The following is a 72,089-nucleotide window of genomic DNA, read 5'->3' on the forward strand; positions in this document are numbered from 1 at the left end:
ATATCGTAAGGTCTCCTGCTATTTTGTTACAAATGGGGATAGGGATCAATTTAGCTAAAAATATAAATACGTTTAATGACCTCTTCTCATGAACCGCTTCATGAATCTTCATCAAACTACTGCTGTAATTATTCGTCTAAGGATAAACGAAACAAAATTGCAACCCTACGAAACCTTTGCGAAAAATTAAAAGAGAACCATTTAAATTGTTAAAGTGCGGTGTTTAGTTTTGCAATTTGAAAAATGTTAGATGAAAGATGAATGTTAGATGAAAAATTCATAAACTTCTTTCCTTATTACAATTCGCCGACCATCATTTTTAAAGATATTTCTTGTTATAAGTTTTAAACAGTTTAAATGTTTTAATATCATTATAATAAAAGGTAGGGTTTAGATGTAGTTCATGGTCAGTGGCAGTTTTCACCTCGGGTGTTATGTGTGTAAGTCAGGAGGGGAACCGCGGGTCTCCTTTTAGATGATTTTGTTAAATAATATTTACGAAAACACAACAATCATACATTTAGTAATAATTTATTTAACTTTTGGAAATTTAGACAAAATTAATAGTATAAAAACAGATAAAACATTACAAAAACAAAATTAAAACACCTCCACCAATACCTAGACATGTTCTAAAATAACATCTGGGCCTTGAATTAAGTCCCCTTTTATACATAATACATTTATTACAATTTCGATATCAGGTCTCAATATTCAAATCTCGCTGGGCCTACGAGTGATTAGTTTGGCCGCAAACGGCTATAACTACGCAGCGCAGCGTAATCAAATAAAAATGAATAAGACAAAACAAAAGATGTGGATAACTTTCAAGACAATCAGATTTGCGCACGAGTATAATTATGCAAGACTGTAATTTAGCTTTTAGAATGGTGCTTGATATTTGACATAAAATCATTTTCTAAGAGAGATAAAATGTATAAGCTTTAACATGTATTCGTATTTTTAAATGTTTTAAATTTAAGCATATGTTGGATGTTTTAGACAAATGTTAATACAATGTTATCTGTTGGCAGAGAGGAAAAATATGAAGTTTTATGCACATGGGATCAACTGCAACGAAGTATTTCAAGTCAAACCATTAAAGTATACAAATGTGTGAGGGCGTTAAGTCGATTTTTTTTCGCACAGTGGTTTCAGTTTATAACTATCGCATTTAAAATCGTTCCATCTGTAGTCAATGGACTCCCATATTCCTACACAGTCTTCATTGCCAAGATTGTCTGGCTGACCAGGTCCCCAGTCCGAGAAAGTCGGGCTTGTGTATGTGCCATACCATCGATAACTTCCTTCTTTTGTCCTGTCAGTCAAACCAATCCATGCGCCATGTGAGGCTGAAAATAAGTTTGGAATATTTAACCTACAGTCAGAATACACGTTTTTTTTTGTGTGTATGTATTAACGCGCGGAATGTTTGTGACCGAGACCGAAGGTTTGAAACAACTCGGGGACATTTTTGCAAATGTTCAATTTGAATGAAGAAGTTCTCTTGGATATTGTTTGACATAAAACAAATACATTTGAGCCTTGGTGTATAACTACCTTCCGCAAGCCAGCTGGATGGCTTTTCACATGACGGGGCTCAAACTCACTGAGGTGACACACAAGTGATTCGGAAAAAGCAACCTTAACTCAGTCGCGGAGGCCTCCGTGGATCCACCATAATTTGTAGACGTATCCAGTACTGATAGATAAAAAAAATCATTAGTCAAACGTTTACCATGCCGTCTCCACCAGGGGAATTACTTCCGACTCCACCAGCGGATTTAGTTTATCTGGACTTTACCACTTTCAACCATGGTGTGCTAGTTTCTGTTCAATTTACCAGTCTCCATCCCTCATTTTGCAAATGCTTACCTTTAGTTTTCTTCAGAAAGTTCCTCAAGAAGGAGTACTCGGAGTAAGTGTCCAGTCGTGTGAGATAAGCATCACGGCTGATACAGTAAAACTGCAATATGAACGATGACATTGTATTTAAGTTGTTATGGTTTATCACATGAAATAAAAACGATAATGGTCAGAGACCACCAATTCAAAAAAGTACAGGGAATGAGGTAAGTGTATACCTGGGAATAAGGTAACGTCTGTGCGTTCTGATTGGTCAGTCATGTAAACAAACCCGGGAAGTGATTATTTTTTCAAAATTGATATTTTTTCACTGCATTTACAGTATTTTATTATACATTTTGACAAAATTTGCTACATTTTATGTGTCTTGAAAAAAAGTTTTTTCAAACGAATTTCTCCCGCCATGTCAATGATGTAAACAGGGGGTCATCTCATTCACACGAAAATTACTTAAATAAAGTACCACTAGTCGTATGTTTTTCGTCCGATATTTTGGTAGAACTAAGATAGTTCTTGAAAAACTTTTAATTAGATATACATGTTTCGATGTATGGAAGGCCGTACATAATGTTACAATGTAAGTCTATGGGTGCAACTGGTGGTCTCTAACCTAATACACTATGTGTAATAAAGCTTTGACGTCTACGTCGTTTACAGTATAGGAAACGTTGGTCAAACTGACTTGTTTATGTAGTAAAAGAATGTAGAATTTTTTTATGTTTCCACAGGAAATTTAAGGGTAACATGTGAAAAAAGAATATTACATTTGTGACTTTCCGCATTGAATCTATTAAAATTCAACACGAGGTTCAACTCGGCAGAGCCTCGCATTTTATCATTTTATTCAACTCGTTTAATAAATTCAATATGAAAAGACACTCATGTAATATCCTCTATGTAATTCATATCTGTTAAGTTCTTGAAATTAAGTATATAGCATTGCACAAGACTAGAAAAACTTCTTAAAAAAAAACAAGAGGGTCATGATGACTATATCTCTCACAAGAGTTGCACGGTTTTTGAAAACTGGCATGCAGATTCCTTAGACCAATATTAGGAAAACTAGTCACCCAATGGGCATTTCTTGGAAATTATTTCAAATCGGATCAACAGTTTTTAATTAGAACATTATAAAAACAAATATTTCAACAAGATATGTTTCGGGAAATTTGCAATCATTTTTTGACGAATCAACTTAATTTTGAACATACCAATGCCTCTGAAAATGTCAGAAGTGACTCATATCCAATATAGTAGCAATGGCCGTCATATGGAATCCATCCATTTTGGCAACAACCTAAAAAACATACATAGTGTTGGAGAGAACAATGTTTCTCACGCTAACGTACATCGATACACAGGAAACAGTTACACCACAAAGAAGGCAAAACTTGCACCGATATGTGCGTTCATTCGTCAAACTTGCATTCTGTTTAAACAGCTTATCGTCTGCTGAGAAAGAATTTGTCGTAACTACCAAAGTCCACTTTTCGATAAAATCGAAGTTAAAGATTCAACTCGTCAAAACATTTTTTTGTTATCAACGCTTTTTTTTGAAAACTCGAAATTAGTTATGCTTTGTGTATTTTATAGGCAACGTCTGGCCTTTTAAATTCTCTTCAGCCTTTGTTGTTCAGTCAAAATTTTGATTTAATTGTTTGTAGGTAAGATAATTTCCCATAGTGAGTGTTCAGAATGATTTAGACTTACGACATTTTATTTTTAATGCAGAACCTAAGTTTGGGACATTCACTTGGACACTTCAGATTTAGAAATTTTTATCACGTGACAACATTCTGTTACTTGATTGGCTGATTGTGACAACATTCTGTTACTTGATTGGCTGATTGAGATAAGACATACTGTTTCGGAAAAGGTGGTTTAAATATGGAAAAACGACATTTCGACATTTTCAGAACGCGAGAACTAGACCATCTAAGTAAGTAAGGGATATGTCGTCCTGATCGGATTCAGCTGTACCAATATCTCAATTTTGAAAAAAAAATGGAGATACGAGATATCGATTTTCAGCAGGCGTTATATACATTGACATTAGACCAGAAATAAAAAAAACACTTCACATGTAATACTCTGCCCCTAGGTATACTATAAGAACCATTTCCGTATACGGTAAAATGCAGTAGCCCGTTTCAATCGCCCATTTCTCATCTTAAACGCATAGATCGGTAAATGAATACTATGTATGACAGCGTCCTGGTGCCAGCAGAGAGATTTAAATTTGTCTTAAGTACGGCTTACTATCTCCTACGTTGGACTTAGTATATTCGTGAGTGATACTATATCCTACGTAGGAGATGCTATCTCCAACGTAGGAGATAGCATGCTCTACATATGAGATAGTATGTCCTATGTAGGAGATACTAAGTCAGGACACATATATTCCTATACAAATATATAACAAGACAACCCTATATTTTATTCTACAACCTCTGCATGCTCTATCTGTTTCAAAATGTAGTTCAAACAGTTAGTGCAAAAGTTTTGCCAGGTTAAAATCTTAATTATAATAGTGTTCCTATGTTTTTATCAGTGGATAAAATATAGGCAGTCGTTTGTTTAACTCGTGCTGCACACTCGAGGTTCAATTACATTGTTTCAGCAATCCAAACTCCTACCTGCAAAATATAGGAGAACATTTATGTTCTCTTAATATACCTGCACTGATACTCGGCAACAGGCTTGTTACGGCAAACAACAACAAAATGAAAGCCATCATTCTGCCCGGCGAACGCAAAGTATCTAAAAAGGTAGACAAGACTTAGTTAAAAGTAACATTAATTCAAAACTTTCTATTCGCTATATACATCTATTGCCTTGTTTTTTGTTGTTGTTGTTTTTTTTTGTTTGTTTGTGTTTTTTTTTTTGTTGTTGTTTTTTTTTTTTTATTAAACGTCGCACCGACACATGATAGGTCATATGGCGACTTTCCAGCTTTAATGGTGGAAGAAGACCCCAGGTGCCCCTCCGTGCATTATTTTATCACGAGCGGGTACCTGGGTAAAACCACCGACCTTCCGTAAGCCAGCTGGATGGCTTCCTCACATGAAGAATTCAACGCCCCGAGTCTATTGCCTTGGCTACTAAACTAGTGCACATGGTGGAACTTTTTGCAAATCCATGAATCGCGCCAGCGATTCTTGGATGATTTGCTAGAAGTCCAAAAAAAGTTAATACCCGTATAAACGCACATAAATAGCATTTAATTCTTATATTTACATTTTTACGGTAGCTTACTACAAAAAAAAATAGTGGTTTGCTTACCATGTGTAACAGAAAACCGAAATAAATGCCATTATATCTTTTCGACATCTATAGAGAACAGCCAAAAAGACCCGCCCACGTTCAATCCGATAAAAATACAGTTCCTGGTTTTTTATTTATTATAAAATGTTGTTGTTGTTTTTTTTAAACATCCAGTGAAAAATCATACAGTCGTGTCGAATTAATTTTAATCTTTACCGTCAAAAAAATAGTTAAAGCTATTTTGAAATTTTGGGGTCCAATTTTGAATATTTTTTTCGAGCCACGCCATTTTGTTCATGTTTCTTTTGTGAATGACGCAAGATTACGCGTGCAATCTCGCGGAAAGGATTGATATTATTGACCCAATGTAGTTTATACAAAAATATTTACATTCACATTCACTATATTATGTGTGGAAAGAAAAAAGGCGTTTATTTTCGTATAAATAACATTAGCGTAACGATATCAGGGATTGCAAGCGCACTCTAGCGTCATTTACAAAATAAGAACATGAGCAAATGGCGCCGTTTGAAACCGTATGATTCTCTCAAAATTGGACACCAAAATTTCAAAAGAACATTAAACTGTAGCTAAAACATTTTTTCCCTCAAGGTAAAGATCAAAACTGAATCGGCACGACCATATGGTTTTCATTGGATTTAACGGTATTATAGAAACTTGGAACTGTATTTCTATCGGAAGGTGAATTACGGGACTTTTTGGCTGTTCTATTTAGATATTAAAAAGATCAGTATCCGGAAATATATTTTGATTTTCCGGTACTCGTAGAGTTTTAGCAAGCTATTGTAAAAATAAAAATGTGAGAATTAAATTCTATTTTTGTACGTTTATACAGGCATAATCCACGTTTGGACTTCTTGCAAATCGTCCGAGAACCGATAGCGCTATTCATATATTTTCAAGAAGTCCCCGGTGCTAGGGGGCGTGAAAGGTATTGCACGTTTCATTACTTCTCATGAACAGACTTAATTAATCAAACCGAGTCTGCTTTTATTCTGCTTTGTTGCATTTTATGCTTCCAAAAGATCTTTTTACAGATTTTAATAGCTATCACAATTTTTTCTGGTCCTTTTAGATCATGGAGTCCATTCAATAAATGTGTAATAGAATTCCGGTTAAGCCGGTATTAGGGTGCGTGAGAGATGTTGCACATTTCATTACTTCTCATGAACAGACTCCATCACACCGAGTCTGCTATTATTCTGCTTCGTTGCATGCTATGCTTTCAAAGGATCTTTTTGCAGATTTTATCATACTCATATAAACCTATAAAAAATAGCATTTAATTCTTAAATAAATTTTTATTTTTCTTTCCATTCAAAATGTATACGTCGTGAATGTAAATATTTAGAAATAAACATAAATTTTAGCCATATAATTTGAGTGGATAAAATGCTTTGAATACCATGTAAATAAATTGGCATGCTTCATTTAAGTAATGTATTCCTTTGCAATCATTTATAAGTACATTGTAAAACGTATATTCATGTTGCTCAGTCTTGGCAACAATCGGAAAGGTATTGAGTTTTCAGCAACCACTCCATCATTTATCAAATGATCCCCATCCTATATCAAGGCCACTGGAACATGACCAGAAAGAAAATGCCATTGTAAATGTTATACCCTATCCCCTATAAAGTATACTTAGGGCTATGGTATAATATGTACAATGGCATTTTCTTTCTGGTCAGCTCTGGCCAACATATTCCCCGTACGGAAAATGAAAAATCACTTCCGGTATTAACTAAAGACGCCTTATATAATCGCCGGTCCGTAATATGTGCATTGGCCGGTCTATAGTTCAACACTGCAGCTTCAAATGGCTAAAGTCAGTACTTCAAAAATTATTTCTGATGTCCTTTAATATGGCTTTCTTATGTATAGTCAAAATTACAGCCATCGGTCCTTCAACCTCGGGCAAATAGTTCCAACTAATGCAATAGAGAAGAAAAGTTACGATGATAGTTTCAATACCAAGGATTATGAACATTTTTCTTATTTTTTTTTTTTACATGTTTCCTCCTTCTGTTCAAAATTTGTAAGGTTACTTATTTTGCATAGATCTGTCTTTATTCAAAATAATATGAAATGTAGTACTTACATGTTAGTAAAGGACTTGAACTGTTATTCTGTATACTATTATACTATATATACTCTACGTTTTATTCCTGTTTCATCACACGCACCCTTATACAATCAATGATATTTTCGACGCAGATGAAGGTCTTTTCAATAGTGTACCTGGAAGATAGTTTTGTTTGGTTAAAGTTTTGTCATCATGCAATCTGACTACTTAGGGGGATTTTTGTAAAAGCTCAATAAAAATAACGCAGTAAAGTTGCTTCTATCATGACCCAAGTCCAAGGCATGAGATAAGCCAAAAGAATTGTATACAAGATAGAATCTCCATTCCGATGCACAGTCACGCAAATTCTTCCTTGTTCGTGAAACAAAGACAAGCGTGTTATTTATCATCTAATCTTTTTCGGCGACGCCGTCTAAATTCGTTTTCGTTACCTATGCCACGTGACTTCAGTTTGCAAATCAAACTACTTGATAACGCATTATAGATGATTTATCAAAATGGAAGATTTATGCAACCCTTTGTCTGATTGGACGAGAGTGTCAATTTCTTTCACTCTGTTGATTGTGCTACGCTGAGTGAAATGTAGACAAAGCGTTTATCCTAAACGACGCTGTTAACAGTTTTTTAAGCTAACTTCGGCTCAGTATATTTAGCAAGAATATTGATATATCTCAAAATGATAAGTAAGTTTGATAAATATGATAAAAACCTGTTCAAATACCAACATATATCAAATTAAAGAAAGAGCTGAATACGGTCTGCGTATCACATGAATAAGGGTGTGATAAGAGTCTTTTTATGTAGAGAAGTGCTTTTTAAAGGGAATTCCTATAGTTTTTTATGCGCATCTTTCTGCGCAGCCGACACTTTCTATGGAAAACTGAACTGAAGTCAACATTTGTTGAAACATGTTACAGACAATCTTAAATATGAGGAATTTTGAATGAAATAACATTTTTGATAAGTTATATCAGTAATCAAATGTTGATACTGGTTTTTGTTGTATTGACAAGTATCATGCCTGACAGGTATCTTGCTATTTTTGTGGTTGTGTTTTCACATCGCATTTTAGTACAAAGACAGTGTTGTTCATATAATGTAAGATAATTGATTTAGTACTGATAAGAGAATATCACCTTTCAGATTATTTAGTATTCAATTATAGAAAGAATTAGGAATTTTTAAAACTTTTTTTTAACTTTTAGCAGACATACATGTAATCAATTTGGCCAGGTTCGCGCCATTTCCGTCCGAACAGGTGTTGTATTCTAGCGGTCTTAACATAAAATTTAGCCTGGTGACCCATACATTTTTAGCCATTTTTATGCTGACAATACAATTATCTATACACAAGAAGAAAAAGAAAAAATTCTATGAAAGAGTTTTTTCAAAATTAAAAAAAATATTCTTCACTATGGGTATTTTTCATTGAAAAAAGTTCACAAAAGTAAATATGAAACAATATTTTTTTTTCATTTGTACCCATTATTGTAAGGATAGAGTATTACAAATATGACTATGATATCAAATAAGTATATAATAAAATCTGCAAAAAGAAAAATCCGTATTGTTCTTCCTGGATGTATATTTTGGGTGGTATTTATAAAAAAGCAGAAAATTATGAAAATGTTGAAAAATCGCTGGCAGTTTCAGCAACAGTGGGTGTGTTCAAAACAATTTTTCACAAAAACAAGCCTGGTGACCTATTGTTTTTATTTGTTCATTGTTTTCAGCACAAATTTTCCTATCATATATGTGAATTTAAAAAAATTCTATGAAAGGAAAAAAACTATAGGAATTCTCTTTAAAAGATTTTCCTTGTTACAGTTGTCGTCTGTATATGAAAAGGTTTCTTGCTTTTGTGACTTATTCAGATTGCATATTAAAATGAGTACTTGTTTGCTTTGATATATTTGTTATAAATTATTTAACTGATTTATTATATATGAATATTTTTCTTTAGTATGGTATGCAAATATTGAACTCAGTTGAAATCTGTTTTATTATATATATGCTATATAATGACTGAATCTCTTTACACTGAAATGAAGGTACGCTGCATACAGTTTATCTATGTGATATGACTACGGTCAAACATTGCTTATGAAACAGAAATATTGAAATAATTGTATGTTTTGCTTGACCTTCACTTTTTTATAGGTGTGACGTCATTGTCCAAAGATTCATGAATAGCGAATATGCATTTGTTAAAGCAGGATCAGTTGGCCTATTTTAGAAATAAATAAAAATAATAAATAAAAGAATCCTTTAATTGATTTTTTCTCATGTATTCTAATCAAACTTGATTTGTACAATCTTTATTAGGCCCGCAGCCAACTTTGTTCAGCTGGGACATTTAACCCCTTTTAGGGGCTGCTAGAGCTAAAACTAGAAATGCCTTTATACAGCGTCTCATGAACATCTGGTGGATCTTTGTCATACTTGGTCTGGAGCACCATTATAAGGTCCTCTTCCAAATTTATTCATACATGAACTTGGGCCCTATTAGGGACCACTATAGCTAAAAGTAGATATGCCTTCCTTCGCATTAACCACTAAAATGTAATGGATTTTTATCAAACTCGATGTGTAACAATATCGTAAGGTCTCCTCCTCCTTTTTACAAATGGGGATAGGGACCAATTTAGCTAAAAATATAAACACGTTTAATGACCTCTTCTCATGAACCGCTTCATGAATCTTCATCAAACTACTGCTGTAATTATTCGTCTCAGGATAAACGAAACAAAATTGCAACCCTACGAAACCTTTGCGAAAAATTAAAAGAGAACCATTTAAATTGTTAAAGTGCGGTGTTTAGTTTTGCAATTTGAAAAATGTAAGATGAAAAATGAATGCTAGATGAAAAATTCATAAACTTCTTTCCTTATTACAATTCGCCAATCATCATTTTTAAAGAGAATTCCTATAGTTTTTTTCCTTTCAAAGAATTTTTTTAAATTCACATATATGATAGGAAAATTTGTGCTGAAAACAATGAACAAATAAAAACAATAGGTCACCAGGCTTGTTTTTGTGAAAAATTGTTTTGAACACACCCACTGTTGCTGAAACTGCCAGCGATTTTTCAACATTTTCATAATTTTCTGCTTTTTTATAAATACCACCCAAAATATACATCCAGGAAGAACAATACGGATTTTTCTTTTTGCAGATTTTATTATATACTTATTTGATATCATAGTCATATTTGTAATACTCTATCCTTACAATAATGGGTACAAATGAAAAAAAAATATTGTTTCATATTTACTTTTGTGAACTTTTTTCAATGAAAAATACCCATAGTGAAGAATATTTTTTTTTAATTTTGAAAAAACTCTTTCATAGATTTTTTTCTTTTTCTTCTTGTGTATAGATAATTGTATTGTCAGCATAAAAATGGCTAAAAATGTATGGGTCACCAGGCTAAATTTTATGTTAAGACCGCTAGAATACAACACCTGTTCGGACGGAAATGGCGCGAACCTGGCCAAATTGATTACATGTATGTCTGCTAAAAGTTAAAAAAAAGTTTTAAAAATTCCTAATTCTTTCTATAATTGAATACTAAATAATCTGAAAGGTGATATTCTCTTATCAGTACTAAATCAATTATCTTACATTATATGAACAACACTGTCTTTGTACTAAAATGCGATGTGAAAACACAACCACAAAAATAGCAAGATACCTGTCAGGCATGATACTTGTCAATACAACAAAAACCAGTATCAACATTTGATTACTGATATAACTTATCAAAAATGTTATTTCATTCAAAATTCCTCATATTTAAGATTGTCTGTAACATGTTTCAACAAATGTTGACTTCAGTTCAGTTTTCCATAGAAAGTGTCGGCTGCGCAGAAAGATGCGCATAAAAAACTATAGGAATTCCCTTTAAAGATATTTCTTGTTTTAAAATGTGTCTTTGAAAATAAGAGGAAATATTTTTAAAAAATGTTTTGTTTCAGATATAAATCTTAGAAAAATATCTGAATCTTTACATTCATTGTGTATTTTGTACAGACAGATAGAGAAACGTTTGTTTTCTTATCAGTAATACCAATGGCGGCCCTCTCCGCGACATTGCACGCCATCTGACGTAATTCACACAAAAATGTCGTCGTTTGAAAAAAAAAAAAACTCTTTTTTTTTAAAGAGACATTATAGATCTAGCTAAAACTCATTTTGACGACGGTAAATATCAAAATTGAATTGACAATGATACTATGCGATTTTATCGGAATGCGAATTACAATTTAAAATGAGTGGGGCTTCTTGAAGTTGAAAACGATCGATAGTCTATTATTTATCTTGATTTCTGAAACCACCTATTTATAGAAATATCAATATAAGAAATGTACGGTGTTCCGTTAGGGTCAGCGCTTGCTCCCTGTGAACGCGTCAAGCGCGAAAGTACGACGGTACGATGGCAAAGCGCGACAGTGCGATGGTGACAACACGACAGTAGGCCTACGATGGCGAATCGCGACAGTACGATAGTGCGAACCGTCGTCCATCGTACTGTCGCGCTTCATCATCGCAGTGTCGCGCTTCGCCATCGTACCGTCGTACTTTCGCGCTTCGCGTTCACAGGGAGCAGGCGCTGACCCTAACGGGACAGTGGACCGTACATTTCCAGGCCTGAAAAGAGAGACTGTTCTTTACTGTTTCTTTTTTTTTTCAGTTCCTCGCTGATCTGTTTTCATTATTTTCATCTCATGTATGCTTTGTTCAGCAAACGTTGCCAGCTAAATACCAAAAAAAACGAATGAACAAAAATGAAGACCATTTCGTCTTTTTATGTGACAATCTGCGAATAAATTTAAGTTATATTTTGTGTTAATTTTCATGATTGATGAATGTCTATAGTATTTTTGTAAAACGAAATTTTAAACTCTCCGGTGGTAGAACGGTTTCTATTGAATCCATGAAAGAGATTTTGTTTGTTTTGACAATGGAGCAAATAATTAAAACAAAAAGCAATAGCTTTCTATTGTTAATTACTTTAACGCACAAGAACAATTACACTATAAATAGAGATCAGTTTTACATTACTCAGACAATGGCGGTGAAAATGATTATATTGTTGATTGTTTACAGACATTGCTTCCACTTTAATCAATGTATTGAAAGTATGAATACTAGTATGTGACTTAAAGGTTTGGAGAAAGCATAATTTTGTCCTGATATAGTTTGATGGAATTAATTGTTTAACAGGTAATACGATTTTCAATGAAAATTATACTCTCTATTATAAAAGAGCTCATTTTCTCTTTCCAATTTACACGTTAAGTTTTAATTTAAAGTCTTCATTTTTTTTACTCCTGATTTATTCTAATTATATAAAGATTATTTTGAAAATGCACTTTTAACCCTGTCTTACATTTCAGTTAAGCATTATTCTTCATTTAGTTTATACTGTTTTAAAGTTAATAGCTCAACATTGACCCAGTGAGACTGTCGTGTTGAGCGGCCTACGCCTTAACCACAAGACCACCGTTTCCATTCAGTATTTTCATCATGTGAAAATTTTTAAACAGTTTAGACAAGTTAAACACCTGAAATTTGCCAAGTGTTATTGGTACATCACTTTGTTTAGTAAACTTTAGCCATTTCTATAGACTGGCATCAGTCGTTAGAGTCATTAAATGTAAAGCACTCGGCCATAAAATCCTCTCTGATAGCACTTTCTGAAAAAAAATTATAATATCTCTTGAGATAAGCCACTGTAAAAGGGAGCCACAGAAACGTTGATTTTTTTAAATAGAAAGGGAAATGTTTAATCTCAACAGACTGTGTAAGTCTACCATTTCTACAGAAAGGTCGTGTATGAATATGATGGTACTTTTTAACTCTCGAATAGTGTTGTAATTGTCGGGGTCACAGTGGCACAATTTAGGTCATATGGCAACTGTCCACTTTTAATGGCGGAGCAGTGTCTTATGTTACCCTTCGGGCATCATTGAAGCTTTCGGTAGACATGTTAGTGGAATCATCGATATTCTGCAACCTAGATGGATAGCTTCCTCACGTGACGACTCAGGCAGAGATCTTTCCACCGAGTGTAGGTAGAAGTGTCGAAGTTGGTAGTCAGTCTGAACCACTTTCCCACAGAGGCCCCAGTATATTGTACTGTTGAACCTCAAGACAAGAAGCCACTGGCCCTAACGAGATTCCAGCCTTCGTCTTGAACAGCTGCTATTACTACACTAGCCCACACCTTAGTAGAATTACGTCAAATATTTCTTAACCAAAGCAAAGTGTCTGAAAGCCGGTGAGAGGCCTCTGTAGTCCTATTATTAAGAAAGACATCCGGTATTTTACTACAGATTAGTTTCCTTGACGTTTATAATATGTAAACTCTTGAAGCATGTAGTACACAGCAATGTTATGTAGCACTTTTACAAGTACAACGCACTACATGGTGACAACCGTTATGGTTTCCGTAAGCGCTGCTCTTTGACACACAACTCCTTACAAAAAAAAACACACAGGTCGCACAGCACGACAAAAACGAAAATGTTGCATGCTCGGTTTGATTGAGCCTGTTCATGAACGGTAGCGGAAATGCAAGCTACCATCCATGCCCTCTAGCCCCGGATTGAGCAGAACTCAACATTTACACATGTAATAAGTACCAGAATGTAATTTAGACACACTCGATGTATCCATACGGCGGTGCACATGGAACCTTCAATGATGCACAGAGTGAAATTCCATGAAAAGCGGTGTATGGTCCCCAGTTAAAATATGGTGTAGCCCTAAACGAGAAAACAATGGCCAGAACTAAACATATTGAAATTTAGAGAGGGGATATGAGGCTATGGAGCCTGGGAGCCTGCATATCACGGATATTGCCAAAAGACAAACTTAAAAGGCAACCACCATATCCAATGGTGATTAACCAATACCCAAAGCCATTAAAGCGGGAGTATTAGAACCACCAAAGCAGAAATGTTCAAGCTGAAAAATTAAACAGTACACTAACGCAACATAATGTTGAGAAAACAGGGCAAAAAATCAACCACACTAAGTGTGCTGTTATTTTAACTGTCCATCGTTACCAAATGTTTCCATGTCCGCCCTTTTGAAATAGTTTCTTGGAGTCACCATCGCTTAAACTCATAACTGGAATAAACATGCGGGCTATATTACAGGCAAAGCCATTTGGACATTTAACAGTTTACGTGAAAACATAAGGAAATGTCACCTGTTAAGAAAACGTCATACAATAAAATCTGTGAAAAGATCCTTTGGAAGCATAGAATGCAATCAAGCAAAATAAAAGCAGACTCGGTTTGATCAGTGAGTTTGTTCGTGTCAGGTAATGTAAAGTGCAACATCTCTCACGCGGCCTAGCACCGGCTTAATTAAGCGGAATTCTATTACAAAGATATTGAAAGGACTCGACCCGACCCTTACGTGAAAATGCATCCGTCGGCTTGGACCCATGCCAGAAAAACCATGCTAAAGATATTTAGCGGACTCTGTGGTCCATTTTGTCTTCAACGACTATAATAAGCATCCAGAATCTGTCTCTGATGTGATCAAAGACCACAACTGTATCATTTGAATATTCAAAAGCACAGTCGACCGTCCAAGAGGCGGTGGATCCGCAACAAGCATGAATACATCTATTGGCAAACTTTCTCTCATTCCAAAGGTAGTACACTATCTTCTCCTCAGTGTCTGCGCCCTATTGCCTCGATTCCTTCATGTCACTCCTTGTCTGAAAGGGAGCAACCAATTTTAGCCAAACATTTTAGCTGATAAACTTTCTTAATTTTGGTTTGTCTTTGCTGGAAACAGTAATCTCAATGATTCGAAATAAAATGCTACATCCGAGAGGAACGTGTTTATTGCTAAATATATCTGTCAACAAATGTGGTACGTGGTTCCGGATTCCGAATAACGGATACTAGTGTTTCTATCTCCACCCAGAATGCAACTTTGTTTACACACGAAACAAAATGGAGGAAAATGTCAAAAATATCGATAAAAATTCTACAAATATTCCTCCAAAAATTGAATATGTGCGTCCATTTGACAGGTCTCCAGACAAAGATTTTCACCAGCGCACGGAGTATGAGAAAAAAATTATATGCTACAATCGTGCCATGAAAGTTAAAGTGAAAGACAAAATTGATCGACTTCAAAATGAAGTTGAAGAAAGGTGTGTCATTTATATTTTCTCTTCTGTGCCACTCTTTAAATAGATGCACAGGATTACAGAAGAATGTCATGTTGCTAAGACTTACAGTAAGCCAACAACTCTGCTAGTCCAAATAAGAGTCAAAATAATTCGAAGTTTAGATTGTTTTATATTCTAAACGTCAAAACTTGGAAGGACCAAAATAATGGAGGATAAATCACAGTACACAGTCATGTATAGTTATTGGTTTTATCACTTGCGCAGTGTTTTCCCTGGCGCACAAATCCTGCTTCATAGTCGCACTTTTCTGAGAAATGACCAGTATAAATAATTTTTGTGCATCACAGTGAACACATGCAATTTCTTGAAAATCTAAATTGAGCCAATTTTGTTTACAAAGAGCGATTGTCCAAAAATGACCAAAATAAACCAAAGCTATAGTTACATAAAATGCAGGGCTGTCAATTTTTGCACTAATTTTATTCTATATCTATTTGAATCATCAAGAATTCGTGTTAGACGAAATTTGAGTTTTTTAGTTGACCTCTCTTTTTGATTTCGTAGCTGCTGTTGAAAGTCGTGTTATCTTTCATTGCATTTTTGGAGAGATAAATGATGAAGAAATGTGTAAAAACAGTTTTATTACTTATTTCGATATCAATATAACAGCAAAACATCTGATCATCAAGATATTTGTCTGGCTATTGGTTTACCCAACAGGGAAAATAACTTCTTTTTGTGACCCCATTTGAATTTGAGGCCCCATGGAACCCATATTTTACGTCACAATGCGATGCTGATTACAACATCGGATGCAGAAGAAGCTGAAGTTTGTGCAGTATGGGCGGCCGGCCTCATTTATGTCAAATATTTTTTTAGGAAATAATTGAGCCAAAGTATGAAAGTTTGTCCTGCAGTACTTCAGCAACATCTGCATATATCTATAATCAGTATTACTTTTGTTAACATTTTGTTTTCTGCTAGAAATGTTAATAGACTCTGTAATTCATTGGCTAGTTCCTGCAGTTTTACTGTTTTTACTAACTTATATTGGGTCAAAAGGCATGTGAGTGATAAGGTCATAATTATAATTAAAATTGCACAGTTAAGCAAGGTGTACTTTCTATTTAGCAAATTATTAGCGTTTTGAGGCACTTGTCAAAAGTCTTCTTTAGTATTTTTAATACAGATAGCAAAATCAAACACAGTTAAAGTTTGGTTTATTTGTGGCATGTATAGTATAAATTAAGCATGTGTACTGCAAAGCTGTTTAAATTCACTTATTAGTTCTGGGTTAATTATACTAAGATTAAAGATAATCATATTTTATTACTATATACGTAAATATATTTATCATATAAAAGAACTTTTCATTTCCGTATACAGGTTTTAATAAATTCACTAAAGTGCATTAAGGAAAGCGATTGCGAACCTAGTTATCACAATTTTTTATGTACTACTTATACAAGTGAACATAAACAAACCAGTCAAATGTGTGTTTCATTGTACACACATATATAATAATTATTTACAAAGGTATGTAAAATATTTTGTTGCATCACTGGGGGGAAGGATATTATTCAAAACGGAAAAAGATCATTGCTCATATTTCAATAGAAATGGGAATGAGAAGCGTCAATAATGTCAGGTTTTTTCTTCACAGACTTGTACAAATTACTAGAATACATCCAGAAATGATCTTTTACTATCTTTCTTACACTCTTTCAGAAGTCTGGCCCTAGCTCAGCTTTCACTTATTGGATAATCAGACTAAATATAAAGATGTCTGATGTCCTTGTTGACTTTGCTTTAATATGATGATAAAACTAACGGATATCATTGTTATGATTTCTTTAAAATACATTATTACATTTAATATGGCTTCCTGTCTGTGAGAATTTGAAATATCAACAAATGAAAGTAATATTAGGTGTTTGAAACATAACTTTTAAAGTTTATCAAAGAAATCCTGCAGTAACTATATTATGCACTTGTAATACAGTACTTAATATACCAATTACTGGGCCTCTAGACATCCTGTAAAAAGGTTGTCTGGAGATGTGGAAAGACTATTTCTTTTGATTCCAAAATAATTTCTAGTTTTACATTTTAATTTGATAGATAATGGTAATTGTTTCATTAATCTGAACTAAAAGGCAAGTTATAAAGTTGCTTTTAGCGTCGAAATTCAGTTTTTTATCAAAGGGAGGTAATAATAACTTTCAAAAACAGGTATTTACAATGTATTTCTGCTCAATAAATAAAATACAATATTTCCTAAATTTTATCATTCTCAAGGTTAAGTATGTATTCACTAGGTTAAGTTTGTTTTGTTTATCAAATTTATACTTACCCAAAAATAACTCTCTCTTGCTTGGCAACCATGATAGTAAAATTTGATTTAAAAGTACATTCAGTATTAAGCACTCGGTGAACATAGTGTTAAAGATCAGGGTCTTTAAGTTGTTAACAAATCCATTACTTAATGACCAAAATCTGATTAACCACCTTTAAAAGTCATCCTCGGAATTTTTAGAAATGATAAATGCGCCGCGCCATGAGAAAACCAACATAGTGGCTTTGCGACCAGCATGGATCCAGACCAGCCTGCGCATCCGCGCAGTCTGGTCAGGATCCATGCTGTTCGCTTTCAAAGCCTATTGCTATTAAGAAACTGTTAGCGAACAGCATGGATCGTGACCAGACTGCGTGGATGCGCAGGCTGGTCTGGATCCATGCTGGTCGCAAAGCCACAATGTTGGTTTTCCCATGGCACGGCTCAAATATTTAATTTTACTCATCAGCTGTTGAAATCAGTTGCAGAAATGCTGTACAAATGTTAATACAGTTTAGCCTGTCTTTACATATTGTAAAAATGCTAAAGACTTTATTGACCTGAAGACTTTATATTTGTAAGTTATGAACTTAAATTTTAATAAATTGTTGTATCAATAGATGAAACATTCTTAAAGTGAATTCTGCAAAAAAATGAAAATATTGTAACAATAATTGAAATATAAGTAGCTTAATTCTTTAATATGATACAAAAAATAATACATAAAAGACACAAAAATACGGAGGTTAAATAGACAAAATGGTAGTACTTACTGTTTGAATATATATTCAAGATAAAACAGCGAAAAATATCTTTTGTGTCGGAAGAATGTGAACAAAATTTATGAGCTTTTATTTGATCTGCTGTAAATATTTGTATGTTTTTATGATCAGAAATAGTTACTCAATTCTTGATTTATATGTCTTGAATGGGAGGGTTACTAAAAAGCATTTGACTTCAGTTTGATATGCATATGGTATATTATGAAAAGTTTATTTTGGTGATTTATCATTTTTGTCTTGATAAAAATAGACTGGAACAAACAAAATATCTGGCAGAGCAATAGTTGTCGGCAGAAATTTGAAAAATTAAAAGTTTTAAAATCCAAGCTTTATTTTTGGAACAATCCTCATTTTTGTTATCTCGTTACACACTTTCTACTGTAAAGCATAAACATTATTTCATGTAGTTTTTTTGTTAAACCTTCTTTTGGATATATGTATTGGTAATGTATTTTTTCTTCTTTTTATATTAAAGTCTAAAAGTTAAAACAGTTGTTTACCAATTTTAGTTCTGTTAGGTCCAGTAGAGTATTATGTTTGAACGGATAGTAATTTAGGAGAACTGGATTAAATTTTGTAATTAAATATATCAGTTGATACTAGAAATAATACAAATACATGTACTATGCATAAATTGGTGTCACTATTAACTACAGATGAATAAAAGCTGTTTAATGTAACAGCCACATGGTAAATCTTGATTTGAATTAAGAGAAAAAGTAAAAATGCAAGCTCACAGGTAGCAAAAGCAAAAAAAACAACAACAAAAAAACTACATTTGAGCCGCACCATGAGAAAACCAACATAGTGCGTTTGCGACCAGCATGGATCCAGACCAGCCTGCGCATCCGCAATTAGGTATAGCTGTTGGCAAAACCCAGAAAGTTAGTCAGAATCAGATTTTGTCACCCCTGCTGCATACTGCAGTAGAGCTGTAATCTCAAAACTGAAGTTTTCCTACAGACAACAAGTGGAAAAAGGTGGCTACAGGCTGAATAAATGAATATCTTAGAAATGAAAGATGTATTCTCATGGCTGATGTTACATATATTTTTTAATTTTCAAAAAAAAGAGAGGTAATTCGTGCTTTTACTGAAAATTGTCTCAATTGTTTTTGATTCTTTGTTAAATTTCTTTAAATAGATGCATGTCAGCAACATCTTAAGACAATCACTTTAGAAAGAGGTCACTTGTGATATTTATCAAAATTCATCTCAGAAACATGAATTAATTCATGTTATTTCAAGAGATATGTCTCAAAATTTTAACTGTTTAGGCCTAAAAAATGTTTGTTTCCGGTATCCCATTTGCCACGATCCTAAATGTTTTTATTGGGTCGAGAAAAAATCGACATTTTCGCTATTTTTTATACTTTAAATTTTGCTCTTTCTTCATTGTAAGAAAAAATTAAAAGAAAATTTCCTACCTACCTAGGCATGTTACTGGAATCAAACATTTTTTAGGCCTTGCAGTACAACAAAGAAAGAATGATAATTATATTTTAGCAGCTTCTTAAGTGTTCAAAATATTTTGTACTGTTAAATGGAAAACACCTCAAATATTTAAGAATTTACGGTAATATCTCACAAAAGACAGGTGCACATTTAGCAATTTCTAAAGACATTTAAAGACATGGTGATAATAATGACATGGAATGGAGAAGCTCTTTTATTAACACTGTAGAAACTGTCTCTTGTGACAAATTAAAATGTCAATACTTCTGTTTTAATCAATAAAGAAAACATGTATGATTTTCATTTGCAGTGAAAAGGATGATCATTTCTTTCAATTAATTTTTGTTCAATTATGAATTAAGAAGATTTGTGACATATTGAAAAGGGAATAAAGATCTGTCTTTGTGTGAAATATTCTTTTTTGCACAGGTATGGATAAAAGAAATATTGTCATTTAATAAAATGTTTTATAAAGCATAGGTGTATTGTTTTTTGAAGGATTAAGGTGTTGTGTAAGCTTTGATAAGGTATATAGTTAGTTGCAACATTTTTATACATAATTGAAACTTCATTAAATTCTGTGTGCTATCATGAACTGGAAAGGAAAGTCTTGATTTTTGATAAAAGTTTACCTATTTGGATATTTGTCATAAAATGATGTATAAATTAATGAAGATTTGAATGGCACAGTATGTGAAAAAAAAGATTGTTTTTCAGAGTTTAAGCCCACCACCTTAATCATCTGTGTAACAGATGTATCATTGTTGATAACAAATGAAAAGATTAATGTTACGTTTATTGATGGTTTTTAATAACAAATAAATCTTCTCCTTTTTTATAATATTGTACCAGATTCCTATTATTTAAATGAGTGGTGTTGTCAAATGTTCAAATGTAGAAAATGTGATATCATAATTATTTCATTGAGCACACAAACATTGTTCTGCTGTCAGAAGAAAATAAATGAAGTATTTTTAGGTTACCTTTTTTCAATGATTTTTTATAAAAAAGGATGTTAAGATTTCTGGTACCTTGAAATGTTTAACAAGTCTGGGCATTTTTTAGATTGCATAATTTTAAAACCATAAAGTAGAGTTGTTAGTATGTATAGTTATTCTTCTATTATATGAAACAGCTTACAGCTGCTGCTAACATCGCTTTGTCGTCGTTAGAATCAATGCATTGAAATAAAACAGTAACAGTGAAATAAATAATTTTCACTTATTTAACATCTGACTAGATGAACATGAGTCCATCTATACTGTATGGTTACATACATATTTCATTGATAGTTAAGTCTGTATGTGAAAATACAGGAGTACTGATTTCTTAAGACAGTAACCGAGCCTTTCGTTAGAGTAATTTGCATGAATAAATAATAAAGAGTTTGTGCTCTAGACCTTTCATTTTGTATGCAGTTTAATCCCTCAGGGTAATGTTTTATTGGTCAGTTCTAGTTTCTGTATAAAGCTTTATTTCAAAAGATGAGAGGCAAACTTACATGATGTTCATATAAGATTTTGATATTTTTCTTTGTTTTTTTTTTTTTTGGTTAAATATCTAAGGGCCAGTCTCTGATTTATTCTCTTGTGCCTATCTCTATATTTAGACAGTGACTTGCGTATATTTCAGAGAAAAGGAAGTGCACACTGAGAAAAAATTACGACAAGAGGCAGAAGATAAACTAAAAGCCTGCTTACAAGACATGTATAGCAAGAAGGAGGTAAACCAAGAGTTACGGGAACGGTTGCCGAGGGCGAATAAATCAGATCCATTCAAGACGACTGATAATGACATTTCGGAGACAGATCTTAGTTCAATAGAGGAACAGATTGTTGTTGAGGAAGAGGACAGTAAATCTTCCAGGTGAGTCAGATTTTTTTACCACAATAATCTGTGTATTAAGGAAGCTTATTAGAGAAATATGTCATTGTGTATTGAGAGAGATGTATTTTGCGGGAGGCGAGTAAGTCTGATCCATTCAATGGAGCTTTTATTGGTAGGTATGCCTGAAACAGATCTGAACTTTGTTGAGGAGTAAATTGTTGTTCAGGGAGTGTGCAGAAACTCTTGTAGGGAAGTTTTTTGTGAGCTTAGTACAAGTAGATTGTTGTAGAGACAGACCTGAGCTCATTGACTTTGTTCTAAATTTTAGTTAGAATTGTATATATCATATAAGTGCGTTAGAAATGTAGACTTTAGATGGAAGATAAGGTTGGTCAAATACCAACATATTTCAGTTTTGTTATGGCAGTCAGTTATTTGATTCTGTTCTAGTTTTTTTACTTGTTCTTCACAGTTAAGTGACAACTTCCCTACATGAATCAAAGGTGGGAGACAAATGACTTCAGACTAGTAGTAGTTTTCTTGCCTACCTAGCGGGGAAAGTATACATTTATTCGAGCATGCACCGGGGATAGATATTCCTGTCTTTCCCTAGGGAAAACCCTTGTCTAAAATAGCATGCACTAAGGTGACGTCACACAGTACTGGTACCATTGTGACATCATAAACTTTATAAATAATGTCAGAAAATACCCAAACCTATTTGTCTCCACGATCTATTTTGAACATGATAGGCAAGAAAAATGATCTAACATGTCTGCTTGTGTAAGACAGCTGTTTTCCCTACCCTCGGGACAGCATGGATAAAAAACCTCACTGACGCTCGGTTTTCCATTCCACACTGTCCCTCGGGTAGGGAAAACCGGGCCGTCTTACACAGGCAGGCATGTAAGATCCTTATAGTCTGCAGTCAAATTATCATGACAGAGAATAACCCTTTTCATGCTGGACAAGATTGAGTCTGCCTTTGCGACCAGTGTAGATCATGATCAGCCTGCACATCCATGCAGTCTGATCATGATCTGCACTGTTCGCCATTCAGTCAGTATCCTTTTTGGTAAGCACCCTTTTTAACAGATAATTGTACTGTCCAAATTGAAAGATTGACAAATGCATTATAGAAATTTAGCAAGGTAAGGGATAAACGCCATGCACTGGGATCAAACTTGCTACCAGTTACCTCTCATCTCATTGTCTTCTTGTAACAGTGCTCCACCACTTGAATAACTGGGTGGTGTTGTCATTCTTTGTCATAATCATTGCTCCTGTATTACAATTTGATTTGATAGTGCAGATATATAGTAACAGCCGTACCAACCTCACCAGCTGTTGCATACGATATTGACATGTGGGGAAAAACAAGTTAGTTTTAATTGATAATAGTGTTTTAAGTATATTTTGCCTTGCATCTGCTACTATATGACTGACCTGGAAGTACAGAAGTACAGGGATAGTGTTTTTGGCATTTTTAATCGGGGGGTTATGTCTTTGAATCCGGCAATGTGCAGAATATGATTTTTGTCCCTGGGATCCCCTATTGAAGGCATGAGTACTTGGATAAGAGGTTCAGGGAAGAGTTGACTATATTGTATATATTGTGAGAACTTCTTTTGGTAAGAACATTAAGTAAGGGGTAGAAGACAAAACAATAAGTGCAGCCCATGTTTGAATGTTCAGCACTTCCTGTGGTATTTTGTTATTTTTTAGCTCGACTATTCGAAGAATAGGGGAGCTATCCTACTCGCCCCTGGCGTTAGCGTGAGCGTCACACAAATGTTACAGTTTGCGTACCACCCCAAATATTTTCAAAAGTCCATTGAGATATTGCTTTCATATTTTGCATACAAGTCTATTTACCATCATGACCCCAGTCTGTAAACAGGAGCAGACAACTCTATCAAGCACTTTGACTGAATTATGGCCCCTTTTCGACTTAGAATATGCTTATTGTAATGTTAAAGATTGCGTACCACCCCAAATATTTTCAATGTCCATTAAGATATTGCTTTCATATTTTGCATACTTGTTAACCATCATGACCCCAGTCTGTAAACAGGAGCAGAAAACTCTATCAAGCATTTTGACTGAATTATGGCCCCTTTTTGACTTAGAATATGCTTATTGTAATTTTAAAGTTTGCATACCACCCCAAATATTTTCGAAGTCTATTGAGATATTGCTTTGATATTTTGCATACTTGTTTACCATCATGACCCCAGTCTGTAAAAAGGAGGAGGCAACTCTATTAAGCATTTTGACTGAATTATGGCCCCTTTTCAACTTAGAATATGCTTATTGTAATGTTAAAGTTTTACTCATAGCTTATATTATACTATCAAGCACTGAGAATAGTCGAGCATGCTGTCAACTGACAGCTCTTGTATACATCATTATCTTAACCTTACCCTGCTGAATTTCTATAATGGAATTGTCCATCTTTCAGTTTGAACAGTACCATTAACTGTCAGAAGGAGTGCTTACCAAAAATATACTGACTGAATGGCGAACAGTGCAGATAATGATCAGACTTCATGGATGTGCAGGCTGATCATGATCTACACTGGTCGCAAAGGTAGAATCAGTCATGTCCAGCAATTGATAAGGGCTAAAGAACTCTAGGAGTGGCTATAGGATATTTTTAAGTTTTCAAAATATCTACTATTTTGACAGGGTTTTCCATGGTAGATTTCAGCCATCTTGGTCAATACACAATTCATGTTGAATGGCTGTATTCTTTTAAATATTAATCAGTCACAGATTAAAGGAATGTTACTAATTAAAAGCAATTTAAAAAAAAAAATCTTTTCATATGTTATAAAAACACACAAAAACTTTACCAAAATTGTTCATCAAAATAAAAATAACATATCAAACAAGGATACCATGATCAAACCTCAATAAATAAAACATATTATAACATAAATTCTATTAGAAAACATCAGATAAACTTTATTCATCCCATATAAGTTAAACAAGATCAAAAGTTCACTGTCTAGATTTTCATTGATTCATTTTTCAAATCAGCCAGTATTAAATAATTCATCTGTTATGTGTTCAATATACTTCTCAGTTTGTAAAAAATTTAGATTTTTTTATATAAATTTATGCAAATAACAGTGACTGTTAGAATAATCATTTAAAGCTGATAAAAGTGGGGGGAAAACTGAAAAAAGAAGTAGTGAGGTTTTAACTCACACCATGAAAAGCTGAAAAGATCTTCACAGTTCATTCCAGAGTTTTAACCACTTGGCTACAGAATCAATTAAAGAGTATTTAAAAGGGGGATTTTGAAGAAAATATCTAAACCAATTGGTTGAGATAACTCTTACATTTGTTTTCCTGTCATAATAAATTAGTTGTCTCCCTTCTTCCATAGTTGATAAGTGTGACTGTTCCTCCTACCGTCGTATAATGAAATTCAGCATTTATATTGAAAAGTAGAGCTGTGTTGCTGTGGATGAACAGTCAGCTGCTTAAACCTGGTGTAGATGGTTTTGGCCTGTTGGGTTAGTGACTTGGTAAGGCATCTTCAATTTTTTTTCAAGGGAGTGGACATAATTATAATGTTATTGAAACAAAACCAGTCTTAACATTAAATAAAATAAATCTTATATGATAAAATACTACATACAACAAAACAGTCTTCATATCTTCTTCAGCATTAATATGAATCTGTAACGACACTTAGAAAATGACAAAAACAAACTATTTCTTTAAGTCGCAGTGTGAGTGAGTCTCAAATGCTGATCAAATCAGACACTTTTGTTTTCGCCAGCCTCTTCTCCATGTTGATAAAAGGGATTTTTTCCCCTAAGTCCCTTGAATATTTTCCTAAGACTTTCCTGATGAATTAAGTACAGAGAAATCACTCGCTAATTGTTGGCAAACGTAGCACCATTTAATTATTAGCCGGGAACAAATCCTGCTAGCTGATAATTTGTTTTAGTCTAATGTAACGCGAAAGATAGCGATTTGCGCCTGATTTGCGATGTATGAATCTATCATCTAGAGTTTTTAGCGATTCCGTTGACAGACTATGTAAACAGAAATCCAAGAGAGCTTGAACCGGTTTGTGATTGAAATTGATTATTTTTCCATATTTATTCGTGCGGGGTTAAGTTTCACGAGGTGATTAGTGAAACAAGACACAGAAATTGATTACCGTGTGTTTAATTTTGTTTCTTTGGATTCAGGGGCAAATGAAAACATTTTTAACCCGTTGATTCGGGTTTCTTGTAGGACGGCAGTAATAATTTTTATACTTGTAATTTAATGTTGAATTTCATTGTTTGGTTAGAGATCAAGTTTGATTAATTTAGGTTTTATTTCATTTTCTTCTTTGTTTACTTGTGATAATTAAGTTTTTAAGTGGTTACAATGCAATTATTATACTGAAACTAAAGTTATGAACAGTAATCAAGTAAGCTTTTTATTTTAGCGCTGTTTTGAAGTTTATCAGATATGATTTAATTTTCAAGATGACTGCATACTGTAATAGGTCTGGTTTTTTCCCGAATTCTGATTTGTCGCTTAATACTCACAGTATGTCATTAATATTCATCAATGCCCATTGGAAAAAAATTGGACTTTAAATCTGAAGAAAAAAATCTATTATGTTATTTCATTTCCTGTGCCAATTTTGCTTAAATTTTGCAGAAAGGGGTAAAGTTGTGAAATGTTTTTGTTTAAGTTTAAAGGTAATAATAATAGAGGTAATCCTTAAAAACTCATTCAGGAATCTGCGCATAATTAAAAATGAGTCTATGTTTAATTTTCTCTGACATAAATTTTTTTCTATAAATTCATGATTTGGTCCAGATTATTTTGTTCTCACTTTCGAGAGCTTTTAAGGTTCAGACATAGATGAAAAAATTTGCTGCTGAAGGCAACAAAAAATAAAAATCTAGTCTCAGACATCATGACCAGATAATAATGAGCTGTCGTCTGGTGTTTCTTCATGGCAACTTGATTGTCAATGAAACGTTATTATTTGATTCTCGTCTTGATTGGTCTCTGTTTAATTAACAATTGACAAAACTTTCCGAGCCGTCCTCATTGTTCCGTTCAATTGGACGCTTCGTCTGCACGGCTTTTACAATTCTTCCAATGTTTATTCCCATCTGATATTTAATTTCGGCCCTATTGTATACCCCTCGAAGCTAAATAAACTCATATCTTGTAAATTGATTTGTATTTCGAGAATGAAGTTTACTCGTCGCCGCTTCTGTATCTTTACACTTGGCGAGTATGTAAACGTTTTCAACACTGTGCAAGTTTACTATCAGATCGAGAAATGCTTGATATGATCAGATTAACAGTTCTAAAATACATAAAACCGGTTTGTTACAGGCAAATATCTTATTTATCTATCAAACAGTAGCTAGAATCATGAACAAACATAATCTGTTTGGCCGTAAATATTTTCATTGTTCCTAAATGAACATTTGATTAAGATCTGTAAACTTCGCACTGAGCACTTGTAAATACTTGGCGATAATTGCTAAGAAAATAGATAAATGTTTTTTAGCAATATTTGATGATCGAATTATATGTTTGCTGATTAAATGATACACGTTTTTTTTATTGATACTGCAAATAAAACGGAAAATATTTGTATTTATCAAATAGATCAGACTTTAGTGTTGAGTACATATTTACTGCTACAATTTAGGCACAAATGACCAGGCCAACAGATTCATTTTTTTGAGGAATCATAGATTTTGATTACATGTAATTCATTATGTATACTGCCTTCTGTGAACAACGGGAACACTGGTTAGGAGAGTGTTTAGAGCGTCTGCCATCTATCCATGGGAGTCAGATTAGGTGAATCTCTATTTGTCGTGACTGCACATGTATATCTTTTTATTAGTTGCATTTTCAATATTGAATTGTAGTGTGTATGTGTAGCGAATCCCTATACATAATTTTAAAGGCACTGACCTCCAGATCGTATGGCGACAAGAAAAAGGAAAATTTTTAGATTTGAGAAAAGTATTGCTATATTTCATAAGAAGGCTTTAAAACTTAGTTACTTACAGATAATATGTAATGGAAAGACATGAGACATTAGTTGTGTTTACTTACTTTTCCATTCAAAATTGAAAAGCGTTTGTAATGGGATACCATAGGTAAACTGCCTTAATTATAAAGCTTTATATGTAGTGATCATTAGGTATGTGTTCCTCCGTGGTGTAATTGTCAAGAACGCAGGTAAATTTTATTGCTGCAGCGGCTTGGGTTGGATTTATTTTCCCGATTTGGCATTTTTAAGACAGTTAAGAAACAAAAACTCATGTTCTAATATTCATAATTATGACCAAACTTCAATAACAAAGAAAGATCATTTTTAGTGCCTTTAAGAGTCTGCTAAAAATTGCTTAATTAACCTAATTAATTTAAATCGACATGTTTATAACAGATTTTAGCTTCAAAATTACATTTTGGAGATGAACAGTGGAAAAGTGTGAATAAATTAATCTCAGTTTCGACACCGCAAACACTAAGTCTTATAAAAATAAATAGTGAAATCCTACTTTTAAGCATACGTGGACAAGTATGGAAATTGCAATGTCTCTCCTGTTTCATTGATACTGTTTTTTTTTTTTTCAGGAAATGAACCTGTTTCATGTTGTCTTCACAATCTATTTAAAATAGATTAACTTACAGTGAAATACGGCTTGCCAAAGAATCTCAAGCACCGGTCCTTCCTTGAGCAATTAGTGTGGTCCCAAACCATTTTCCTTATATTTTCTCGAAACCCTGGTTAGCACAAGCACTTAGCTGATTGCCTTGCAACTTCGAAGAGTCGGTATTTTACTCATACTAATAACCTCTTGTATTTTCCACAGCAAACCCAAGCTGAGAAGTGAGGAGCAGAAGAGTCTTGAATCGCAGGTTGTGAGAGAGAAGAAAGGAAAATCTGCCAAATCTCCGAGGGCCTCCCCAAAACATTCGCCAAAATCATCACCTAAGTCTTCCAGAAGAAACCTTAGTAAGTAAAAGGTGTTATTTTTTCATGACCTTTAAATTATAGTAAAGTTTCTTACGCACTTTCATTAAAAATGACTAATTAAATGATTTTTTTTTTTTTTGATTTTTAGCTAGTCCTGCTGTTTTACTCAAAGTATGGATGTCCAATATAGGCCCTATCTTAGGATGTGACTGATCATAACAAATGTCTGAGAAAGACTACATATACATGAAAGCAAGCCTGATAATTCCACAGGCTGAAAAGAAAACTGCTTTGTCACTGAAATAAGTACAGTTGGTGGATGGTTCAGGTTACTGGTGTTGTCTCCATGTTTGAAAGAAGTGTTAAATGCCTATTGAACTTCTGTAATTGTATCTAAAGTATACTAGTTTTCTATGTAGTGACCATAGAAAATACGTACACATTTATAGCACTTTTACATAACATTAATTTTGGAATGTTTTCAGATTTCTCAGGGGACAGACGATCAAGTTCAAGTCCACAGAATGAGGCAGAATTCCAGTCAAACATGGAAAGGTCCTCTACCTATCCTTTCTCAAACACAAGTCCACCTTTACGTGGATTTTATGGACATCCTTATGGTGCTAGCCCTTACATGCCATACAGTCTTCTTTCTGGCAACTATCCAGGTTTGTCTGCAAACTTAGGAAATCCATTATTACATTCCACCTCACTTTTGCCACCATCTGCTATGCAAAGGCCTATGTCATCACCAGCTTTAAATTCAAGTCTTCTGGGTGGCTCAGGGTTATTAGAGCGCCCTCTGTCTCAATCAGTATCAGCCCCTACAATGGCAGGGGCGGCAAGTCTAAACACTTCTGCAACAGACGGTCAAACTACAACAACAACAGGTGCTACTGGAGGCCAAAGTTCACAGTCTTCCCCAGATTCTGGTCTTGGTGCGAGTGCAAATTTTTCTGGCTATTATAGGCATTATTTCCCAACCCAGAGAGCTGGGCACACATCTTTACTGCCTGATCCACCATTTATAGCTTCTGGATCACCCAGATTACACATGGGTACTGGAACCAGTCTTGGAGCAGGAGCAGGTACCAGTCTAGATCCAGATCAGAACAAACATATAACCAGTCTCCTCAGTGAAATAGATTCCCAGAAACAGGAAACAAGGAAGGTAAAATTAATTTTCATTCTCAGTTTGATAAGTGATTATAAAATAATCATAAATGATAACACATGATAAATGATTATAAATTACACAAAAAAAAAGAGTTGTTATCAGTCCTAAAAGCTTCCTTGAATAATATCCAAAGACCATTTATTATACTGAAATAATTAATTTCTTTAGTATAATTTGTTTCATGTATTATTTAGTTTTAGTTTTATAAAGTTTCTTTTTCCGTAATTTCTTTCAGTTTTCATTCTTGATAAGGAAATTGTGATTTGGTTGTATACATGTAGCTGTGGGTTATCATTAAAGTTAAAACTTTTATTGTTTGAAAAAAAAATCAAATGCAAATTTGATTGGAAAAAAAAATGGAAAATCAGAGCATCTACTTTACAAACTGTATAAATGAAAGGATGTTTTCTGAAATTGTTAGCTCTAGTTGCTTGAGATGTCAGCGTTGCATAGATCTGCTTGAAGAAATTATTTATTATATGCTTTGAAGTTGGGGGAGTGAAATAAAATCATTGCTTGATTTTGGTATTCCATTGGTATAGTAACACTTGGAAGTCAATGTTGTTTTAAGTGTAGGAGACGTTTATCAAGTGGACTTGGTCTATGATAGGTAAAGAAAGAAGAAATTTTGATGTTTCAGCAGGAAAACCTTATGTGCGATAAAAAAATGTTAGATTTGCGTCTTTCCGCTTTAAGTTAAATTAACTTATTCAGTAAAACTGATAATTTGCTTGACATTTTATTCAACTGGTTTAATTCATTCAATATGTAATATCTTCTATGTAAGCTGGTAAAGTTTTGTAATATTTGAGTTAGGGCGACTGTGATGTCCTGTTTAAAGGTCCATAATGCTTTAAAATTTTATCTTAAAAACAGATGAAACAGCTTTTGAAATACACAATATAGATGTTATGCATACTTACATGGTTAGAAAAGCTCTACTTTTAATATTGCACATGAACTTTATTAGTTAGAGTATTAAAGGGAGGTAATAAAAACAATAGATTTAATAAAACATTATAGTATATTCAGTAATATTCAAACCTTTGACAAATGTTAAAGAAAGTAATTATCAGAAATAGGATTTAACAAGAAATTAATGTATTTTATTGTTCATAACGAAAAATGTGGCAGCCACATTTTAAACAAAGGCATTATGAGCCTTTAAATGGGAGAAATATTTGTAAATGATTCTGGTACTGTAAAGTACTGCTGTACTGCTTTACAGTGTTTGAGTATTCTCTCCTTGAAACAATTCATTATTATCTGTAGTTCTTATTTCTACAGTTGAAGAATGAGCTACAAGACAAGGAGACTGAGATAGAGACATTGAAATTGACGTTGAAAGCTAAAGGTGTGGATCAGAATACAGAGCTGTCAAATGCTCATAAAGCAGCAGGTAAGATGCAAGGAACTATTTTTTTTTATGTGTGGTGGGCATATAGCATTGCTGCTGTCTGTACGTACGTACGTCTGTACATTCGTCCATCAGTATGTACTTCCACACATCCCGAAATCTTGTGTGTCCAACTCCTCCCACACTATTAGCCTGATTTGCTTCAGACTTTTACAGGTGAACAATCCAGATGTGCAGATGACCTTAAAGGAAGGAATTTTTTTCTGTGACTATTTTTACAGCAGTTATGGCCCTTTGATAGTTTTACTATATAGAATATAGAGAAAATCTTGTGTGTCCAATGGCTCCCACACTATTAGCCTGATTTGCTTAAAACTTTCACAGATTAACAGGCTTGTTGTGCAGATGACCATAAAGGAAGGAATTTTCTCTGTGACTGTTTTTACTGCAGTTATGGCCCTTTGATAGTTTTTGCTATATGGAATATAGAGAAAAGTTGTGTGTCCAACTCCTCCCACACTACTAGCCTGATTTGCTTCAAACTTTCACAGATGAACAAGCTTGATTTGCAGATGACCATAAAGGGAGGATTTTTTCTGTGAATATTTTACTGGAGTTACAGCCCTTTGATAGTTTTTGCTACATACAGGATGGCACAGTATGTTGGGGCATCCATGTCCTATGGACACAATTCTAGTTTTTGGATGGGGTGGGGAGGGATGTAAGTGGAGAGGACAAAATCATTACATACTGGGACAATAAGAAATATGGTCTTGGTTTTCATGTAGCTAGGCAGAGCCCAAGGAAAAAAAACAACCCACAAAGGAAAATAAAATGAAAGATGTTAATGAAATAATGTAAGAAGATGTTAAAACCTTTAACTTCTTGTTTATATTGGTTGATAATACATGTACATCGTATTTATACACATTTTTGTTGCTGCTTTTAATTCTGAATATATTTTATATGATTTTGTTAATGAATAGCCTGACTCCATCATTTGGTTAATTGGATGTTAAGAAATAAGTATAATATACATATGAACTTTATAATTTTCATTCCTATACTATCCTACCTACAGTCCATCGGGATTTTTTTGTCCAGACCATAACTTTGACATGCATGGAGCAGTCTTGTTTATATTTGGCATGAATGTTAACCTTAGTGAGACGGTGTCATGCGCAAACCGCAGGTTCCTATCTCAAAGGTCAAGGTCACACTTGGAGGTCAAAGGTTAAAATCAATAATGACTTTTCTTCATGCATGGAGGGATTTAGATGTAACTTGGCACAAATGTTCACAACCATGTGACGGAGTGTCATGCACAAGAACCAAGGTCAAGGTCACACTTAGAGGTCAAAGGTCAGATACAAGAATGACTGTCCAGAGCATTTCTTTTTCATGCTTGGAGGGATTTTGATGTAACTTGGCACAGTTGTTCACCATCATTAGACGGAGTGTCATGTGCAAGAACCTAGAATTACCTCCCTTTGTTGTTACTATAAATAGCTTATATTGTAACTTTTTTATTACTGGTCGTAGGGAAAAATCAAGACCACTTTTCTGTAGTACAATATGCATGTTACATCCAATTTTGAGGTGTATTTTGACCTATCTCTACTGGTAAGGATTTTTGTGTGGACTTACATTTTTTTTAAGATTTACTTCCCTTTGTTGTTACTATAAATAACTTATATTGTAACTTTTTGCAATCATTTTTTGTTTGCCTCAATGAGACAGGGTGTCATGTGCAATTCCTAGTCCTTTTGACAGCTGGCGGGCTCTACATGTTGCCCGTGGGCATCTAGTTTGTGTTTTGTTTTTATGATGAACACTCAGTGATTTTCAGTATGGTTGTTTTTACTTTAAAAGGAATCCTAATTAGACATTTTTACTTTTAATAAAATTAATAAAATATTCTTACATCCATTTATTTCTAGCAGGATTATTCTGCTGCGATTCTTTGCAGTGTATAATATAAAATATAACGGAATTCAAATAAGGTAGCTGTTGAATCAACAGAAATTTTCAAAATAAAATTGGTGTTCAAAAAGAAAAAATAATCATTAATTTTGTTTATCTTCAGAAGTGAAAATATAATATAAAAAAAATAACATAACAGTAAGATGTGTAATACATTGAGTGTCCTGCTGTATTTGGTTTTTATTTTTAATGCATATTTCTAGTCACTTATTGTTACAGTTTTATATTAAAAAAAAAAGTCTAAGAAACCCATTTATCAAATATGATATACGGACAAGCATATTGATTGACGGTTGGTCTGACAAGCAATAACTCGTGATCAGGTATAACGGCAATCTACCTCTCATCTCTGCGTATTGATTCCTCGCAGACTAATTGTACGGCCAATCATCTTGTATTGTGAAGCAATATTTCACTTTGAAGTTTCGCCGCAGCTTATGTAAACATAATTCATGATGGGAAATAGCTTTCCTGGCAAATTCTGCTCCCCAGCATGTCTCCGGGATTACGTTGTGTAAATTACAAGCGGGAAGAAAGAGGCAACTCGGCAGACGACATTTCCTGGAAGGCTTCCCTATTAGTAGCATGCTGTCAGTTATTAAACGGGAGAACCTCGGACTTTTTAATATGTGGGAATTAATATTCAAAGGCCACTTTGTTTAATAAACAGTGTCTACTCCATGTGGCAAATTAAAAGCTATTTATATGAAATTGCAATTGAATGGGAGAGAGCAGTACTTATAAGTAGCTGAAAATAAGCAACCCCAAAACATGTCTAACCTGATAATAAAAAGGGCATACTAAAATTTTTTTTTCAATAATGTTGCTTTGTCTGTGACAGAATTTCATAAATTACCTGGTCATAAAAAACCAGTCTCAAAATGAAGCCCTGCTATTGGCCAATTTCAAATTGATGCTAAGAAACAACCAATCAGATGCTTGAGATTTGAGACTGGTCTTCAAACTCAAAAAAGTTTTATAAGCTTGGATCCAAGATGTCCCATCTGATTTCAAATATAAGAATTACCAGTATATAAACAGTTCATGATGGGCTCAAGTATTTTTCAAAAGTTGTATGAAGCATGGTCTGGTAATGGGGATTTCCATGAAAAAGTAATATTTGCCTGCCCCAAGGAGCACTGTGTATAATGACTTTCCTATGAAACCATGACTGTAGAAATTATTGTCATATTTTCCAGAAATTTCGTTTTATGTGTTTTTCAGTTTCCATCACACAGCCGCCATTACATCATGGCAATAGTCCCGTTAATGTTATCTAACCATCTAAAATAGTTAATGGGTTTTTGATGAAGGAAACCAGCCCTCCATGTTTGGCAATGGGAGACCTGTGCTTTTGTAACCTTTGCATTAGTCTCTCAGTAGACTTTACGTTACGTTTATAAATTGTTGAATTATATTTTTCAGAATCATGCTTCAATCAAAAATGTGTGATCTGTCTCTTTATTGAACTAAAAGTTAAATAAAAAAAAGAAATAAAAAAAAAAAAAAATGTGTTCGATTGATTAAATCCTTTTGATTAATCGTTGGACGTAACTTTTTTATTTCGCACCGAGATATGATATTTGATCAGTATCACGCAGTGTGATTTACATTTTAATATCAATTTAATTTTCCTCGTATAGAGACGTTAATTGTTAGAGACAAAGGATTTATACAGTCGTTGATAACATGAAAGCGAATAAAATCGTGTAAATTAAAGTAATGCGTTACCTTATCTTTGTGCTTGATCAAATTCGTATTCATAATGCTGAAATAAAGTCCGAAATCTTCCTTTTATCCAAATTGAGACAAAAGGATTATAGGTAGATAATATTGAAATAAAACGGGTGTGAGGAATTTTTATTGGTTTAAATATTAAAAGATGAATTGTTTGTATGAGTTATGTTTGTTTCATGTAATTCTCTATCATTGATCATTGTGACGACCTAGTTTTGCAAGTCTTTTTATAAATTGATTATTTCCAGATTGAGTTTTTAACTGAATTAGATTTTAAATGCTTTTGATAAAATCTGTTTTGCAATTAATGGAAATGACAAATAGATAATTGTTCATGAAATTATCCTGTCATGACAATTGCCATTGTAAGCCATTGGACACTTTCGAATTAGAAATAATGAAATGACGTAAATAAAAAATCTTTCAGTTTAGTTGCTTTGGATTGTGCTAAGTAAATGCTAGTGTTTTCAGATTTGTTGATAATCATTAAGGAACAGAATTGTTCTTAAGTAATTCTTAACATTTTAAGAAGCCTACAACCATCTTTGCATGGAAACAATATTTTTGATTTTTTTTTCGTTTTCAGTTTATGCTTAAAAAAAATTTTGACACTAAATTGGTCTGCTTTGCAAACTAAACTGATACTTTTGAAATTTTATACTTTGTAATATTTATGTAGCTTGAATTTCAAGGCACATATTGTATGTTCACAGAAATGCAGAAAACACTAGATTACTTTTAAAATCATTTAATTTCATTGAGCTGAAATTTCCTTGCTTCGCGGAGATGTGGTTTCTTGGATGTCAAATTTTAAAGGAATTTTTTTATGTTTGTTGAAATAAGATTTTGAGGATTAACAGAACAACAAAATTTACAGAAATTGGTCATCACAAAATATTAATGATTTCTAAGTAACTTTTATTGCTTTTATATATTCAACATACTCATGAAACATGGTATCACAACTAACAAAATACATGTACATGTATACAAACAAAATAGTTTTTAACATAACTTAATCTTTTTCCCCTGTAGATCTGGTCGAGGAGGTGTACGCAGCCCAGAAGAAGCGAGATGATGCCACTGTGGCCAGGATGAAGATTGCAAACGAGGAAAGAGATGACATACTGGCTCGTTTACAACAGTTGGAAACCAGGCTTGATTCACACAGGTACCTGGTTATCTCCCTTTATCATATAAGAGAGTACTGAATAAATAATTGAGCCGCACCATGAGATAAACTGTTCGCTTTCAAAGCCTATATTGCAATTAGAAAAACCATTAGCGAACAGCATGGATCCTGACCAGACTGCGCGGATGTGCAGGCTGGTCTTGATCCATGCTGGTCGCAAACGCACTATGTTGGTTTTCTCATGGCATGGCTCAAATTTGTTTGTTTTAATGTAAGATTGTAATAGCTGAGTGAACACTAAATGCAATGTATGAGATTTGGTGTTCTTGAGTAAAAGATATTTTTATCTCACATGTAAATAAACAAAAATCTATATCATGATTTAACAATATTTTACCCATGTTATAACTTTTAACAAGCAAAAAATGTGTTTAATTACTGGTACCTTTCATTCACTGTGAAAATATCAGGTATATTTCACTCCAGTATTCCAGTAATTCTCTTAAAACATGTAATAAAGACGACCCTTTGGGAAATGAAATTTAAGAAATTAATTTATCTTTTTCTAAAATCATATGAAATGTGATTTCCAGGTCCATGAACTGTATTAGCGATTCATAGTTAATTTCATTTCTTGTATTTACCTTATATTTCATTTCCATTTGTTAACAGTTTCAGTTCCACTACATGAAGAATAGTGAGAGCTATTCTTCCTATACATGAGTGTCGGTGTCACTGTCACCATCAGCATTACACTATGGTTAAACTTTTGCCTCAAGTTCCTATCACAGTAACCTGGTCATCAGACATTTACCCAGTTATGAATTAGGGATCAGACAGACAGTGATGTATCTTATACAGAGTTTAATTCAATGGAGAGAATAATTAAATTAAAAAATTGTGTCTTTGTAGTGAGGTTATGCTCTTCACAGGTGTCATTAACCCTTATCCTGCTAAATTTCTATAATATTCTGTGTGTCCATCTTTCAATTTGGACAGTACCGTTAACTGTTAAAAGGGGTACTTACTAAAAAGATACTGACTGAATGGCAAACAGTGCAGATCTTGATCAGACTGCATGAATGTTTAGGCTGATCAAGATCTACACTGGTCGCAAAGGCAGAACCAATCATGTCCAACATGGTAAGGGTTAACAGAGGTTCTTCTGTACTAAGAAATTATATTTTATCAACATTTATAAATTTTATAAATTTTAGATGCAGATGTGAGTAAGAACTGTATATTGTATTTGTAGGGATGAAAGTTCAATGTTTCTGGATCGGTCAGACATAGATATACAGATGGATGATGAGCAGATAGATAATGAGGTACATTGTTTTTATATGACTTTGAAAATGATCTTTATTTTATTATGATATCATATTAATCTTTTTATTGACATGTATGAAATGATTATCAATGTTGGGGAAAAAGAAATGGCCAGCCAGTCACTATACAAATTATATGATTTGGACTCCTAGGAAACCAGTTACTGTGATTGGAGATTGGACCCATCATATTTCTAATAGATTAGTAAGAACACCTCTCAGAAATTGCATGGCTATACCTACACTACAAATGTTAATACACTCCACTGCTTTCAAAACCTGCAGCCTTTCTCTTTAGAAATATACAGTTTTAACAAAAATCAAGACCTGTCATAAGAGCAATACACCTATATGAGATCCATTAGCAGAAAAAAATGTCAGTGTCTTTGACAAAAATTTGTTGCCTCATTTTAAACTGGGAATATTTGTATTCAAAGTCATACTGTAGAATCCTTAAATTTCATGGGCATGATTTTCGAGGTTTGGGCCAGAACAGCTATTTAATGGGCATGAAATTTCGAGGTTTGGGCCAGAACAGCTATTTCATGGGCATGAAATTTCGAGGTTTGGGCCAGAACTGCAATTTCGTGGGAATATGAATTTCAACTTTGAACATAAAATGGATGGAAATATTACTTGTTGATTGAGATTATTTTCATGGATTGGCTCAACCACAAAATCCATGAAAATTAGTCCCCTGGAAATATTAATGATTTCATTTAAATTGTTTGTTCTTATATTAGCCTGATTTGTATTAAGGGCTATGATACAGTCAGGCTCAGTTCATAGAATACTGTAAAATCAATAATTTTTGTGGGGAAATAATTACTGTGGATTTCATGATTGCATCAATCTGCAAAATTCAATCGCCGCAAATATATAAAATTTACATTCATTTTATCTTCAAAAATTGATATCCACGAGTTCATATATCCACGAAATAGGCATTTAGGCCCAAACCACGGAATATTATGCCCACGAAATTGAATGATTTCAGTGTAGTTTTAGAAATTACTTGGACAAGTGAAGAGATTTTTCTTTAAATTGTTTTACTGAAAAAAGAATAGTTTTATTAATCGGTGTTTAATGTTTTGATTTTTGTTAAAGAAGTTTATTAAAAAAATTATTGAATAAAATTTTGATACTCTTTCATTTACATTGGACTGAATATATGCAACAAAAAGTAAAATACTCTTTCATTTGCATTGGAATGAATATATGCAACAAAAACTAATGAAAAATAAATAGTTATCAAAACTTCTTGCATAATTGTTTAGAATCCTTTTCATTGCTTGTTTTAGGAGGTTGAAGTGAAGTAGACAGAGACTTTACTCTCTTGACAAATAATTTGCCCTTACAGCTTATAAAAGTGCACGAACAATGAAACTGTTTGATATTGAATATGCAAAAAAACAGACCATGGTTTTGTTAAAATTGCTGCTTTTTATGTCTTGAAAACATTCAATTGAAAACATTCATTACGTTTTAGACATATCGATTTTACGTAAACAAAGTGCAAGAAGAACGTCATATGAATGCAGATTCTTATTTTCGGATTCTGCTTTACATTTTGCACAAATTATATGGATCATTGATTTAACTCTTGAAAAGAAAATAAAGACAGGTGTTGAATTATTGATCCCCAAATTATTAAATGAATTTTGAATTGAAAAAGATGTAGAGCATTAATTTTTTTATTCTAATTCTTATTAATGATTTGGAAATACAATGGAATTTCTGGAAACTTCTGAAAATTGGACAGTTTTCCTGGTCCCAATTTTCCTCCTATTTTCTATATATACTTCTAAGTACCAGAACTTCCGAATGATATTATCAAAAAGTTTGACTTATTTCAGTGCAATTTTACTTCCAAAATCTGCCCGGCACGAACATGTAGATATTTATTTGAATACAAATCTTTGCCTCTGTGAAAAGTTCTTCTACGATTCCATTGTTTTCCAATTAGTGGTGGCAGATTATTTTGACACATATTAGAATCACAACCTCTCTATCAGGATCAAATCACCACTGAAGATTGCGATAATTGCGTAATGATGTTTCATTCAAGAAATGATTAAATGTTTAAATTTTGATGTTTATATCAAACATCTTCATGGATTTTTAACTCTAAGTGCGATATCATTTAAAGCAGGCATTTTAGGAAATTTATTAGCCAGCTTGAAGATTCAACTCCGGACAGTGATTTGTTTTCATAATTTGTCAAACAGTTTCACAAACTGTCTCAACTTCAGAACTGGATGCAGTTAAATAACAATTATGTAAACCCTTTGAAATGTATAAAATATTTTTTCAGGATATGACCAGTTCGCATTATGTTGGTGTTTGGATATTTTCAGGATATGTATTTATTGTTGTCCAGACTGGACTCTCCCTCTTCGGGTGAAAATGAAGCAGCCACACTAATGAAGAAGGTGGAGACGATGCGGCAGAGACAAAGGGAGGTTACTCGGGAGGAAATGCAAATTGTCATGGAACAGAGAGATATTGCTCTTGCAAAGGTAGATTAGTCATACACACCAAGCTCAAATGAAAGTTTTTATTTCAGGATCTTCTGAGTTTTTCAGGTGTTTGTGGAAACTTTGACTGCTGTCTACAAATCTTTTTTAATTCATCACAATTTTTGTGAGGTAACTTACTGAGAAATCTTTTTAGCTCATCTGATTTTTTGAAAAAAATGATGAGTTATTGTCATCACTTGAGCGGTTGTCGGCGTCGGCGTCGGCGTTGCCTGGTTAAGTTTTATGTTTAGGTCAGCTTTTCTCCTAAACTATCAAAGCTATTGCTTTGAAACTTGGAATACTTGTTCACCATCATAAGCTGACCCTGTATAGCAAGAAACATAACTCCATCTTGCTTTTTGCAAGATTTATGGCCCCTTTTGTACTTAGAAAATATCAGATTTCTTGGTTAAGTTTTATGTTTAGGTCAACTTTCTCCTAAACTATCAAAGCTATTGCTTTGAAACTTGGAATACTTGTTCACCATCATAAGCAGACCCTGTACATCAAGAAACATAACTCCATCTTGCTTTTTGCAAGATTTATTGCCCCTTTTGGACTTAGAAAATCAGTTTTCTTGGTTAAGTTTTATGTTTAGGTCAGCTTTTATCCTAACTATCAAAGCTATTGCTTTAACAACACTTGTTCACCATCATAAGTTGACCCTGTATAGCAAGAAACATAACTCCGTCCTGCTTTTTGCAAGATTTATGGCCCCTTTTGGACTTAGAAAATATCAGATTTCTTGGTTAAGTTTTATGTTTAGGTCAACTTTTCTCTTAAACTATCAAAGCTATTGCTTTGAAACTTGCAACACTTGTTCACCATCATAAGCTGACCCTGTACAGCAAGCAACATAACTCCATCCTGCTTTTTGCAATAATTATTGCCCCTTTTGGACTTAGAAAATCATTTTCTTGGTTGAGTATTATGTTTAAGTCAACTTTTCTCATAAACTATCAAAGCTATTGCTTTAAAACTTGCAACAGTTTTTCACCATCATAAGTGGACACTGTACATCAAGAAACATAACTCTATCCTGCTTTTTGCAAGAATGATGGCCCTTTTTAGACTTAGAAAATCATGGGTAGGACAATATTTCTATTACACAAAAAAAATCAGATGAGCGTCAGCACCCGCAAGGCGGTGCTCTTGTTTTTTTTTTGGAGTGGACAATTTTTTGTGGATTTTGTGGTTTTGTCAGGCATGGGAAGTATACTAGTATCCAAAGAAACAAATTTATGTTATCGTAAATTTTAATATCCACAAACACAAAACTTCATGCCAGCAAAAGTTAATGATTCTACAGTTTACTTCATTCTTAAAGCCTATATGTTTAAAAAGTACTGACCAAATGGGCTTCAAAGGATATGGACCTGATTTTATAACCTTTTGAAAAGCAGAGATTAGAAATGAACAAGGAGTAATTCTAATTTTGAATTGAAAACTCAGCACCAATGTTTTTTAAAGCAGCATTGTGATTTTTTGACCGAATTCTAGATGTAACTTCATTTTACTGAAAGGTACCCTTCCTCTCATTGTGGTTCAATTTTTGTTTACATAGTGTCGGAAGCTGGAGGAGGAACTGTTACGTTACCAGAAGGAGAGTGACGCTGATGGTGGCATGGATAAATCTATAAAGGTGAGTGTTTTAGCATCTGTTTCATGATGATATTGTGGTCAGCCACCATGTGCAGAATTGTGAGACATCGGGAGGATCAGCTACCGTTGCAGGACTATGAGACACATGTGGAGGATCAGAGACTGTGTACTGGACTATGAGACTTGTAGAGTGATTGCTTTTGTGTGCAGGTCTGTGAGACATACAAAGGGTCAGCCTGTTTGTGCAGGACTGTGGTACACATGGAGGTTCAGTCTCCTTTTTCAAGACTCGGAGATAGCACAGCAAAGAGCACATCAGATGACTGAGGTTTGAACTTCTACCAGCCTTTAATCAAATTTTTTGTCATCATCATCATTATCGTCTTCATTATCATTTATTTGAACATCAATCCGCCCCCTTAAAGGTACCATGTGCTGGTAATTAAAGAAGGTTAAAGGCACCTTTTTGAATTAAGGGGGCGAGTCATAAGGTTTCATAACAATGTAAAACCATATTCTGTAATATCTCCAGTATTGTTCTCTCATATATCATTGGGTCAAACTTTTGACTTACTGTTCTTTCTATGTTCTGTGTTGTGTTTGACCTTCACCTTAGTTAATGATTAAACTTAAGGTTGTGAACATTATAAACCCCAGACCATGTTTTGAACAGCACAAAATGAAACTGTTTTAAAAACATTTTAGCTACCTTTTTACATATTTTACCTATACAGTTTCATCATGTTAGTATTTTGTTTATAAAGTATGCATAGGTACGGCTTTAAAATTTGGAAAAAAAGCATTTGCTGTTGGAATTAGGGCCGAACTTCAGCCCAAAATCGTCTTTAAAATAAGCCAATGCATTGTGCAACAGTTTCTTACTATTTCAAAGTATTAGTTAAGACAGCTTGTCACGTATCAACATGATTCATCTGCTGAACATCCAGATGTCCTTAACAATTGAACACTTCTAAAAATGCAAAACTCTTATACTGATTTTTTGTGCAGCATTTTGATCTAGTTTTAATCGGTTTTGAGAAGGAACAGTTTAAGATCAGGGTTGAATCGTATTAAAATCTGATACATTTTCCATATTTCTTTGTTTATAAATGTTCTGTCACAAAAACATATTTATCATTCAAGATTTGAAATGGTCTTTTATTATCAAACAATATTTACACTGGGTTTATTAAGATTTTCCTTTTGTTTTCAAAAGATGAAATTTGATATTCTCAAATCTTAGGTATTACTGACATGTCAGGGTATTGCATTAAAATATTTGAAATTCATGATTATTTTAAGTCTGTATAGCTACATATAAATGTTATATCAAGCTGGAAATATGTAAAAATGTTATTTAAAGTATGAAAATGAATTTTTTAACATTTTCAATTCTGTATGTTAAAGCTTAGTATAGTCAGAGAATGACAAAGCCCTTTTTAAAATGGGTCTGTATTTCTTATTATGCTCCTACTTTATCTGAAAATGTGTTTCAATTTCTATGATTTTGCGCTAGAAATCCATCACAGAATTGCTTGTAAAAATTGTTCTCTAAGAAGATAAATGAGCCATGCCATGAGAAAACCAACATAGTGGCTTTGCGACCAGCATGGATCCAGACCAGGCTGCGCATCCGCTCAGTATGGTCAGGATCCATGCTGTTCGCTTTCAAAGCAATTAAGCAATTAATGAAACCGCTGGTCGCAAAGTCATTATGTTGGTTTTCTCATGGCACAGCTCAAATGCTTAATGTAGAGGAGATTAGATTTCTAGATACTTACATGACACCTATGTGTAGAAAAACACACACATATATATATATATAGCTATTAACATCTACTGAAAATTGTCATGTAACAGTAGAGAGGTTTAAAGACTTTTAAAAGACATGTCTACCAATGATGACGGCCGAGTGCAAAACTGTTTTAACAGTATAATATTATAAAGAACAAGATACAAGTTCCGCACTCAGGCCTTGATGTGTAGAAAACCAAATGCTTGGTTTAGACAGCCTGCTGAAAATTGTCATGAAATTTTAGAAATTTATAGAACACAGCATTTACATCTATGTGTAGAAAAGTGTACATAGTTATAAGCATCGGCTGAAAGTTATCATGAATATTAATCATGTAACTAATAATCTAGTTACTAGTTACATGTAAATCTACATGTTAACAACTTCTGATTAAGTTTATGCAGGTACATTTTGAATGTCTTTGGTTGAATAGTGTAAATTCTGAAGTGTTCTGAAAAATCTGAATATTGTCACTATGGATGTATATTGAAATAAGGTCTACACATATGAGTGTACAATCTCAACCTTTTTAATAGTTATGGCAAGAAAACTTTTGAATATGAGCCTGTATAAACACATTTATAAGGTCATGATTCACTGAGATTTGCTTGGCTTAAGGTTTTAGATCACTGATAGAAAACCTCCTTTTTGAAGAATATTCAATTCCTACCATGAACCTACTTTTACAGCAATTCTTAGGTGGGCGTAGGTTCAAGCCCTGCTGGGACCAAATTTTTTTTTCTTATTTTCCTTTTTTCTAGTAAGTATTTACTTCTTTCAAGACTTATTATTGATTTCTTGTACAAAAATGGAAAACGATGAATTTGATAAGCGATTTCTTGGTGTTCAAAGTGAATTTACTACTTCAACAGAAGGGGTAGAGTTACACATCTTTAAAAATATTGAGTTACATGCAGTGAAACCTCTATTTTGCTTTCACTCTTAGATTATATATTGTGGAAGAAATTTAGTTAGGTTTTACGTCTGCCCTGAGGTTATTGTACCCCCCGACAACAAAGTTGTAAGGTGGGGTATACTGGTTTCAGGTTGTCTGTCTGTCTGTCCGTCCGTCTGTCTGTCCGTCTGTCTGTCCGTAGACGCAATCTTGTGCACACCATCTCTCCTTATCCCCTTGACAGAATTTAATGAAACTTCACACAAGTGATCAGTACCAACAGTAGTTGTGCATGGGGCATGTTAGGTTCTTTTAGAAAAAAAATTTGCAGAGTTATGGAACTTTGTTTTTTTGTTACTATACTATATACATAGACACAGTCTTGTGCGCACCATCTCTCCTCATCCCCTTGACACAATTTAATGAAACTTCACACAAGTGATCAGTACCAACAGTAGTTGTGCATGGGGCATGTTAGGTTCTCTTAGAAAAAAAATTTGCAGAGTTATGGGACTTTGTTTTTTTGTTACTATACTATATACATAGACATAATCTTGTGCACACCATCTCTCCTCATCCCCTTGACAAAATTTAATGAAACTTCACACAAGTGATCAGTAACAACAGTAGTTGTGCATGGGGCATGTTAGATTATTTCAGAAAAAAAATTTGCAGAGTTATGGGACTTTGTTTTTTTTGTTACTATACTATATACATAGACACAATCTTGTGCGCACCATCTCTCCTCATCCCCTTGACACAATTTAATGAAACTTCACACAAGTGATCAGTAACAACAGTAGTTGTGCATGGGGCATGTTAGGTTCTTTCAGCGACAAAAATTGCAGAGTTATGGGACTTTGTTTCTTGTTAACATACTGTACATACAGTCTGCATATGCAATCTTGTGCGTGCCTAATCTACCAAACCCTTGCACACAATTTAATGAAACTTCACACAAGTGATCAGTACCAACCCTAGTTGTGCATGGTGCATGTTACATTCTTTTAGATAAATATTCTGCATAGTTATGGGACTTTGTTTTTTGTTACTATACTGTATACATACAGTCTATATACATACAGTCCACATAAATATGCAATCTTGTGTGCGTCAAATTGCAATGTACTGTGTCAGTGCATGCCGGGGGTACATTCATCACCTTTAGTGATAGCTCTAATTTTTAAATGAAGAAAGCAAAATTCAAAACAGAAACACAGGATTCGACCTTATTTTTTCAATGTTGAAGTATGAATTCTGTCTCATTAAATCTGTTTAATTGAGGCACCATAGAAAAAATGATATTGACATATTTTGCCCCAAAAGGGAGGCATATAGTTTTTGAACCGTCTGTTGGTCTGTCAGTCTGTCCGCAATTTTCGTGTCCGGTCCATATCTTTGTCATCGATGGATGGATTTTCAAATAACTTGGCATGAATGTGTACCACAGTAAGACGACGTGTCACACGCAAGACCCAGGTCCGTACCTCAAAGGTCAAGGTCACACTTAGACGTTAAAGGTCATTTTTTATATAGTGCATTCGTGTCCGGTCCATATCTTTGTCATCCATGGATGCATTTTCAAATAACTTGGCATGAATATGTACTGCAGTAAGACAACATGTCGAGTGCAAGACCCAGATCCGTAGCTCAAAGGTCAAGGTCACACTTAGACGTTAAAGGTCATTTTTCATGATAGTGCATTCGTGTCCGGTCCATATCTTTGTCATCCATGGATGGATTTTCAAATAACTTGGCATGAATGTGTACCACAGTAAGATGACGTGTTGCACACAAGACCCAGGTCTGTAGCTCAAAGGTCAAGGTCACACTTAGACATTAAAGGTCATATTTCATGATAGTGCATTGATGGGCGTGTCCGGTCCATATCTTTGTCATTCATGCATGGATTTTAAAATTATTGGGCATGAATGTGTACCACAGTAACACGACGTGTCACGCGCAAGACCCAGGTCCATAGGTCAAAGGTCCTAGACTCTAACATCGGCCATAACTATTCATTCAAAGTGCCATCGGGGGCATGTGTCATCCTATGGAAACAGCTCTTGTTATTTTGTGTTTTATAATTGTTTACTAATAGTTTGATGTTCCTTTAATTAAAATTAATGGTAAAATGAGTTTTCTGCAAACGTTCCGGATAATGGCCATCACTTTGAAATTTGTCTCTACTTGAACTTGAGGAGATACCATAAGTTATAAAAAATTTATAAGAAACCGGCACGGTCAAAGTTGTTTAAAAATTGCAAAATACTGCGAAACACGGTTACCTTTCAGAGTATACCAAGCAAGGGCCATTTTGTAAACATTACTATTAGTGATCTAATACCTTAACCATCATTGTCCCAATGGAGACCAAACTCACAACCCTTGTAGTGGAAAGGGATTCTATATTAACTTAGTTAATTACGGTAGATTGGTTGGGCCCTTTTATGTTTAGGCAGCATACTTCAACCATCATATTAATTATGTTACATTTTATACAAAATAAACTATTGAAATTTAAGTTTAAAAAAAACAAAGGACTGTTAACTTTGATGCTGAAAACATACATTTTTAATTTTGCAAAGCTCTAAGTAGATTTGAAGATAATGTTTGGATTTAATCTTTGTTTAGACTGAAGCAATAAATATAAGATTTGCACCAAGCCCTCCACCGGATCCTGTGTCACGGTGAGTCATGCACAAGATGTAGTTTCCATGGTGAATCAAGCATGAGTGGTAGTTTTTATGGTGAACCAAGCATGAGTAGTAATTTCTGTGGTGGTAAGACAAGCCTGAATGGTAGTTTCCATGGTAAATTAAGCACAAGTGTTGGAAATAGCGCCATGTTACTACGTCATATCCTATGTTTTGTATATATGTACGGTAGTTACAAGAGTACAAGAGTGGAATAGAAGTAGAAAACAGACACAACGTGTTGTACAATCATTTTAGTATTAGTGTTCCATACCCAGCGGACAACAAGACTTAGTGGTGGTTTCCATTCTGAGTCATGCATGAGTGGTAGTTTCCATTGTGTATCAAGCATGAGAGGTTATCTCCGAATTGTGAGTCATGAATGAGCGTTTGTTTTCGCAGTGAGTCAAGCATGAGTAGTAGTTTCCATAGTGAGTCAAACATGAATGGTAGTTTCGACAGTGAGTCAAACATGAATGGTAGTTTCGACAGTGAGTCAAGCATGAATGGTAGTTTCCACAGTGAGTAAAACATGAATGGTAGTTTCCACAGTGAGTCAAACATGAATGGTAGTTTCGACAGTGAGTCAAGCATGAGAAGTAGTTTCCATAGTGAGTCAAACATGAATGGTAGTTTCCTCAGTGAGTCAAACATGAGTGGTAGTTTCCTCAGTGAGTCAAACATGAATGGTAGTTTCCTCAGTGAGTCAAACATGAGTGGTAGTTTCCTCAGTGAGTCAAACATGAATGGTAGTTTCGACAGTGAGTCAAGCATGAATGGTAGTATCGACAGTGAGTCAAGCATGAGTAGTAGTTTCCATAGTGAGTCAAACATGAATGGTAGTTTCGACAGTGAGTCAAACATGAATGGTAGTTTCCACAGTGAGTCAAACATGAATGGTAGTTTCCATAGTGAGTCAAACATGAATGGTAGTTTCGACAGTGAGTCAAACATGAATGGTAGTTTCCACAGTGAGTCAAACATGAATGGTAGTTTCGACAGTGAGTCAAGCATGAGAAGTAGTTTCCATAGTGAGTCAAACATGAATGGTAGTTTCCTCAGTGAGTCAAACATGAGTGGTAGTTTCCTCAGTGAGTCAAACATGAATGGTAGTTTCCATAGTGAGTCAAACATGAGTGGTAGTTTCCACAGTGAGTCAAACATGAATGGTAGTTTCCATAGTGAGTCAAACATGAGTGATAGTTTCCTCAGTGAGTCAAACATGAATGGTAGTTTCCACAGTGAGTCAAACATGAATGGTAGTTTCCTCAGTGAGTCAAACATGAATGGTAGTTTCCATAGTGAGTCAAACATGAATAGTAGTTTCCATAGTGAGTCAAACATGAATGGTAGTTTCCATAGTGAGTCAAACATGAATGGTAGTTTCGACAGTGAGTCAAACATGAATGGTAGTTTCCACAGTGAGTCAAGCATGAGAAGTAGTTTCCATAGTGAGTCAAACATGAATGGTAGTTTCCATAGTGAGTCAAACATGAATGGTAGTTTCCATAGTGAGTCAAACATGAATGGTAGTTTCGACAGTGAGTCAAACATGAATGGTAGTTTCCACAGTGAGTCAAACATGAGTGGTAGTTTCCTCAGTGAGTCAAACATGAATGGTAGTTTCCACAGTGAGTCAAACATGAGTGGTAGTTTCCTCAGTGAGTCAAACATGAATGGTAGTTTCCACAGTGAGTCAAACATGAGTGGTAGTTTCCACAGTGAGTCAAACATGAGTGGTAGTTTCCACAGTGAGTCAAACATGAGTGGTAGTTTCCACGGTGAGTCAAACATGAGTGGTAGTTTCCACAGTGAGTCAAACATGAGTGGTAGTTTCCTCAGTGAGTCAAACATGAGTGGTAGTTTCCACAGTGAGTCAAACATGAATGGTAGTTTACACAGTGAGTCAAACATGAGTGGTAGTTTCCTCAGTGAGTCAAACATGAATGGTAGTTTCCACAGTGAGTCAAACATGAGTGGTAGTTTCGACAGTGAGTCAAACATGAATGGTAGTTTCCACAGTGAGTCAAACATGAATGGTAGTTTCGACAGTGAGTCAAGCATGAGAAGTAGTTTCCATAGTGAGTCAAACATGAATGGTAGTTTCGACAGTGAGTCAAACATGAATGGTAGTTTCCACAGTGAGTCAAGCATGAGAAGTAGTTTCCATAGTGAGTCAAACATGAATGGTAGTTTCGACAGTGAGTCAAACATGAATGGTAGTTTCGACAGTGAGTCAAACATGAGGGGTAGTTTCCTCAGTGAGTCAAACATGAGTGGTAGTTTCCTCAGTGAGTCAAACATGAGTGGTAGTTTCCTCAGTGAGTCAAACATGAGTGGTAGTTTCCTCAGTGAGTTAAGCATAAGAGTTTCCACAGTTGAAGTATTTCCATAGTTCCCACATTTAGTCAAGTGTGATTGGTAGTTTCCTCAGAGTGTGAGTCAAGCATGAGTGGTAGATTCAGCAGTGAGTCATGCACTAATGTTCAAGCACTATAATGAGTTATACATGTGAGGTGGGTGTTGCACTGAGCTGTGCAAAAATTTAACCTGCCAAAGTGAGTTCTGCACGAGTCTCTGATGCCATGATGAATCTTGAGAGAGTTTTATGCACTGCAGAGAGTAATATACAAGTTCACCTTTTGCGGGTATACAGTTGTGTATATTACACTGATTTCACTCTGGTTTAGGATTATGCACCATTTTGGATTGGCAAAATATTTGTAACAGATGTTGCAGAAAAATTTATATGCACTTGAACAATTCATTACATCACAAGTTATTGCTAGTAATTTTTCAGCAGATTTTTATGGGATGTGTGTTATACAGGGAATGGTGCAATTAATTTCATTCATAAAATTAATTAGCTGCAATAGTATTTTATGATGGTTGAAGTATGTTGTAGTTCTAGATTACACAAGTGCAAATTAAATATTTTATGTTTTATGCACAAAATGGACATTTATCCAGCATGTATTAAAGAGTATAACGACATTGATTTTAACATTTGCTTGAGTGCGGGTGGATTTGTTGAACAATTTGTTGAAGGTAGCAGCAGAAAGCTTGAGGTCTCCCAGTCCACGGCTTTCAAACCTTGCACAATGAATTTCTACTCCTAGAGGAAGATCCCCATTGGGATTTTGAGATAGTGTCTCAAAGGTCAAGGTCACAAGGACCAAAGTTTTCCAGTTTCAGAGTAGTGCAGAGAGTACAATGAAAGAAATAGAACCAGACAAACCATATTTCACTTACAATTAGGCTTATTATGCCCCAGAAGGTGGCGCTATTATAGGAAATCGCATTTAAAATAAGTAAGCAGGGGCTTTTTGTTTTCAAAATATGTAATCAAAGAAAGTATTAATCTCCCAAATTAGAAAATATTTCAAAGGGGATAAAACATATAATTTTACAACATGGAATATTTTTATGTAGTCTTTGTTTGCAATTCTTGATCATTTTATCTGGAAGTGTATTATGTTGCATAGCAATAGGTAAACCATACTAAGTGACAATTAGATAGAATAGAGATGCACTGAATTTAGTGACTGTGGAGTTCAAAGTTGTGTTGTCTTGACAGGATTTTAACCGCAGCCTTTGTCTGTGATGTAGAATACAGTACCAACAGACTGCTTTGACATGTACCAACAAAATTTATTAATCTATACAATACTCAATACATGCAGAAACTTGTGAACTGTTTTAAAATTTTGTAGAGATCCTAATGTACACATTTTGAAATGGAATAGTTATTGTAGTCTGTTAAAGTGACGATTTACCGTTAAAGTACCCTGAAGTTTGTTTAAAATGCTGGGAAAAGATTTATGAAAATAAATCAGATGATTTCAAAATAGGTTTGTATAAGTTATTAAGCTTACATGAAAATTCAAATTTTAATGAGACCACAAAGTGTCTTGTATAAACGTATTTGTTCAGGAGATTAAAAACCTTGTGAAAATCCTGTCAGACATCGTGAGGCATGTTCTACCCAGTCCTTTTAAGGGTCTATAAGTCTTACATCAATGTTTAAATATTTGTTTTTTTCGAAAGTGAAGTTTTGCCGAGCTTTTCGACAAAAGACGATGTTTAGCCACTTTTCGTTTCTATCCATATGCAAACAAACACGCATTAACGGAATAGGGTTCTGCATTAATTAAGGTATGATTTTTGAAAGGTTTGTTGTAATTGGGAACAATTATTGCCGTCAATAGAGCTTGTTTGTCTCTGTTTTGAAGGCTATTTGAAGATTTATCCGTGCAAAATCGAGGAGTGTTGATTTTTATTAGGCCATCATTCTTACTGTGTAAATTTACTTAAGATTCCAGTTGTGAATACATCTTAAAATCAAACATTGTATGTCAACACCAAATTTTGACAGTTTAAATATGTCTATGTGAATTTTTTGGCTAAAATTACAGATTAATTAGGTATTCGAGAAAAGCCATAATGGGGTGGTCAGTTGGTGAAAAAACATTTGCTTACTTGACAGATTTTAAAGCTTTGTAAATCGTATCATTGATATAGTTTCGAGCTTTTTTATACGGAAAATTATTGTCGTAACATCGTCAAATATCAACAAATATGTAAACACAAGGGTTATCTAGGTCCTATATGCACAGGATCTTGGGTAAATTTATACAGTACTCTAATTCAACTACCGATGAACACTCCAATCTCTCATTGTTGTAATAACTTAGAGATAGTAATGTTTGAATTTATGTCAATTTATCAAATATTTAAAACACACACACACTCACTTGTTTACATTAATTTTGTAGTAAGATGTCTTAATTATAGTTTTTTACATGTTGACACGTAATGCGATGTATCAACACAGAAAAAAAAGATGATGATGAAAAAATTATTTTAAGTCTTATAATTATATTCCCTAGTTTTTTTTCAAGTTGTAATTTTTTTTTTGGTTTTTAAGACACATAATTAGCTCAGGCTCTATGAGGAATTTACAGTTAAACTAATTGTGTAAACTGAGCACATCCAGGCATAATTTCAAGGATGATTAGGCACCTGGATTGATCCTTCAGTCTTCCTCAAGTCAGCTTAAAAGAAGTGAAACCTGTCGATGCTTAGGACCTCTTGACTGTCTTGACCACAAAAGTGAATTTGTGGTTTTTTGTATGTGAATGGTATGCAGTTATTTTGAACAAATTCTTCAGCTTGCAGTTTGATAACGTTGAAAAATTTCCCAAGATTTGAAAAGAACCATCTTTGACTCTGCCAGAATGACATGATTTGAATGGAACCTAGAGCAGGAGCTGTTATTCTTTACTCTTGAATTGATTTTTTTGTAAGACAAAAAGATTTTTTTTTCAACTACAAGGTCATTGAAGATTTAATGATGGTATTAATTTAAGCACCTTGGCGGAACTACAACCTTCCATAAGCTTAGCTGGATGGCTTCCTCAGATAAGACAATTTTATACCTGGAGGAAATCGAACCCATAGCTGTCAGGGGCAAGTGGTTTGATGTCAGGGGTGTTGACCGACCCATGAAAATCATTATTATACAGGGTTGCCACTTACCTTGAAAAGTCAGGGAAAAATCGTGTTTTTTTAAGGTCAGTGAATTGTCAGGGAAATCTTGATAATGGTCAGTAAAAAATGAAATTTTTAGAAAAGTCAGGGAAAAATGAAATTCCGGGACAATGTTTAAAATATTCAGTGGCTATGGCAGTCTTCAAGCAGTATTTACAAGTATTTCCAAACACATTTTGGTGTAATTGTGTATAGCCAAGTCAAGTCAAGAGAAGTCAATTATTGTCACTGACTAACATCATCATTATAATGTTTACACTCATATATTTTTGGTATTTGTTAATGAAAGTTTGTTATATCTGAAACAAATAAATATAAAAAGATGGATTCGACGTCTGGCTAAGGGGAGGAGAGGCCGAAAAAATATGGTGGTATTGGTCAGTGAAAAGTATGGTTTAGTTGGGAAAAGTCAGGGAATTTCATTTTTTCAACTAAGTGGCAACCCTGTTATAGATATCTTTATTTTAGGAACAGTTACTTTGCTTGTTTATCAGTTGATTTTTTTTTTTTACAAATCAGTATAGGTCAGAGGAAAGGAATGATTGTAATGCTATTGTTTTTTCATCCTAGTCATGTAAAATTCATTAAATATTTCTATGTAACATCTGTTTACCCGCTATAGTGGATGAAAACTTAAGCTGTATGTGTCTAAAAAGCCTGCGCCTGATTGGTCAGTCTAGATGGCCATTTAGGTTACCTGGGAGATCAGGAGGCCACACATGTACACCTGTATTTGTATAAGACTTTATGAAATGTCACATAGATTACAGCGTGATAGCGCAGATTGAAGTTCAGTTACTTTAACGGACTTTGCCAACGTTGATAACAGTTTTGTACTAGTTAGGCTAAGGCAAGATATGAAATATTAAATGTTTCTTGTCAATAAATCATCCTAAACAGGGAAGTTTTTAAATGATAAGTATACCCCTAAATATATGAGCCGCGCCATGAGAAAACCAACATAGTGGGTTTGCGACCAGCATGGATCCAGACCAGCCTGCGCATCCGTGCAGTCTGGTCAGAATCCATTCTGTTCACTAACGGTTTCTATAATTACAATAGGCTTTGAAAGCGAACAGCATGGATCCTGATCAGACTGCGTGGATGCGCAGGCTGGTCTGGATCCACGCTGGTCGCAAAGCCACTATGTTGGTTTTCTCATGGCACGGCTCAATTATAATGCTTTACAGCGAAATCATTCATTTTCGTGGGGGACTAATTTTCTTGGATTACATAGTTGTTTCAATCCATGGAATTGAATCCCTACTAACAAAGAAAAAATTCTATACATTTTCTCTTTAAACTTTAAAATCTACAAATTTTAGTCCCCACGTATTAGCTGTTTTGGTCAAAATCATGAAATTTTGTGTCAGCGAATTATCAAATGAGTTCACAGTTTTATGTTTTCACACTATAGTCTCTTTCCTGCTTTCAGTATTCGAAAATGAAGATTTAACATGTTAACATGGATTATACGTGTTACCAATTGATTAAAGCAGTTAGAAATGCTATGATTTAATTAATATCTCATTTGAGAAAATGTAACAAAAAGCAAGAGCATTGTTATCTAAAGATACACTTTGCTTTAAAAGAACACACACAAACAATTCAATATAAAAACATTAAATAAAGTAAATTTTAAAAACATCCTGTATTTACAAATTTGTTGTGACAGATTATGTATCGTCAGACCGGAAGCACAAACAATTTTAATTTTTTGCCTGACGAAGTTTATATCTTAGAGAGTCCTCATAAATTTGTTAGATAATATTCAATATTTCGTCCATTATCAGGGCACTTGAAATCTTACATCACTCGGCCAACTTGAATTCGTGATTGATTGTGTTTATGGAGTCAGATTTACTATCGAGGCGAAATTGAAAGATATAGCTTTATCATGATTGGATTTACAGCACACTAAATTAACTTGATTGCCAGGCAATTTTTTCGTTTTATTTTTTTCATTCGATCAAATTAATCACGAATACAGTCTTTTCATCATATTATCAATGTCGTAACAGACAAGAGGCCGTATATAATTAGTGTAGACGTTCTGATTAGTCTCAGGTATAGGTTCAAATGAGTCTGAATTCCAAGTCTTGTTTTAAGTTATGTTGATAAAATATAGCGCTTTTCTTAAATCATTCACTGCTTTTTTTTAAAGCCATTTCAAAATTTTTGGTCGGGCACTCATGCCGCAGTTGCACATTATTAGCTTTAGAACTCCAAAATACTAACTCTGTTCATTCTGGAGCCTTAAATTATCACTTTTTAAAGCTTACTTAAGTAAGACTAAACTGTTAATTAAATCAACTGACTTGAAAGAAGGGAAGTTGATTACTAACATTCATCAATTATTTACAGAAGAAAACTGTTCAACAACGTTTTTATGGATGAAAATTGAATTAATTCATTTGTAAATGAAAGGCCTTCATGGCAGAGTGGTTAAGATTTCTGACTTCAAATCACCTGTTCCTTGCCAGTGTGCCGTGGGTTTGAAACCTAAGCTTGGATTGTAGAATTCTTCATGTGAGCTCATCCAGCTGGCTTACAGAAGGTTGATGGTTCTACCTAGGTGCTTGCCCGATTAAATAATGCCTGGATGGGCACCTGGGATCTTCCTCCACCATGGAAAGCTAAAAAAATTACTACTATATGACCGTAGGTTGTGTCAGTAACTGTTATAACAAATATTAAAGTAAGGCATCCAATCAAATTCACTGATACAAAGTTACTGTGGTGCCCTTCAGGTTTAGCACTCCCATTGAATTGTACTAGTCATCATAGTTGGACCAATGCATTAGTATGTGGTTTGCATCAAGTTCGAGCTAGTGGTGTTTGTTGCCATATTTGTACCCCACGACAACAAAGTTGTAAGGGGATGTATACTGGTTTCAGGTTGTCTGTCTATCCATCCGTCCATCCCTCCGTCCGTCCGTCCATCAATCTGGCCTTAGACACAATCTTGTGCGCCCGTCTCTCCTCAACCCCTTGACACAATTTAATGAAACTTCACACAAGTGATCAGTAACAACAGTAGCTGTGCATGGGGCATGTAAGGTTCTTTCAGAAAAAAAAATTGCAGAGTTATGGTACTTTGTTTTTTGTTACTATACTATATACATAGACACAATCTTGTGCACACCATCTCTCCTCATCCCCTTGACACAATTTCATGAAACTTCACACAAGTGATCAGTAACAACAGTAGTTGTGCATGGGACATGTTAGGTTCTTTTAGAAAAAAAATTGCAGAGTTACAGGACTTTGTTTTTTTTTTTACTATACTGTATACATAGACACAATCTTGTGCGACCATCTCTCGTCATCCCCTTGACACAGTTTAATGAAATTTCACACAAGTGATCAGTAACAACAGTAGTTGTGCATGGGGCATGTTAGGTTCTTTCAACAACAAAAATTGCAGAGTTATGGGACTTTGTTTCTTGTTAACATATTATGTACATACAGTCTGCATATGCAATCTTGTGCGCACCTAATATTCCGAACCCTTGCACACAATTTAATGAAACTTCACACAAGTGATCAGTACCAACCCTAGTTGTGCATGTTACGTTCTTTTAGATAAATATTCTGCATAGTTATGGGACTTTGTTTTTTGTTACTATACTGTATACATACAGTCTATATACATACAGTCCACATAATTATGCAATCTTGTGTGCGTCAGATTGCAATGTACTGTGTCAGTGCATGTGGGGGGTACATTCATCACCTTTAGTGATAGCTCTAGTTTACACTGTGGTCTGTGATGCAGCCTTATGATGTAGAAATAGTGCATAATTTGCGGGTACCAGAGTGCCACCTATCTTCTACACACCTTGCCTCAAAAATTACTATAAGCGAATCAAATTGAGGAAGAAACCAGATAGCATTTTGTCATAGTTCAAGTTTTGATTGCTTGACAATATTTATTGTTTGACAACTGTCAAATTGTAACATAACATCACATTTTCTCTCTATCTCTACTTATCAGCTATGTATCTTGTTATTTTGTTTGTTAGCCAAATTAAATGGTGATATATTTGTGTATTCAGCACTAAGGAAATATTTACAAACTTTTCAAACTGTAAGATTCTTGTCAACAGAGATGTTCTTTCCTCCCCACAGCTATGTAAGGGAAGTTTTACCCTTATTAGGCTTTTGAAGGCAGTGTAATTTAAAGTGCAGTTTCAATTTTTTTGTAAAGTTTTTTTTCTTCTTTTATTTCATATGCATTTATTATTTGTTAAGATGTCTAATGAAGAATTTGTTACCAGTAATATAATTTTAAATTTGAAAATAGAAACTAAGCAGGTTGTTGCTAAATTATTAGTGTCCATTTAACATGGTGTAATAGCCATATTTCATATCTTGTAACAGGATGTTAATATTTAAATGAGATTTAGTCACTTTAAAGACATTCAAAATTGAAAACGTTTCACCAAGAGATTTTTCAAATTTTTCAAATTTTTTGGGGGAGATAATCGGTATTGAAGTTAACATTGATGCCTATGGGAAATATATAATGTCTTGATTATGAAAATCTGAGCTTAAATTTCGAGAAACATTTGCAGTAGAAAGCTGCATGATAACTCATGAAAAACCAAAGTTATCAGGGGAGGTAATCTAAAGGAAATTTTTGAGAACTTCGGTCACTATATAACTGGTCAATATGCACCTTATTTCTATCGTTTGACATTTTCAAAGCTTACATTATCAAGTTGTATGTACGCTTTTGGTGAAATTGCGGCCTATTACGGGTAGTCATCCTTAAACATAAGAGTTCTGTGTAAAAACATTTATTAAGCCAGTGCTAAAGGGCGTGTGTGGGCGTTGCACATTTTATTACCTGTATAAGAAGAGCTCCATGTAAAAACATTCATTAAGCCAGTGCTAGAGTGCATGTAGGGTGTTGCACTGTTCATTCCCTCTCACGAACAGACTTAATCAAACTGAGTCTGGTATTATATTTTGCTTTTATATTTTGCTTGTTTTTGTTTTATGCTTCCAAAGGATCTTCATATAGATTTGTTGACTCTAACACTGGTGGCTCTGCAAAACACATTTATTTCATACAAATATCTATATTTTGCTAAAAGTGAGTGCCTTTATGCCATTATGGTAGAGGATGAGGCAGCAGTATGAGACCACATGTCATGTCCTCTGTATACCATTAATGTGTTAAATGTTGGTTCTACCGGTAAATAAAGGTATGATTAGATTTTCATATAATGACGGATGTATTATATGCAATGTGATCGAAGACACCATAAAAAAGAAAAAAGAAATGAAAATCCTTTGATTAAAGAACGAGTTTAAATAAGATTTATGTAAAGCGGAATGATAGAAAATTGTGACATGTCTACTGATTTACTGTCAGCGAAATGAAAGTTCTTCAATCCCCCAGGTTTTACAGATAGCAAAGAAAATTGAATCCTTCCGATTTAAGCAAAATCATGACCGTATGATATTTTTTTCAAGATTTTTAAATTGTTAAGGATTTTAAAATTTATATCATTACTAAAACATATTAATGAGGTAGAAATAATACATGTTATTCAAAAAAAAAAAAGGAAGTGTGGCAAATTTTGATGAAGACAGTGTTCAAAATATCACTAAAATGGACTCCTTTTTATGTTGCAGTTCAAATTAATGTGTTTCTTCATATTTAGAAACTAGGACCAAGGTATTTGGAAAGAAATTGTAGGTATACGTGGGTTAACAGGGTAGACAGCATTTTTTTTATAGAGTGAAATAAAGATGTCCATCAGTCCACCTGTCTGTCAAGAAATAGAGCAACACTTAATGGATAATTTAATGTTGAAACATTGCAAAAAGGAATTAAATTTCAGTTAAAACAGACTTATACAGATGTGACATGGTAAAAATTCATAGACTCTTTTCCTGCTCTGATCGCTCTTATGAGTGAAGGCATTACATTCAAAAATGGGAAAAACACTAGCAGAAATATTTTGTGCATGATATTGTGTATATTTTCAGGCCAAACTTGCCGCTGTTCAACAAGAAAGGGACCTGGCAGTTGCCAAATCCAAACAACTTGACGACGAAATTCAGACGATACGTATTTACTACAGGTATATTCAAAATTTGTAATTACAGATTCAGCTAGCTAGTATGGAATACTTTTAAGTTTAATGAGAGCCCGTTGTGTTAAGGTTGCTTCTTAAATCACTTGCCCTTCACTTATTTGGATTTGAACTCTCACTTTGGGCGTAGAATTCTTCATATTAATTAGGATTAGATGTCCAGCTGGCTTATGGAAGTTGGTGTTTCTGCACCATGTCTACCTCTACCTGAAAGTGCCAGGCTGGGCACCTTCAGACCTTGGGCCGTTTACCACTATCAAAAAGCTGGAAAATTTGTCATATTATCTAAATTGTATCAGTATGACTTCAAACCCAGCAAAAAATTAAGTGTAATGAAACTTTTGGCTGTTGAAATAGCAAGATTTTAAGAAAGGACCCATAAATTCTCCTCCTGTATAATCCAGTACAATTTACTTAACTCTCAAGTTGTTCATAATAATGAATTTATCACAGAACTTTGGTAAGCACATACATTTTCTTAACACCATTAAAAACACAAGTTGATATATTGTTGAATTAACCAGGTGTTAAAATTTGACGGTGAATCATGATTCAAAGCAGACGAGATCCTCTTTTGATCTTGTATTTTGCAGCAACTCTAAGTCACCACTAATCAAAATTAAGCATGCAAAAATGTATGTTAAGTATAGTTGTGTATGTATTGTGTATTGTCTCTTATTTCTTTCAAGGTTTTTATCTATAAAAAGAGAAGTGAATTTCAAATGCAAACCTCAAAATTTGAATCTGTTTATAGCTTGCACAAGTCCCTCGCCGCTGAGAACTCCTTCAAACAGCAGGCCAACGACACCGTCAACTCCTACCAAGAAGAGCTCCGTGTAACAAAACAGGAGCTGCAAGCTGCACAGAAAGAAAATAGCCGCCTCGTATCACAGCTTCGTACAACAACGATCGACAAGAAACAGCTGGAACAAGCTCTGGAGTCAGTGTCGCAGGACAAGGAAAGGTATGTGCCTTATTTTCACTAACTTTTTCACATTAATTCAGAAGCTGTGTTAAAAACAAATGACTTATAACATGCTTTACCTCAATACTTAGAGAAAAGGTAATGTTGAGTGCATATTGAAGATTTTGACCAAGGGGTCTATAGGTTTGGTCCCACCTCTATTCATTGTCAGTCAATCCATTTGTCTTTCAACAATATCTGGATCCTCTAAAACTTTATCGCCCGCCTGCTTAGTTCAATAGGAAGAGCGCAGATCTACGGATTGCTAGGTCGTGACTTTGAGCCTTTAGCGAGGCGTTTGTACTTATACAGAATCCAGGAACACTGGTTAGGTTAACTGCCTGCAGTTACATAACTGAAATACTGTTGAAAAAAGGCATTAAACCCAAAACAACCAACCAATTTAAAACTTTATCGATTACCTTTTCTCTGTAGTAACAGCAGTTAGAGAAGTACTTACAATTCATGAAATATTCAAATGTCTGATCACAAAAATGAGACAATTTCTGTTATAAAAATGTTTTACTTGTTAACATTTCATATCCTAAACAAAGAAGAATTTCTGTACTTGAATAATGAACATTGTTTGTTTAAAAATTTCCTCTTTTCTCTCTCCCTGCATAACATATATTTAATAATAAAAAATGTCAAATTGTTTATATATTTATATTATTGCAGACTCCAGAGACTTGCTAATGTTTTGAAAAGAAAGCTGAACAATCTGTCAAATGAGCCTCCAGAGGATAATCAGCATTGATGATATGTCCTCTGCTTCTGCTGTTGTTGTTGTTGTAGCTGTGATAGGTGTAGAGCTACTAAATATTTACCTTCTGCATTCTATGTAAATCTACTTTACTGTTAATACAAGTGTGGCAATACAGAAAAGCAACCTTTTAAATAAATGAAGTGTCCTCTGCTGCTGCATCTGTTGTAGCATTAATAGATGTGGTGTTTCTAGTAATTTCCTTCTTCATTAGTAGATCTACTTTACTATATACAGTTGGTGTGACACTGCTAAATATTTCCCTTACTTTATTGATGGTGTGCCATCTGTTGCTTCTGTTGTTTTTGTTCCATCTGTGATAGGCATGGCACTTCTAAATATTTGCCTTCTTCATTCTGTGTAAAACTACTTTACTGTATACAGCAGGTGTGACACTATTAAATCTTTTCATTCTTTTATCTTTATGTTTACTATTAAATTTGGGCAAATTTGTATTTATTTTTGTGAATCTTTACTATTTTTATAAGATGACCGAGCAAAAACACAATCGCAACAAGTTAGAACATCAGTTTTTCATGCAAAAATAGTTCTATAATGTTGAACAGAGTCTTTTATTTTTGATTTGTTATATTTCTGTTTATTAACTTAAATTTGAAAACCTTTAGATGTACTAAACAGACAGATTATGAGCCAGAATTGGGAAAAAATCAGGATCAGTTGCATACTGGTATGTGCATGATTGGCCTAATATATTTTTATATTTAACTTTTACACATAATTTGCATTGTAACAGAATCCTACCTATGTATGTATTTGCATATTCATCACCTTTAATATCAATTTTGCAGTAACTTTGTTACACAAAAAATGGCCTTAATTTTCATTGCACTTGGAAAATGTTGCAAAAAAAATACAAATACTTTGAGATTCTTTTTTTAGGATTCATTCTTCCTTATTTCTCATCTCAACAGGTTTGCCATTTTAGGGTACATTCTTTAAATTAATCTAATCAGTCAGATTCACTTCCTTGTTTTTGAAATCAAGGCATGGAAAGTTTAACAAACAAAAGGTTTACATTTCTCATGAGTTGTTACCTAACTGTGGATCACTTGAATGCATTTCATGTGGTCGAATAATCGGTATGTGCATAAGTCCATGAAATGTGAGGTAACGAGTTTGATCCCAAAGAGGGGCATATATTCTGTATGATGATTTTGACAATGTGTCAAAGTATTCGCCCTTCTCCTCTGATTCATGTGGTGAAGTTGTCATTTACTTAATGAGAACAGATAAATACTAGTACAGAATCCAGGACAACTGGTTATGTTATTTGACCCTCATTACATAACTGAAGTATGGTTAAAACACAGCATTAAACGAAACAAGTAAACAGACAACTTCATTGTAGATGTTGGTTTGTTTATTTCAAATAATACACCCATTATCACACTATATACCTCTGTTACATCAGTGCTGCAATTGATACAACTCTTGAAAATAAAATGTCTGAACTTCATCTTTGTTTTACCTAACTATAAATTCCAAATGAATTGTTTTACAGTTAGGCAATTACATTTACCATATCCATTTAATCAGCATTTTGTGAATATATATACATATCTCGTGCAATACATGCAATACTAACCAGTAACATTTTAGTAGCCATATTATATTTTTCGCTATTTTTGTAATTTATCAGTATACATTTGTAATTGATTACAGTTAATTGTAATATTAAATATTGAAAGTAAGTTACAGTTAGTTGTGTTTTGACAAGATCATTTGTAATTGATTAATTTATTACTATTACTTGTAATTTTTGACATTAAGAATTAATTAAAAGTTAGTATCCCAATGTTGTAAATGCTGGTTGTTACTTGTATGAGTCATTTGCAATCAATATATTACTATTTCTTTCAGTTTGCCATGTTCTTGCAATATTGGTCATATCAGTAAATTGATATCAGTATGTTTATATGATTACCATTGCTTGTAATTTGTTGCAATGTAGGATTACTTTTATTTGTAATTCACAAGATGTATTTGTAGTTAGTAGTATATTTCTGCTTGCAATTTACTTTGAGTTAAATTTCAGTTAAAATGTCATTAAACTTGTGTGATTACCATTGGTTGTAGTTTGTTCAATCTAGGATAAAAATTACTTGTAACTGATGGTGAATTTATAATTCAAGTAATTAATGCAGTAAAAGGGAGTAAATTTAACTCTGTTGATTGTAAATATAATTTGTGAATTACATTATTGCTTGTAAGAACTATTTTACAAGCTATTTATAAAATTCAGATGCTTCTACATTTTAAATATTAGACGATTACAGCAACTTTACATATAATTCCGATATATGTTTTTCTTTTTTTTTTTTTTTTTTTTTTTTTGGTTTACTTATTTTCGGGAAATATTTTTTGTCATATACATTTATGACACCCAATCTACTGCAATGTTTCTTTTCCTCTTTTTTTCTTGTTTTAACAATTTGAGTCTCAAAGAGTTATCTTTCTTTTCCTTTAAAAGCATAATATTCCTTACTTATTATTTCTTATTTCATATAAACAATATTGTGATTAAATCATGTAATTTTCAAATTTTAATTACTTTCTAATGTTATGAATTCCAGTGTTTACATTGTGTTCCATTTAGCATCATTTGTTTTTTGTTTTTAATGGCTATGATATTATATCCAAAACTGTCCAATAGTATTGTGTTCTTGTAATGGTCTTGTGTTCTGTGCCTTTTCCTATGTTTATTTGGTGTTTATTTTCACTGTGACATGTGCTCTTTACCAGATGGTTTTTTTTGGGTTTTTTTTTTTTTTTGGGGGGGGGGGGGTCAGTTTTATGTTAAAATAGAAAATTTCTTGTGATATGAATTGGGACAAGGTATACATTTAAATTATAAATGTTTGGATAGAAATGTCCTTGTAAATTTTTTTTTTTTTTTACTTTTAAATTTGCGTTTTTGGCAGAAAATATTAAAAATATATATATATATCAATAGAACATAGTTTCAAGGAACATAACTTGGCTTAATTTTAGATTGTATAGTATTTGGTAAAATTAATGCATATTTTAACATAAACTTTAATACAGATATTGCAGATGTTCTTGGTTCTTTAAGCTTTGCCATAGAGAAAAATAAAATAATGAGTTAGCTTTAATTCCAACATTGAGGGTTCAACGCAATAAGGGCGTATCTACATGTGATTATTATATGTAGATACACCCTTATTGCGTTGAACCCTTGACATGTAATAAAAGTTATTTATCTATACTTGTATATTTATTATATAATGCTTTATAGTAATATATTAGAAATATTCATTTTCTCTGTTTAATTACCATGACTATCAAGGTGGGTTTTTTCTCTCCATTCACTGTATATATTTATACTGTTATTGGGTATATTTATTATCTTTATAATATATACAAAGTTAATGTGCTTTTCTTATTTCTGATACATTTTTCTTCACAGAAAATTTACATATCAGTATGAATCGAAACTGTTTTATACCCAGACCGTCCTTTGATTTTGGCCTAAGATATTTAACTCTTTTTTTTATTCACAGAATAAATGTGATAAAATCTACCTAAATATAATCATGGCATAATAGTATTATGACATTAGCCTGTCTCAAGTTTTTACATATACAATATATATATTTACTATACCACAACCTGAAATGGGCATGCCGGCATATTTTTGCCAATTATTTCAGTAATTAGGAAGAATTTTTGTTTGTGAGTAACTGGAAGTAAAAGTAAAAACAAATAGATTCTGTGAATTCCTTGCTGTATTTATTTATGAAAAGAAAAAATGTTATATGCGTAATATGTAGAAAAAATGTTTACAGTGTTAGCAACACAATTTTTTTTTATATGAAATAGAAGAAATTTATCTGAATAGTACTATCAATCATTGTCAAATAATACAAATGATGAATTCTAATAATTTACAAATGTTTTGCTATTGGTATTAAATTTTAAAATTTCTGCTTTGGCGTACATCTGAAGGCATACCCCATAAAACCTTCCCGTCCATTGGTTAAAAGGAGTTTTACCTTTCGTGATATATGCTAGGTCTACATAATTAAATATTATACATTATTTATCATGTTTTTTTTTCTTTCTGTGATATATTTACTTGTTTAGTACATGTATAACATGACATTATACAAATACATTTCTTTATTACAATATTGTATACTTGAATCAAGTTAAACAAAGTCCTTGCCTAAATATAAAAGCCAGTATTTTTTGTTCCAGATTTTTTCTTTCAACTTTTTTTTTTACATAGAAGAATTAGACTGCCTCTAGATTTTAGTCATACTATGTATATTATATATACACTTAAAGAAACCTATGTATATATAAATAGTGAGAGATTGATCGATTCATTAAAAAATAACAATTTTTAATAAAATGTTTTTTCAAGAATCAGTTCACTTTAGTTTCAGACTTTTTCTATATGCAGAGTATTTCTTATATCATAGCATTTTATATTTTTAAATCTGCTTCACATAGTCTTAATTTGATTATTGACGCTATCAAGGTTTTTTTTATATGTAAATATGTGTTTGATGACCAAAAACAAAACAAAAGATGACAAAACTTGGCATTTTTCTCTCTATTTGAGAATTTAATTAAAGATACATAAATTTTGCAATGACTTTTTTTCTCGCTTTTTTAAAGTCACTGGGTATATATATATATGTTTAATGTTGTTATCATTTATCTATATTCCAAACCTATATAAAACTGAAAATCTCCAAAAATTCCATGAAATACCATTTTAATGTTGATTTTTCATACTTTTTGCAATGTTATTAAAAACACAAGAAATGCAATGAAGATATAATGCATAAATGAAACAAAAAATACTGACTTCTATATTCGGCTTTGTGTATGTGCATGTAGTTCAACGTATTCTGATGTACTTGCATAGTGTTAGTTTCTTTGACATTCCTTGAATTTATTCTAACATAATTATGATATTTACATAAACAATGAAATTATGTTATAAAGGCCTATTATTTATTAGAGTTATACCTAACTTTAGTTAGAGATGGTTTATACTAATAAAATTGTTACAGAAACTGTTTTTGTTGTGTTTTTCATTCTGATGTGTATTTTCCTCAGAGAGTGTTGAAGCTATAAAATATTAATGTTTGCAGATTGGATATTTAATTTTTTAAACAAAGCAAATATACATGTCCCATCAGCTTGAAAAGCAATTCAAAGCCGACTAATAAAACGCAGGCCCATCCAGCCATACGGCAAGTTTCTTAACCCTTACCCCACTAAATTTTTATTATGAACTTGTCCATCTTTCCCATCTTTCAATTTGGACAGTACCATTAACTGTTAAAATGAGTGCTTACCAAAAAGATACTGACTGAATGGGAACAGTGCAGACCATGATCAGACTGCACGGATGTGCAGGCTGATTTTTATCTGCGCTGGTCGCAAAGGCAGAATAACTAAGCTAAGGGTTAATGTTGTTTTACATGCATTTGGGACTCGGAGTTTTTGCAAAAAAAAATGAGAATTTCATCTGGATGCTGCTGTGATTCGAAAAATTCACAGTAAATAAAACGTGATATATACGGAAGTGGTTTCTTTATTTTAGACCCTCCAGCATCAACTGAAACAATGTAGTTTACAGAAAAATAATAAGAAACGAACTAAGAATTATCAAATAAAAATTAGCGGGCTCCTGTATCATTTACCTTGAAGCCGCATTCTACATATATACATGTATATTGTTTTTATGCTAACTAAGGTATCTTGAAAGTTTTATAACAATCCATCATCTACAAGTAAATAGGATGAGTGGGTGTCCAATATGACTGAAAATTTGCAATGGAAAATTCCATACCAAACTCGTTTTTGACGATGAATTTAGAATTAAAATAGTTCGAAAATTGAAAAAAAGGTTCCTACTTACACCTTTGAAATTCTTATATATTAACGGCAATTTTGTAAAGAGAAATCGAGGAAAAAGCTTGTTACGTAAATGGTTGTATTCCTCTTTCGCATATAAGAGGTCGGGCATGCCATGGCTTTCAGACTTTGCCGAACCTCTGACGAATGAGAAAGATTTCGTGACTGAATACCAGCTTCTTGTGAAACTGTTGGGGTTTTTTTCGCTGGTCAGAACTATTCTCCAAGCTCTTTCAACTGACCCTTTTTTAACTTTAAATGACTTCATTTGAAAAAGATTACATGTAAGCCACTAATTCACTTGCTGTAATGTGCCGTGAGTTGTTCGTTAAATTCTATTGCATGTGTTACTAAAAATTTCTTTTCAGAACATAAAAAGTACGCAATAAATTTGCGTCAGAAAGCTACCGTCAATATAGGTATTTTGGTTTATCTTTGGCAAGGTATATGAGAAATGATGAGTAAATATAAGATGTAGAAGGAAACGCTTTCTCTGCCGTCCAACCATCGCATCGCGTACGGTAACATGGGTCCATTTGTCATGAATGTTTTGTTTTTCATTCAATTATTGTGCGTGTATGTACGCTTTTCTTCGCCAATGGCCAGTAATATTTCACATTTTATCATTCTTTTATCATTTATCTCGGCTTTCCCCGGTCTTTTACGCATTCCAAAAATACCGCGACTGAAAAATATACTTACAGTGTCTGATATGATTTGAAGCAATTTGTGAAAGACATGCTTGTTGATGAAAATATCATTGAAATCACACTGAAATAAGTACATATGTTGCAGGAATCATCAAAACACATATACATGTTTTACCATTATGCTATATACTTACAATTACTGTGAATTTAGTTCTTTTCTTATCTTTTTATTAAAAAAGTCGTGCACATGCAATTCACCTATGAAATAATTAAAGCTTGTTTTGTACTTTACTATTCACCTAAAATTTCGAATGGAAGCATAATATGACTGAAATTCTCAACGAATTTTCTTGAACATCTCTGAAATATTTAAAACATTTTTTTGCAACATGTTAAGAATTCACCTCTTAATCTAACGGTCCTGGATGTCTTTTGGACAGTCTTGCCTTGACAAAACTTAAATAATATGCGACCCGCTCCCCCAACTTGACATATATGCTCTAGTTAGAGATAGATCTTCCGGAAAGTCATTTCCGAAATTCTTTGGTAAATAATTTTTTTAGGTTGGAGCGAGGCGAAGGGGAGACAGAATTTGCAAAGCAAAAACATAGCGGTAGGTGCCAGAGATCTAGGTGTGTGATCTATTGCGGTCATTTTTGTTATTATTCCTTACACAAACATACCGGTCCTTAACGCAATTTTCGGCATCTTTGCAACCCAATTTCTCAATGTTGAACCTTCGGATCTCAATATTTACATCAATTAAAACACCGATTAAAGCTGCAAAAGATTTTGTCACCATCTTAAACGGTCTTCAAAGGAGGATGTGCGAAATTGTTTAAGGAATTAGGCATATCTACCGCAGCCCATTGTAACTTTTGTTTAACCATCGGCTAGAGTCTGGTAGGTGTTATGACAAAAGCTGTGAAGAATTTTTAGTAATATTTTAACGGGTAACATGTTTCTTTGCATAAAGTATTTACAGCAAAAACTTGATACCCCTGGAACCGATATAGTAAATACAGCGGATACCTTTCATGTTATTGTTGGAAAAATGGTTCATATTTTAACTTTTTCATTTTTACAAACTTATTGCATTGACCTTTGAATACTGTCTAGTGTATGTTTTTATTTCAATTCCATATACATGCAGACATATATCTTAAAATTAAACAAAGAAAATATTGAATATCCTGAAATAAAAAAAAATACTAACTTCGATTATCCAGTATATTATCTAGTCTATATTTTATTATAGGACAGTGTTGATTTTGTTTTTGATAATCTTTTTCTTTCCATGTATTTTTTCTGATTCTTTTAAGAAACCTCTAAATTTATTTTCAACATATATATCTATACGAGCGCGGGCCGACATCATTATGTGAAAAATGCATAGATAATGAAGATTAAAATTCATTTTGAATTATATTTCAAATTCAATCACACAATTAGAAATATATAATATATATGTTCCGAAATAATATATAGCAGAACCATGTTTTCCGCGAGCATATAATCTCTTCGTCGTATTTAAATAATATTATATTAAACATTGTTCACCATACGTCTATTCTTAAATAAAAAGACTTAACTGACTCATAATTAATGTCAAAATAACGTATGAAAAAAAAAACATATTCACATATTGTTTTATAGATAAATACTGTATAGAATTCACTGGATTATTTTTTCGCTTTTTATTAAAAAAAATGACACAAAAGTTTGACGGACGAATCTTGAAAACCATCTTGGCTGTCCAGCAAAATCACAGAATACCATCATACATACAGTATATTCTCGTTTAAATAAATAAACAAATAAGGTGTTTCGTTTTATTTTATTTCCCATAATCATAATGTAGGAAAAAAGCCGATTCCTTTTGGAAAGTTATGGCCCGTAGAAAACGTTAGATACAATCAAATTACAACATGTATCTTCCTTTTAAGACAAATGCATTCCCTGTTGTCTTTGCAATGAAATAATGGATAGTTCTTATATAAGTACACGAAAAAGCATGGGGTACAACTGCATTCGTGGTGCAACCTCGATGCAAGTACTCTTGAGTTAGGCGCTTATCCTGTAGTAGCATGTCTCGAAATGTAATAACATTTTAAGCTAAAATTATGTCGAAATGTAGTAACATATATAATAACATGATACTTAAAATGTAGTTACATTTAGTTATATACTATACTCGAAATCATTTCGGTATCAACATGTAGCTATTATACTTGAAATGTAGTTACATAATTATGTAGTAGAATTATAATCGTAATGTACTACACATGTAGTGAAATTATATGTAAACTCAATGTAATAACACGTAGTAAAAGTATACTCGAAATGCAGTAACATGTAGCAGAACTATACTGCAACTGAAGTAACATATGTGGTAAATATGCACTTGAATTTAAGAAATACGTGGAATTTATACTGAAGTCGAAACGAAGTGACAGGTAGTAAAATTATATTTGAAATCAGAAATGTAGTAACTTGAGGACGTAATGACTAAAAACAGATCAGGTGCGCCTGTGATATATTACAGACTCCGGTATGTACCGGATTCAACCAATTTGGCCGAAATTTATCCTAAGTGTATATATTTTGTAACCATGGTGATACTAACCCTAACTTTTAGTCAGTATATTATACATATTATACACTAAATGCGTGCGGACATGCAAAATTTTGCGTATTTTTTTTGCCGTGCGCTCCAATCGATAATCACTTCCGGGCATGCGCAGAACGGCTGCAGTAGATCTGTAATGAGAAACATTGAATGTAATAAATTGTGTCATATCTCTAATACAATGTGCGACTGATTTGAAAATTCTTTCGATTTATGATAGAATGTTCAACATTAAGCGCTCTTTACCGCATTTAGACAGTAATGACACTCGACAATTTCCGTGTGAATACGTATTCTCGTTTCTTCGGACGTAGATATTGCTCAACGCGCACAGGGCGTTCCTTAACAGACAAAAAAGCACAGCTCTCTATATGTAATTCGTAATCGGCCGATTGCAATTACGGCCCGGACAGGTTGGACATATCGGAAGGAACTAAACATTTCGGTTGCAATTTACTGGGCTCTTCTGACCTAGATAATCACAGTAAATATTTATAACGGATTATCTACATTTTCTTGCAAAAATGTATGCAAAATATATGCAAAATTAAAATCAATCTGTTCAAAACATGATGAAATAAGTATCTTTCTAGTCGGCTTTGTCCAGTACTGTCACCATTTCTAGTTCTTGTGTACGTGGTAATTTTAAAGTTATGTTGCGTTTTATACAAATAAAAAGTTCAAAATATAGTTCAAAATATAGAAGTCTAGATATGCTTTCCATTGCTTACACTATTTTAGAAAAAAAACTATCCTAGAAAGACCTGTGCAAGGCTTGTTCAATGTTTTGAAGAACTCTTAAAAAGTTCTCTGGCTTCGTGATAACATGTTCTTGTGACTCGAAGAAAATCACAAAATCTTGTAGAACAACACGCTGAAGTACATAAAACTAATGAAAATAATAATCTCCCTTTTAAAATTCAGTCATAAACCCCATTAGCATGGTCCCGTAAATTGGGCGACGGGACTTTATGATTGGAATTTGAATATTTATTCATATTCTGACTTGAATAACGTAAGATTAACCCCACTTTGTCGGCAAAAGTGTGTAAAGGTGGGAGTCAAAATATTTCAATCTTTGTTTTGACAATTAGGCGATCTAATCGATTACGACTTTCAATATTTTGAAAATTTTCCCTTTGATATCAGTTTCATGCCGTGGATTATTTTTTATGTATTACATTATGAGTATTTGATTAAATATTTACAATAAAAATATTGTTTCAACATTTTTTTATATTTCCGATGTAAATAGGCATTGTCTCATGTTTTTAATTCACAGATCGGAAATATAATTAAAAGGAACTATTCCGTCATAGCTGTCTGAAATTATGCATTTATAATACGTCAACTAATCGTATTTTTATCTCTGTGATCTGAAGTGTTAAAAGTATGGTCCGTTGAAGCTTTTATGGCAACCTTCTGGAATGCCACAAGTGGCATTAGCACAGAGAAAAGTGTTGGTGTCAGATTGCGTCCCTTTATCAAGCAGAAACAACGCTCGTTTTGTCGCGTTTTTGATACATGTGACATGCATACTAGTGTATACTTGCATCAGTATTTATAGACATTTACCGCCAAATTTAGACTGAATGTTTTGTAGAATGTTTTGTTTGACACAATTAAAAACAGTATACATTTTCATTTTGGTTTTCAAGCTTTAATACTTTTGCTTCAAATTGTGAACACGAGAGCAGAATCAAATCGCCTATATGCGTGAGTTACGTTATTGTATATGAACAAGATGTCCGTCCGTCCGTCCGTCCATCCACTTGTTTGTTTTATCGCTATATAAAAGTTTGCATTGTATATTACATGGTTTATTAATTGCCCAATATGTGTGCGCATCATAGTGAGGCATAACATGCATATATATCAAATCACTGCACATCCATTCACAAATTTAATTATGAAAGACATAAACCCAGAAACATACAGAAATTAAAACCTTAGACTTATCACAGGAAACAATCAATACATCTTTGTATTTCACAAAAAATAATAGAACATATAGATACCATGAATCATCAAGCATGGAAAGATATTTTAAGCATAACATGTGCATAATGTGTATGAAATAAACACATATAAAACAACAATTAACAAAAACGTAAAAAAAAATCCGACCTACATTACTGATGTTTCTAATGATAGATTTATTATTATTTTAAAAGAACTGACTGGTAAATAAGAAGTATGTCACCTTTTAGTTATAATCAAAGTCTCAAATGATTGATATTAAAATTTTGACAAGTTCAAGTTAATTCGATTTTATGTGAAAATAAAAGAACCCAGCCTAATGCATGAAAGTAAATACTGTAAATATTTTATTTTATTTTGTGTCAGACTGTTTAAAGCAAATTCTCAAAATCATATGCCATTTTTTTTCCATTTTTCCTTAACTTAGTGCTTAAATACTGAAGTCTATTTGTGCCGGAACCATACATGCTTTTTAGGTTTTTTACAAGATGGCATACTCAGGACCCGAGTGAGAGAAGTAGAATTGCCTAGCAGACA

At 33.5% G+C, this 72,089-nt stretch overlaps 2 protein-coding genes across 4 annotated transcripts; one reads left to right on the forward strand and one right to left on the reverse strand.

Annotated features, from left to right (window-relative positions):
* Positions 1 to 627: 627 nt before the first annotated feature.
* On the reverse strand, positions 628 to 18,602 carry LOC128559051 (perlucin-like protein). The gene is made up of 6 exons (XM_053550058.1): positions 18,507 to 18,602; positions 7,253 to 7,392; positions 4,543 to 4,626; positions 3,078 to 3,163; positions 1,876 to 1,966; positions 628 to 1,352 (listed from the first exon to the last, which is right to left on the reverse strand). The coding sequence occupies exons 3-6, from the start codon at positions 4,601 to 4,603 to the stop codon at positions 1,126 to 1,128; spliced, it is 465 nt and encodes a 154-aa protein (XP_053406033.1). The 5' UTR covers positions 4,604 to 4,626; positions 7,253 to 7,392; positions 18,507 to 18,602; the 3' UTR covers positions 628 to 1,125.
* LOC123535213 (uncharacterized) lies at positions 12,342 to 60,558 on the forward strand. 3 transcript variants are annotated; one of them, XM_053550014.1, is made up of 12 exons: positions 12,342 to 12,463; positions 21,602 to 21,835; positions 28,666 to 28,808; positions 29,255 to 29,940; positions 31,234 to 31,345; positions 36,059 to 36,194; positions 37,411 to 37,483; positions 39,841 to 40,002; positions 41,567 to 41,644; positions 58,544 to 58,638; positions 59,405 to 59,614; positions 60,293 to 60,558. In XM_053550014.1, the coding sequence occupies exons 2-12, from the start codon at positions 21,675 to 21,677 to the stop codon at positions 60,369 to 60,371; spliced, it is 1,935 nt and encodes a 644-aa protein (XP_053405989.1). In that variant the 5' UTR covers positions 12,342 to 12,463; positions 21,602 to 21,674; the 3' UTR covers positions 60,372 to 60,558. The 3 variants fall into 3 exon arrangements, with proteins under 3 accessions (XP_053405989.1, XP_045173713.2, XP_053405985.1); XM_045317778.2 differs by lacking the exon at positions 12,342 to 12,463 and adding an exon at positions 15,213 to 15,419; XM_053550010.1 differs by lacking the exons at positions 12,342 to 12,463; positions 60,293 to 60,558 and adding exons at positions 15,213 to 15,419; positions 46,929 to 46,984 and having other exon boundaries at positions 59,405 to 59,608.
* Positions 60,559 to 72,089: the final 11,531 nt, after the last annotated feature.

This window comes from Mercenaria mercenaria, chromosome 1 (genome assembly GCF_021730395.1).
Source record: "Mercenaria mercenaria strain notata chromosome 1, MADL_Memer_1, whole genome shotgun sequence".
Lineage (NCBI taxonomy): Eukaryota > Metazoa > Mollusca > Bivalvia > Venerida > Veneridae > Mercenaria > Mercenaria mercenaria.

Excerpts from the sequence above, each read along its gene's own strand:
- LOC128559051 (XM_053550058.1), bottom strand. The coding sequence starts at position 4,603 with ATGATGGCTTTCATTTTGTTGTTGTTTGCCGTAACAAGCCTGTTGCCG. Across the intron at positions 3,164-4,542 it reads GTTGCCGAGTATCAGTGCAG|GTTGTTGCCAAAATGGATGG; the intron begins GTATATTAAGAG and ends TATGTTTTTTAG. Across the intron at positions 1,353-1,875 it reads CTTTCTGAAGAAAACTAAAG|CCTCACATGGCGCATGGATT; the intron begins GTAAGCATTTGC and ends ACTTATTTTCAG.
- LOC123535213 (XM_045317778.2), top strand. The coding sequence starts at position 15,217 with ATGGAGGAAAATGTCAAAAATATCGATAAAAATTCTACAAATATTCCT. Across the intron at positions 37,484-39,840 it reads ATGAGCAGATAGATAATGAG|GATATGTATTTATTGTTGTC; the intron begins GTACATTGTTTT and ends GGATATTTTCAG. Across the intron at positions 59,615-60,292 it reads GTGTCGCAGGACAAGGAAAG|ACTCCAGAGACTTGCTAATG; the intron begins GTATGTGCCTTA and ends ATATTATTGCAG.